Here is a 70,617-nt window from a genome sequence, read left to right on the forward strand (position 1 = left end):
AAATCTTGGGGGGGGGGGGGAAAGGCTTTTGTGTGTGCTCTTTGTTTTAAGGGGTTGTTCGCTCTTGGGACTGAGAGGGACCAGACATCAATCCAGGTTCTCCCCATCTTTCTAAACAAGTCTCTCATATTTCAAACTTGTAAGTAAAAAAGCCAGGCAAGGCGTCTTAGTTTTACTTTGTTTTCTCAACTTGTAAATGTACCTTTTACTAGAGTGTTTATCTTTGTTTGCTGTACTTTGAACCTAAGACAGAGGGGGGTCCTCTGAGCTCTTTAAGTGATTACCTTGTAAAGTTATTTTCCATACTGATTTTACAGAGATGATTTTTACCTTTTTCTTTAATTAAAAGCCTTCTTTTTAAGAACCTGATTGATTTCTCCTTGTTTTAAGATCCAAGGGGGTTTGGATCTGTATTCACCAGGAGTTGGTGAAAGGAAGGAGGGGGGAAGGGTCAATTTCTCCTTGTTTAAGATCCAAGGAGTTTGGATCTGTATTCACCAGGGAATTGGTGAGAGGTTTCTAAAAGCTTCCCAGGGTAGGGAATGGTGGCAGCGGACCAGAACTAAGCTGGTAGTTAAGCTTAGAAGTCCTCATGCAGGCCCCTACATTTGTACCCTAAAGTTCAAAGTGGGGATACAGCCTTGACATGGTGGCACAGCGGTGGAGATCGTTTTAAACCCAAAAGCCAGTAAGATTTTTTTTTCCTTCTAGCTGCTTGGAAAGCAGAGCTGAAGGTAGATGCATATCTTATCTCTCCTTGCCTGAAGGCAGAGGTGTTAAGTTTTTTTTAACAAGGGCCTTTGTTAAGAGAAGGGTTCAAAGCGAGCAAACTTTGACTGGTAAAGGCAATTTACAAGCTGAATTGTTTTTTTTTCTTTTTACATCCTCGTGAATAGCTAGTTAGAAAGTCTCTGTTAACTCAGCAGCAGCCAGAGCTGAGTACATCCCAGTTTCAGTCAACTGCAGAGGGGTGTGACCCAGCACAAGAAAACAGGAAAATGACTACCAAAGAAGAAAAAGCTAAAGAGGAGGCCCACAAGAGAGCTATGGAGCTGAAAGAAAAAGAGATAGAGCTGAGAGACAGAGAAGAGAAAGCCAAAGAGGGGGCCCACAAGAGAGAGATGGAGCTGGAAAAAGCCAAAGAGGAGGCCAAAGAGGAGGCCCACAAGAGAGAGATGGAGCTGGAAAAAGCCAAAGAGGAAGCGAGAGAAAAAGAAAGGAAGCATGAACTGGAAGCAGCAAGTGCTAAGCAGGATGCATCAGACCATCCTAACAATTCCTCTCCAGGTACCACTTCCCATCCCAGGAAATTCCCCACCTACAAGGCAGGTGATGATACTGAGGCCTTCTTAGAAAATTTTGAAAGGGCCTGCCTTGGATACAACATCACTCCAACCCAGTACATGGTAGAGCTGAGGCCGCAGCTCAGTGGACCCTTAGCAGAGGTGGCGGCTGCAATGCCTAAGGAACACATGAACAGTTATGAACTTTTTAAAAACAAGGCCAGAATCAGAATGGGGCTAACACCTGAGCATGCCCGTCGGCGGTTCAGAGCCCTAAGGTGGAAACCCGATGTGTCATTTACCCGACATGCCTACCACATTGGGAAAAATTGGGATGCCTGGATATCAGGAGCAAATGTTAAATCTACGGAAGAGTTGCCCTTCCTATTGCAAATGGAGCAGTTTTTAGAGGGTGTTCCTGAGGAAATAGAAAGGTACATCCTAGATGGGAAGCCAAAAACTGTAACCGAGGCGGGGGAGATTGGAGCCAAATGGGTGGAGGTGACAGAAAAGAAAAAAGCTAGTAGCAGTTGGAGCGAATATCAGAAGGGGCAAGCCGAAACAAAACCTTATCACCGGGGACAACCCAAGGCCCCACCCACATCCCAAGGGAAACCCCAGACGCCTTCTCACCCCACCACACCAGTCTCCATCAACCAACATCGCCCCGGTGATACCTTAGCAGGGCGATGTTTTAAATGTAATGAACTGGGGCATATAAAGGCTCACTGCCCCAAGAACCCCAACCGATTACAGTTCATTACACCCCAATCACACCAAAGAACCCCAGACCCAGATGCCTCTCTCATACCCTCGGAGCGAAGGGAAACCTTGAGAGTGGGTGGAAAGAAGGTTATCGCTTGGAGGGACACTGGGGCACAAGTGTCAACTATCCACCAATCCCTAGTGGACCCCAAACTCATCAACCTGGAGGCTCCAGTGACAATTCAACCCTTTGTGCCTGAGGTTGTTCTCCAGAGAGGGGGGAACAGAGCAAAGTCAGGGCTATAACTATGCTATAAGCAGCTTTAAGCCAGGTATGAGAAATCATCAGATTATACCTAAAATTACTTATTTGAAACTCCCCAAATATATATAGTAAATTAGGAACGTTTAGAAAGATGTGATTAGGTTTATTTCTGTTTATTTTTTAAGGCTTGTGGACTTCTCTGTGCTAACCCCAGATGCTTTGTTTGTTTGTGACCTTTAATCTGAACCCCCAAGAAAGCTATTTTGGGTGCTTAATTTTTGGAATTGCTCTTTTAAAATCTAGCAAAAGCCTAAGTTCCAAATGTATTTTCTTCCTTTTTGTTTTTAATAAAATTTACCTTTTTTAAGAACAGGATTGGATTTTTGGTGTCCTAAGAGGTTTGTGCATGTTGTTTGATTAGCTGGTAGCAACAGCTAATTTCCTTTGTTTTCTTTCTCAGCTCTTCCCCGGAGGGGGGAGGTGGGTGAAAGGGCTTGAGGGTACCCCACAGGGAGGAATTCCCAAGTGTTCCTTCCTGGGTCCAAGGGGTTTTTTTTGCATTTGGGTGGTGGCAGCATTTACCAAGCCAAGGTCAGAGAGAAGCTGTAACCTTGGGAGTTTAATATAAGCCTGGAGTGGCACATATTAATTTTTAGAATCCTTGCGGGCCCCCACCTTCTGCACTTGGAGTGCCAGAGTGGGGATTCAGCCTTGACAGCCCCACTCTGCTCGCACAAGTAATCTGGCCAGTAACACGCAATGGCCAGCGCTCCAGGGGAGAAACAGGCAGCCGAGAGGTCTCAGCCCCCATTCCTGGGTTTAGCGAGCAATGCCCGGAGAATCAGCATCTCTGCCCAGCCCACCCCTCGAGGGGTGTATCCCCACACTTCCCCTGGGAGGCGGGCACGGCTCCTAGTTTGATTAAGCTATCTTGTGTGTACGGCAGGGGTGCTGGAACAGTGTTTCTTAATGACTTCTGGGGTTAAAATCTCAGAGCTGAAAATAAAACATAAACTTGCTTAAAAATTGTATGATATGATGACCCAATGGATGGGGCAAGGGAAAGGAAGTATTGCCTAGTGGTTAGAACACGGAGCCTGAGCATCAGGATGCCTGCGTTCTATCCCTTGCTCTGGAAGAGGAGTGGGGTCTAGTGGGTAGAGCTGCAGGGGGACTTGAAAGTCCAGATTCCTAGGTTCTATTCCCAGTTTTGGGAGGAGACTCTAATTTAGTGGTCAGAACAGGAGAACCTGGGAGTCAGGACCCCTGGGTTATATACTGGGCTCTGGGAGGTGAGTGAGAGGGTGGTTACTACAGGGGGGAAGGAATCAGGACAATTGGGTTCTATTTTCAGCTAGGCCAGTGACTCAGACAAGTCACTTGGGCCCAGATCTCACAGATATTTAGGTGCTTATTCCCAGTGGGAATTATACGACTCAATACCTTTGAGCATCTGCGCCTTCACCTCTTTCTGAGCCTGTTTCTCCACCTGTAAAATGGTGACAATGATGCCTATCTTTGGGCTACACACGGAAAGGAAAATTTTGCTGTGAAATACACCAGTTTAAACATGGAGCAACTCCACTGAAGTTAACGGGGTTATGTCAGTGTAAGTGAGAGCACAGTCTGGTAGGAAGCATGGTACACAAGGGGTTTTATTATTTTCCTTTGCAGATTTTGCCAAGATTTCCTACATTTATGTTTCCCTCAAATGTTATCGAAGTCCTGCATTGCAGATGCCTCCCACAGCCTTTGTTGACTCTGAATCTGGATATATAGTAGGATTGTCAAAGGCATGTGAGGGAAGTAGGTGCCTATGAAAGTTAGGGTGCCTAGGTACTTTTTTTAATCACTTGCATCTGAAGAAGTGAGGTTCTTACCCACAAAAGCTTATGCTCCCAATACTTCTGTTTGTCTTAAAGGTGCCACAGGACCCTCTGTTGCTTTTTACAGATTCAGACTAACACGGCTACCCCTCTGACACTAGGTACTTTGGAAATCCCACTAGATGCTTTTCAGCATCTTTAGGCACCTAAACAACCTTTAGAAATTTGGCTCTCTACTGCCAGTATCTTTCTGTATTTTCCAGTCCTGGACTTCAGAATGAGGAAAATCCAAAGTGTTATATAAATGTGAAATAGATTTATTGATATTACACTATTTGTAAGGAGTTTGGGGATCAAAATGACCCCAAAATTCCAGGGCTAAATTTTTCAAAACCAGGAGCCTACATTTAGGTTCTGAAATCCTGATTTAGCCTCCTAAATAAGTGGGCTGACTTCTAGAAATGTTAAACACGGCTGCTAGGCACTTCTGAATATCAGCCCCATTTAGAGCCGACATCAGGATTTCTGGCTTGTTCCTCTGAAAATCCCAACCTAGCTTTGAAAACTTTGGCACACGATTGCATTCCCTAGTATAGACTGAAAAATCTTTTTAAGACAGTTCACAGAAAGCCACTGATGGCTCTCTAGGGTGACCAGATAGCAAGTGTGAAAAATTGGAACAAGGAGTAGGGGGTAATTCTGTCACACACATTTTCCTAAAGCCAGTTCTCTACAGGGCCGTCCAGGGGGGGGGGGGGGGGCAAGTGGGGCAATTTGCCCTGGGCACCACAGGGGCCACCATGGGAATATAAAGAATCAGGGGGTAGCCGTGTTAGTCTGTATCTACAAAAACAACAAGGAGTCTGGTGGCACCTTAAAGACTAACAGATTTATTTGGGCATAAGCTTTCGTGAGTAAAAACCTCACTTCTTCGGATGCATAGAGTGAAAGTTAAGGTTCCGAAGAAGTGAGGTTTTTACTCACGAAAGCTTATGCCCAAATAAATCTGTTAGTCTTTAAGGTGCCACCAGACTCCTTGTTGTTTTCATGAGAATATAGTATTCTATAGTATTGCAACTTTTTTTTATGGAAGGGGCCCCCGAAATTGCTTTGCCCCAGGCCCCCTGAGTCCTCTGGGCGGCCCTGGTTCTGTAAAGATCTTTAGCCACATGGTATGAGGCCTCAACACAGCAGACCAATGCTTCTGCAACTGCAATCTAAATCTGGTCTTCTTGATTCAGGGAAATGAGAGACTTACTGGTTTATACTCTCAGCCAATTGCAAAAGCTGCTTTCTTTCCTGTCCCACCTACCACTGCCTCTCATTTTGTCTCTGTCTCTTTCGTCATCACTCACTCACTCTGCATCCTGTTCCTGTACTGGCAGACCAGCGTGCTTGGTAAGTTGCAAGATCTCTAGCTCGGTTTGAATCCTTTGCTAATCTGAATTTAATTTTTGCCATCCACCCACGTGTTAGGATTGGAATAAATGTAGTTAAACTGTATATGGTGCAGAGAGGCTTTTCATTTGGCCGTGGCGCTGTTGAATTCATAATCCATAGGACACCCTTTTAGGTGGGGCCAAAGGCAGGGGATTAGTGGCCTGTTAAAACTGTGAGATTGTGCTGTGTGATCTTCAGTGACACCGCTGAAATTCCCATTGAACTCACAGTATCTGGGCGAAACAGATGGCACGATTTGTCCCTGTGTTTTAATAAATTACTGTGTGTCTGTCTGCAGTGTTCCTCTTCAGGCCTGCATGAAGTCACGCATGCTGTGGAAAGAGTTTGTTATATCTCTCATACTCCTCTCCTCCCCCATATGATTTGGTGACTTGTTTCAGGGCAGGCAGGGAGTGTGCTGCAGAGCTCGGAGACGAACACCAGAGTAGTTCTGACGCTTAATTTTGCCCTTAATCCAGTAGATTCTACTCCCAGCTGTGGAAGGGAGAGCAAAGTCCAAAGACCCACTCGTCCTGCTATAACCGAACCATAATAAACAGTAGGAGTTTTATGTACACGTGTGTGTCCCTTTAAGAGGAAAAAGCACATGGTGGGGGAGCCGGTGAAGGCTGAACAAAGGACGTCCCTGCTGCGGAGGGAGCAGGGTTAGGAAGGTGCCTTCCTACTTCCGCTGTCTGTTCTAGGACTAGCAGCCTCTTCCGGGGTGTGGAATGAGCTGGGAGCGGGTTTGACTTGGGGTTCAGAAATGCTGCTGCTGGGAATGGTGTAATTGCCCACGCTGTGTGTGGCAGATGGGGGGGAGTTGAACATCGCTCCAGGCCTCAATTTTGCTCTGGCTTTTCACCCCACTTCATAATTTGCGGATGAAACTCCACTGAAGGAAGTAAATGGAAGCTTAGTTACAAGAGAAGAAAGTTGAGTGAGCTCTGCTGGCTTTGAAACACACAGTGGACTTCAGAGGCTATCCTGAGCCCAATTTGGCTCCTGTAGTAAAACTCCCGTCTGCTTATAGTGCCTTTGCTGAACCCCACGTGCCATCCAGACCCCCTTTTAAAAAAGCAGTTTCATGAGTCTTGGCTTCCAGCCCACCCATCCTGGGTTCTACCCCAGCACTGGGAGGGTAGTGAGGTCTAATGGTAGGTGGGCTGGGAGTCAGGACTCCTATTACTGGCTTTGAAGATGACCCAGGGGTGAACTTGAGCAAGCCACTTTGCCTGTGCCTCTCTATACCTCAGTTTCCCCACCTGCACAATGTGAATAATACTTAATAGGAAGCATGTGAGTCTTGATTCATTAATGATTATAAAACACTCTAAAATCTGGGATGGGAGTTTCTAGAAAGAGAGCAAATTATTAAATATTATTGGTTTTGCATCTGTTTTGACCCCTTATTAGCTACAAATGGTTGGGTACTTCATAGCCTTTGAGCCATCCCCCTCTGCAACCTTTACCTGATCTGTAGCATCTTAAGACTCCTTGCATCTACCAAGATAAAGAAAGCCAATCACTTTTATACAGGTCAGAAAGATACTTGAGCCCAGGATCTATGAAGCCTCAAAGGATGTCAGATGCAGAATGCAAATCTATGGCTTTCAGAGAAAGATTCTCTGCCCTGCTGTGGGGGTTGGATTTGCAAATGAGGCAGTGGGATAAAGTCTGGAGGCTGATTCAGGGCAGTAATCCATTCAATTAAGGTTTATCTAATACAGAAGATTAGAGCTACATTGGATGGGTGGCCTAACAGGCCTGTTGTCTTGGGATCAGTGCAGGATTGTTCCCTATAGTCTGCTTTCTATCCCTTTGTTCAGTCTGGTTTTAAAAGCCCCAAAGTCAATCAGGAAGAGCTGAGACTAGAAGTGTAAAGCCTTTTGGCTGAGAGGAAGGAGGAATCAGCAATTAGGGTGCGAGCCTGGGACTAGAGAGACATGGGCTTAATTTCTGGCTCCACCACAAATTTCTTGTGTGACCTTGTGCAAGTCTTAGTCTCTCTGGGTCAGATTTTTACAGGTACTTGGGCACTAAAGATACAGATAGATGTGTAGTGGAATGTTCGGAAACACATAGGTGCCTAACACCTACTGATTTAATTCTGTGTCTTTAGGTGCCCACAGACATTTTAAAAACTGCCCCGCTGCCTCAATTCCCTAGCTGTAAAATTTGGAGAACAGCAGTGCCCTACATCACCAGGAAGAGATTGTGGGGTGGTACCATGTAAGATTGACCTTCATTTGGTTCTATTCATGGCTCTGCCACTTGCTGGTGACCTTGGTCAAGTCATTTGCCGCTCTGTGCCTCAGTTTCCCCATCTACACAATGGGGATGATATTGACTTCGCAGGGCGGATGAGAATTAATATTTGTAAAGCACTTGGACTGGGATTGTCAGAGGAGCCTAAGGGGGGCATGGGGTAAGATACCTAACTCCCTTAGGCTCCTTTGAAAGCCCCAATGTTGAAGATTTTTGGAAGGGGCTAGAGAAGGACAAACCCTCATTTCTGTATTCATTTTAGTGAGTGTAGCTTCTGCATTATTGGGGACTTGCTGCTACTTACCCCAAAGGTGGGAACATCCTGTTGTAGAGGCTTTTACACTCCTGTCCACTGTTCCCTCTAAGCTGTGCGTGTGTGCACGCGCACACAGATCCTAAACCTCGCGCACACGGCCTGTCAAAAATTAGAGCAGGGGTCTCAAACACGCGGGCCGCATGCGGACCACGGAGCTATTCCCTGCAGCCCGCCAAGATCCCTGCGCCGCCCTCCCTCCCCCCAGTTACTCTTCCTGTCAAACTCCCCTCACCCCCCCCCCCCCCGAGTTATTTTATGTGGCAGCTAAGCTCTCTGCTCCCCAATGTTTGGGGCCGGGTCTCTCCCCCGGCCCCGCCTGCCGCCCCCACGCGCCTCCCCCGAGTGTCCCCGGGGGCTCACTTGCTGCCTCCTCACGCCCCTGAGCCTGCAGCTCATGCTCCTCTCTGCTGGCTTCCAGCATCACCTGCTGCTGCAGGGTCCTAGTGCCCCCCTCCACTAGGTCAGGGCAGGCTGCCCTTCCCCTGCCCTTCTGCCCTAGTCCTGAGCCTCTCCAATGCCCCAAACCCCTCATCCACAGCCCTCACCCCTGCACCCCCTCCTATCCCCAAAGTCCATCCCAGAGCCTGCACCCCCACCCCCTGCCCCAGCCCGGAGCCTGCACCCAGCACCCAAACTCCCTCCCAGAGCCTTCACCCCAGACCCCCTCCTCGACCCAAACTCCCTCCCAGAGCCTTAGGCAGGTGGGGGCAGGCAGGTTCTGGGCACCACCAAAATTTCTACAAACCTGCCACCCCTGGAAGAGGCAGAACAGGGGTGGAGTGGTGGTGCAGCCCAGTGCAGTGGGGGGGCTTTAACAGAAGTAAATCTAACTAAGTGCATGTTTTGTCCTTTGAGTAAGGTGCATTACTGAGTGTATATATTTTATTAAAACCGCTTGGAAATGACTTGTTGTAGGAGCAGCACTGATCTGTATGCTCTGTATAACACTTAGCACTTTCCAGGAGGGACAGGGGAGGAGCACGCTCAGGGGAGGAGGTGGAGAAGAAACGGGGCATGGGTGGGGCCTCATGGAAGGGGTGGAGTGGGGGCGGGGCCGGGGCCAGCGAGGAGGGGATGTCGGTGATGCGGCCCTTGGGCCAATGCACTAGTCCTCATGTGGCCCTCGTGGTCATTTGAGTTTGAGAGCCCTGAATTAGAGGGAACATTGCTCCAGTCTCTAATGTAACCTTTAAAAGCCTCTTTTCTGTGGTGGGGTTGGATGTGGTCTGGTTGCCATGTTTTGATCTGTGTATCCTAAACCACTGTTTGTATCCCTTCATTTTAGGCTGAAAATGGAATTGATGAGCTGGGAGAAAACAATTGCTTTGGACCAATGCCATGTTCCAGATATGGGGAGCAATGAGCTGGTATGAGAGGAAGGGAAATCCCTTGCCCAGGGAACTAAACTCTACATAACAGCAAAACTGTCGAAATCTAGAGGCAACTATAGTGGGTTAGAAAAAGGGGGCTGGGAGTCAGGACCCCTGAGTTTTATTCCCAACTCTGGGGGAGTGTAAACTAGTGGTTAGAGCAAGGGAGTCGAGTCTAGTTGTAGATAAGGGGGATTGGGAGTCAGGACTCCTGGGTTTTATTTGTCTACCTCTCTTTAAGGACTTTACCAAGACTATAATTTCCAACCTGGAGAGAGGATTCCAGAGTATTCCTGTTGGGTAGATCAGGGCAGGATTAGGCCTATGTCACGGAGTCACCGGGGCGATGGCTCTGGAACTACTCTCTATGAAACCAGTGAGGACTTGGGGAAGCATGCCTCCTCTCTCTGAGCATACTGTCTCCAGGGCAAGAAGCTTACACAGCTTCGACCTTCTTGGATCTGACCTCGGAGCATTCAACATCCCCTTCCACACCATGCGCTTCCTGCAGGGAGTCCGTCCAGGCAGGGCTCCTGGGGAAGCCAGAGGGCCCTGCACCCCAACTCCACAGTTGGACGTGACTCTCAGCCAGCTGGTAAAACAGAAGGTTTATTAGTCGACAGGATCACAGCGTAGAACAGAACTTGTTAGTACAGAAATCAGTGACTTTCAGCCAAGTCCATCTTTGGGTGGGGGGTGGGGGGGAAAGGGAGTCCAGAGCCAGGGCTCTGGCCCTCCTCCTGTGCCCAAAGCCAGCAGAGAACTGCCTGGCCCCTGCCCTGCCCGTTGTTCCTCCGGCCTTTGTCTCCTTCCCAGACCAAGAGTCACCTGGTCGCATCCCCCTCCTGGGTCTCAGGTTATGAAGGGGCGGCCATAGCATCCATGCAGGCAGTTGGAGCAACCCCCACAAAAGTCACACACCTAGACATTGGTGCAATACAAAGGGAAACTGAGGCACACACAGCATTCATGCAGAACAGTAAGACTCACATACAACATAACAAGGGAAAATCTCCACTTCGTCACAGCTTGCCAGACCATCTCCCTTCCCCGAATTAGTGCAGGCTGAGGCGTGTCAAATCTTCAGCTCTGGCCTTTGGATTCTAGCAGGTGTTTTTCAGCTCTGACTTTATCAAAGTGTCTTACTAGTTGTGTTGACCGATCCAGCGTTCAGCTACGATCATGGAGTGTAGTAGGAATGACTTGTGGCTTTGGGGCCTTGCTAACCTACTAGCCTGTGCGAGTCTTGAGGCCTTCAGGCTGGTGTTACCTTAGTGATGTAAACATCAGATTTTAAATCCTCAGTGTCCAGGATTGGTTCATCTCTTTCCCCCTTCCACTGCAGATAAATTAATGCCATTGGTCTGAAGCTGTTCGGGTCTCTTGCTTGAGGCCTTAACAAAATTTGAGATCCTGTCTGCTCAGTGTGGACATTAAAAGGGCCATGGGATCTTTTGTAAGCATAGTAGGGAGCTTGGCCAGTTGTCCGCTAAAAAGGGTTCTCAACCTTTTTCTTTGAGGTCCGCACAACATGCTATAAAAATTCCAGGGCCCAGTGGGGGGGAGAGGGGGTTCTGGGCTTCAGGGGAGCGGGAGGGGCTTCTGTCCGGCAGGGCTGGCGGCTTTAGCTCTGCGAGGCTCGAGGCTCTGTTCTGGGTCCCAGCCAGCCTAATGCCGGCCCTGCTTCATGGACCAGCCGCAGACCTCCAGTTGAGAACCGTTGTGCTAAAATATTCCCCTCTCTTCTCCTGTTGCACTTTGCTCTGGCTGCCTCTCTCCACCCCAGAAGTGACTTTATTTTAGTCCTGCTGTCTTCCCCTCCATGTATAGTGTTAGCTCTTCCTGCCTAGATATGCCCAGGTAGAACTGGCCTGTGGTATGCTGGGGAATTGGGTTTAGATGGGTCCAGAAGCAACTCTGATTTCTGGTATAGCTGCAGCAGCAAGGCAGAGGAAGAGACTTTGTGGGTCATGGTCTTATAAATGTTTCTTTGCCTGTTTCAGATGGTGGAGAGGCTGGAGACTGACTCCCCAACCCCACAAAACAATTGGGGCTGAAGTGGACAGACGAAGTAACTGAATCTTGAAAATGGGCCGAAATGAAACATCCCGGACCTGAGCACCCAAGACAGTAGGGTAAGGGTCTCCAAGTGGGAAGGGCCTTAAAGAAAAGGGACTGAGTGGTTTTATAGCCTACATGAGCTGAGATAAGCTGTGCTTTCAGGGCTTGAGCTGTGAGGGGTAGTGGGGAGTAGCCAGAGATGTGTTGCTGGAGGCAGGATGCTTGACTTGATGGGCCCATCCACTGTTTTATTATTAGTTATGTTACACTGTTGCCTAGAGGCCCTAATGTGCTGCGGGTTGTAGAGACACTTAGCGACCATCCCTGTCCCAAAGATTTTTGTTGGCTTTGTTTGAGGTCACCCAGGGAGTCTGTGGCAGAGCTGAGAACTGAGCCCAGATGTCCCAGTCCAGAGCCTTAACCACACAACTATCTTGAGAGTCGGTGTTGAGGGGAGATCCAGCCCACAAGACATTTCTTCTCAGACCCATGAGACTCCTCTGTGCTTTGCCATTGGTGGTGTCACAGCTGTGTTTGAGGGCGTGGGTGGAGTCTGCCATGAGTATATTCAGTCTATCTTTCACCTGATGACATGTGCCGTGAGCAGACCCCACTACATCAAGGATGGAGAGAAGCATTAACTCCCTCTTCCATTTTGGGCCTGCAGTGAAATCTAGTAGATGGGGTCAAGGTTTAAAGCCAGGGGGGACCATTATGACCATCTAGACCAGGGGTCGGCAGCCTTTCAGAAGCGGTGTGCTGAGTCTTCATTTATTCACTCTAATTTAAGGTTTCGCGTGCCAGTAATACATTTTAAGAAGGTTTCTTTCTGTAAGTCTATAATATATAACTAAACTATTGTTGTATGTAAAGTAAATAATGTTTTTAAAAAGTTTAAGAAGCTTCATTTAAAATTAAATTAAAATGCAGAGCCCCCCGGACCAGTGGCTAGGACCTGGGCAGTGTGAGTGCCACTGAAAATCAGCTCGCATGCCGCCTTTGGCACGTGTGCCATAGGTTGCCTACCCCTGATCTAGACTGTCTTCCTGCGTCGTAGGGGGCATAGAAAGTCACATAGTAATCCCCACTGACTCCCTGACTCCTTCCCATTTCCAAAACTCAGCCATTATCCCCCCTCTCCCTGCATGCTACTTTTAAATAGTTCCCTGCACTAGCCCTTCTCACCTTGCTGCGTCTCCAGTTAACTTCACTGTGCCATTTCCCTGGCTGGAACTGCTGTGCCCTTAGAAGCTGCTTGTATGGCCTTATTGAAAAGCCAGATCTTCGTAGGTCAGATGGAACTGTTAGATTGCCTAGTCTGATCTCCAGTTTAATACCAGCTGGAGAATTTCACTTAGTGATCCCGCTGATTGTGTTTGAGTAAAGCATCACTCCTAGAAAGGCATCCATCTCCAATCTTTCAATGTCTTTATTAAAATTTGGACACCAGAACTGGATGCGGTATTCCAGTACCAGACTCACCAGTGCCATGTACCTGGGTAAAATCACCTCCCCGCTTCTACTGGCTACTCCCCTGTTTATGCATGCGGGGATTTTATCTGTCTTCTTCTTGCAGGTGAAGTTGGAAAGCCCGGGAGCCCATGCTGGAACACAAGGAAGTTGGGTGAGGAAGTAGCTAAAATTCTCAACCACTTGAGGTTTCAGAGTCCTGGGAGGTGGTTTGGGTGTGCGAGGAGCAACCATATTGCCACGTGTAGGACTAGGAGGGGTCTGCTGTGATGAACCGCATGTTCAGTCCGTGTTTCACCTGATCTACCCTGATTATACACATGCCCTGAGCAGACTCATGAAACAAACACGTGCAGCTGAAGTCTGATTTGGGGGAAAGCTGATGTTCTAATGGTCTCCAATGCAACCATGTGTTAAGTCCCAGACAATGAGGAGAATAAGTAGCAGATCCATGCAAATTCTTCAGAAACATGAATCTGGTTTCTGTGCAAATGAAGGAGGGGAATAGATGCAAAGAAATGTTTTCCATGCAGTTGGTAGCTCTTTTTTTTTTTTTTTTTTTTCCCCCTCCCCTTTCTCTCTCCATTGACCTGGAAATATTTCCTCCTTGTTTCTGTAGGGACAGGAACTCTGAAAACAAAATTGGCTGGTTTTGCTTCTCCCTCCTCACCCTGGATCCCTTATAGGAATCACCGATGTAAGTGCTGCTGGAAATTCGTATCCATCCAGTTGCTTAGCATGGCCCCATATTGGTACCCCTGGCCAGTGTCACCATGGGGACAGGTATGGGACAAGAAAGAGGTACTATGGCAGACATAGCAGTTAACAAATGTCTGGCATAGCGTATACCATGCATTCCTCATTCAGTGACAAACAGTCTCTGAACTGATCTTCCAAACATTGTCTTTAGTACCTGAAGCTGCAGATGCCTTCAGAAAGCCGTATCTTTCTGCACACATGAACGGGAACACCTTTCTGCAGGATTTTAGTAAGGAAACTGCTTAGTAAAGGTTTGCTCTTTAGGGAAATTCATGGTGTATCTCTCTAGGGAATCCTGTTGCTTTCAGAGCTGCTCATTTAAGGGAGAGTGGCCACGATGACCGTTCCTCTTGCTGCCACGAGCCATGGGCAGTGGGATTTTGTGTCCTCGCAGATTAAACTTGGCCTTTCTTCACTCAGAGTGCTCTTGGATGGGTTTGGCCGTCGGTTGGCACCTTCTGAATTTTGCAGGGTCAGACACTTAAAGAGGCAGAAGGGGACTGGACTTTTGGGGAAAGAAATGGGGTTGAAAAACCACCTGCTCCGTACATATTTCTCTGTAAACTTTAGGCAGTGGGCTATGGTAACCAGGTAGTAATTTTACAATGTGAGCTGAAAGATTGCCTGAGCTGAAGAAGTAGGAGCTGTGCTGGCCTCAGCTGGGAGGAGTTAGTGCAGTTAAGCTATCTAGTTTTCCAAGAGGCAACTGTGCTGCATTCTGCATCTTTAATACTGAGATTCCTTATCTTTACAGGGATGATTTGAGATGAGCCTTCAAGGAAAATGTATCTTTCTCTCCACCAGGATCAACTGTAAGAGAGAATTTGGGGCCTGAAGATTAAAAGATTTGCTCCGTCTCTGATCTGTATTACAAGGACTCTTTGAAGTTATGTCTAGGAAAGGCTGTACTAAAAACAGGATAATTAAACTAGAATGGATGTGTAAGAGTTGGGTATTTTTTGAACAAACGGACAGTGGTAGAACTGAGGGGGAAATGGAGCTTTCTCAATTCTAATCCACTGGTCTGAATTCAGCCCAGGTCAGTAGTGGCTGTGGTTGGGATTTTCACAGGAGACTTAAGGGAGTTAGATGGCATGCTGTTTTAGGCTCCTTTTGAAAATTCCATCCCTAACCCATTGCTATCTGAAGGCTTTTCAGTTGCCCTGTCTGTGAAATGAGTTACGGTTTGACCTCATGTCTGAGATACAATATCTGTCCAGATATTTTTAAAGCTCCTAATATCTGTGGACTTGTACAAAATTGAGAATCCAGATGGTTAATCAACATTGGTCTATTTACTGCTGGGTCCAGAATTACTTTCCACTCTTCTGTGAATTTACTTTCCCGTGTCCACTGTCTGTTTTCTATTACCAACACCATTTAGGTTAGGCTGAGATTTTCAAATGCACACAGGATTTGGACACTTGGTTCCCATTTAAAAAATTAATGGGAATTTAACAGGCAAATGCCATAGATTTGAAAATCCTTAACCTAAATGTATTTAAACTACCTCTCCCTCACCCTATAGGTGCACACTCGCTCGCCTGACACCAGCGCAGACCCTTATTTCATGCTCCCAATGTTGGCATCCTCTATCATCTTTTTTTCTCTCCACCCCAAATAAACAGATGTAGATCCTTTCCCACTGAGTGGGCAGCCACCACCGCAGACCTTCTACATAGTACAGCTCTTGTGCTGAAGAGCTGGCAGGCAGTGAGAGAGAAGGAGCTGAGCGCTAGGGCTGTGTGAACTGAATTCAGCGACGTGTGGTTTTGAGTTCAGACGGTCCTGGGTTATATGGAAGTCAGGACAAATTCTTAATGTCATGAGCAGAGATGCCAAGCTGGACCCTCAAAACCAGGGCCATCCCAGAAAACATAGGCCATTTGGTCATCAAGAGTTTGACCTAACTTGTGGGGATTCAGCTGAACACAAGAAACAAGCATTTCCCCAAAATCAACTTTAAACCAGGATGAATCTAAAAATTTTGTAATTCTCCAATTTTTTTTTTAACTCCTTATTATGGCAGAAGTTGCAGTTTTTTATTCTTTTAACATTATTGTCTTTTTACTATGTGTGACAGTCTCACTCAATTTGATAGCATTTCCGTGTATTTGTATGTACATGTGTAATGTGATCACTTTTGAACACTATGCACTCCTTTCCAATTTTTCAGGGAACGTTTGAGTTTCTGAGGTCCAAGAACCTGTTGATTTGGGAGTAAATTGGAAAACTGAAAGGGAAAATGGGGGCAGAGAGAGATGGATGGACACATGGAGCCCTTGCCAGCTGTGTAGCAAAACTGCAGATTCAAGCTACTCTGCAATTGACTATAGACTCAAGAACTGATTGATGGCAGCAATTAACCCCTTTCACCATAACAATGCCCTTATCTAATTTGTAAAAAGAACGAGGAGTACTTGTGGCACCTTAGAGACTAACACATGTATTTGGGCATAAGCTTTCGTGGGCTAAAACCCACTTGATCGGATGCATGCAATGGAAAATACAGTAGGAAGATACATATACACAGAGAACATGAAAAAATCGGTATTGCCATACCAACTGTAACGAGATTACAACCACCATTTTTTCATGTTCTCTGTGGGGAAAAATGGGGGCACGCACACAGCCCCAGCATGGCGAGGAGGGGAGAAGAACTGGGAGTGCACAGAATCTAGTGGGAGCAGCTGCTGGCATGGCGTGAGATGTAGGGAGCCCCTGAATTAGAGGGAGATGGGAGGGTGGCATACAGGGTGCTCATGGAGAAATGCAAAGAGTCCCTGATGTCCACAATAAGCTCAGCCTACACAAGCAATGAAATGTGCAAACCACCAAGTTAAATCCAAATTAACAAAATAATTCAATATAACAGTATTGAACTCTCCAAACCAGATGGTAAGATTTGCAGTTATCAGGTTGGGTGGCTGATTGAATCCACATGGAGTTATTTTATGACATTGTTATTTTTGTGTTGGGGAATGGGGGAGGTGAGACCAGTACAAATCGCCCATATCATGCAGAAAAGCAACATGTTGACATGGCTGTTAGTGGGATCCTATAGGTGCTGTTTTGATGTGGGTTGAGAGGTCAGTGTGTGGGTGGGTGCCATTTTGACAAGGTTTTCATGGGGGACCATGGATGCAATTTTGATGTGGGTTCAGGGGGGTGTACTCTGTGTGAGTGCTATTTTGATATGCATTTGGGCTCAGCGTGCCATTTTGATGTGGGTTAGGGAGCGGACATGTATGTGCTGTTTTCACTGGGATCCCATTTTCATGTGGGGCAGAAGCAGGCATGTGGTGCCCTGTTGACGTGGAGTTGGGAGCAGGTGTGTGGGTGCTGTTTACACTGGGAACCCATGGGTGCCATTTTTATGTGGATCACGAGTGAGTGGGTGCCCTGTTGATGTGTGGGGTGGGAGCAGGTGTGTAGGTACCCTGTTAACGTGGGGCGTAGGCACCAGCTCAGCAGCACTCTCTGCACAGGGGGCTGCCTGTCTGTGCTTGTCAGCAGGGAAGGCCATGCGCTGCTGGCGCTCACTTCGCCATATCATGCCCCCCCCCCCCCCCCTGTCACTGTCTTCGCACGGTGGCCGTGCAGAAGCCAGGGAGGAACTTTTGGACCAAACCATTTCCGTAGAAGGGGATTATTTTGTTTAAACAGCAAACTGAGACACTTTTTGGTGCATTTTGGGATACCAGCCTCTAGTTAAAATATTTTGTAGCAAATTCTGAAGAGCTAGATGGATTTTGCGCACCCGCTCCTCTTCCCCCCTTCTCTACAAGGGTACGTCCCACTCCTCCACCCGCTCCGGTACTCCCACAAACAGCGCTTTGGCACCAAAGAAGGGTGGGCGGCGCAAGACGTTTTGGGCGGCTGAAGGGAGGAGCTGCTGCGGCCGTTGGCAGGTGCGAGGGGGAGGGAGTGGGGGTGGGGCCGGGATGCTCCTGGGCGAGAGGTAAGCGCACTGAAGCAGCGGCGCATGCGCAGAGACTTTATCTGCGAGAGACAGTTGCTCGTTTTCCCGCCTCCAACCGCTTTTAACCGCTGCGTGGTTTAAAAAAGCCAGTTCAATGAGAGACTAACCCCATATCATTTGGGGCGATACTAATTCCTCCCCATGTCAGTCTTGTCCCCAAATATAAACGTGTGTCAAATTCACCTCATGCGGTGCCAAGGTACAGCTGCCATTTTGTGAGGGGCCATTTGTGACTCAGTGGGGTTATCAAACCCAATGGGGCAACTCCCCTGTGTACCTCATACACACACACTCCTAAAAACACCAGGGGTTTTGCCCACTAACCCCCATTGGGTCCAATCAAGGCTGTGCGAGGCACCCGGTTTGCTGTTTATGCTATGCCAAATTTGGCGATGTTGGCTCTTGCCAAGCTAGTGTGGGTGGATGCCCTAAAGAGGCCACTTTAAGGACCAAAAAAAGACACTAGTGTCAACCAGACTCACATTAACAGACACATATAAAAATCCACCATATAGACTCATGCCCGTAATCTATTGGCAAACACTCAACAGGAGGAAAACATTGCATCCCAGCCACCTTGAGCCTGCTGCCTTCACAGAAGAGGGGATAGAAACCAGGAGTCCTAACTCGTAACCACTAAACTCCATTTCTCTCCCACACCTGGAATAGAACCCAGGAGTCCTAATGCAGCCCCACCCTGCTCTAACACCTTGGTATTAGTACAGGCCAAACCTGCATTGGTACGCTACAGGAATAGCTCTCAACCTTTCCAGATTACTGTACCCCTTTCAGGAGTCTGATTTGTCCTGCGTATCCTCAATTTTCACCGCACTTATAAACTTGCGTACAAAATCAGACAAAAATACAAGTGTTACAGCACGCTATTACTGAAAAAAACGGGAATGGGATTGACACTTAGGTTAGTTCAAAGGCTATTTGGGGGGAAACTGTGTCCATTTTAGTGGCCAAATGGGGGATTTTGGTTGCCACCACTTTTGAAAATTGGATCATTTTTTCATCACAAAGGCAAGAGTCTTCTGAAGAAAAATATCTAACTGGTTATTTTGATGCATAAAAGTGTCAGTGTTTTCACTTCGGTCTTTAGAGTGGAATTTTCAAAGCAGCGTAAGGGAGTTAGTAATTCCATGGAAGTTGGACACCTAACTCCCTTAAGGCCCTTTGAGAATCCCAGCCTGCATGTTTATTTTGCTCTATAGGTTTGGTGGCAGATTCTCTTTCACCAAGTGGTGTATGTTTTGGAGGCAAGACTGTTGCTATTGGCACTGTTAAAATGTCCACGTGCAAGGACATGTTGCTGTGCAATTACCGCAAGTGCCGTGTCAAGCTCTCGGGCTATGCCTGGGTCACAGCTTGTTCACACATCTTCTGCGACCAGCACGGCAGTGAGGAATTCAGCCATTCACCAGCAGTCTGTCCCGCCTGCAACAGCGCCCTCTCTGGCAAGCTGGACATTGTTCGCACCGAGCTAAGTCCCTCTGAGGAATACAAGGCCATGGTGTTGGCTGGACTGCGGCCAGAGATCGTGCAGGACATCAGCTCCTAAAAACACCAGGGGTTTTGCCCACTAACCCCCATTGGGTCCAATCAAGGCTGTGCGAGGCACCCGGTTTGCTGTTTATGCTATGCCAAATTTGGCGCACTGGCCTTCTGGACATACCAGGTAAACCCATCTCAGATGATGTCCTAAGTTAGGTAGATACCTTCAAACGTGTCTTTTAAAATATAATTGGGAAGAGATTTTGTTTCCTAAAGAAATGAAAGATCCAAAAATTAGTCTTTATGGATATCTATATGTCATACGTGGAGGGCAGAATTGACATCTAGGTGATTCCAAAAGGCCACCATTTTATATTTTTTGGCCTGAAAATGTGGAAAGAAGACAAAGGGAATGGAATAGGATTAAGAAATCCCAATGTTGGATTTTGTTGTGTGGCCTACGAACCACTGAGAAGGTTGCCACTCACCCTCTGGTTCAGAATCACCAGTGTGGCATTTCATAGAATCATAGAATCATAGAATATCAGGGTTGGAAGGGACCTCAAGAGGTCATCTAGTCCAACCCCCTGCTCAAAGCAGGACCAATTCCCAACTAAATCATCCCAGCCAGGGCTTTGTCAAGCCGGGCCTTAAAAACCTCCAAGGAAGGAGACTCCACCACCTCCCTAGGTAACGCATTCCAGTGCTTCACCACCCTCCTAGTGAAATAGTGTTTCCTAATATCCAACCTGGACCTCCCCCACTGCAACTTGAGACCATTGCTCCTTGTTCTGTCATCTGCCACCACTGAGAACAGCCGAGCTCCATCCTCTTTGGAACCCCCCTTCAGGTAGTTGAAGGCTGCTCTTTTGCACCTCTCCCTCCCTCCTTCTCTATTCAACTGTCAATGTTAAACATTATTGCTGTATTAGCCATGCCTCTCTTTCTCGTCTGTCACTGTGGAAGGTTCCCTCCATCTCTGATGACTTTTGTTACACATTCCTCCTTTCTTTCCTCTCATCACAACAGTGTAAAAGCACCTCACAAGCATTCATGAATTATTCTCAACCCCTATGAGCAGTAGGCCAGTATTACTATCTCCATTTCACATGTAGGGGACTGAGGTACAGACATTAAAGCAACATAAGTGTCCACTCATTTTTAGGTGCCTCACATTTGAGTGCTCTACATGAGAGCCATATGACCTGAATTTCAGAGATGCTGTGCACCCCGCAGCTCTTAGCAACCTCAGCTGGTGTGTGGAGTGCTCAGCGCATCTGAAAATCAGTCTATAGGGGTCTTATGTTGGCCACCTTTAATTAGTGGTCCCTCTTGAGAATATTGACCTAAGTGACTTATCCAAAGTCACTGTAGTAGCAGTGGGAACTGAACCCAGATTTCCTAAGTTCCAGTCCAGTGTTTTAACTCCAGACCATCCTTCCTTTGGTGCACTGTAGTCATGCTACTATATCTCAAATGGAGTGACTTGACTTTCCTTTGACAATCAGTGGTCAAAGAAGCCTGTCACACCTGCCATAATCTCCACTTTGCAGGTTCACCAAGAGCACCTGTACCAGGAATACACCTACAGCAAGGCCGAAGGACACCTGAAGCAGATGGAGAAGGTGTACACTCAGCAGCTGCAGAGTAAAGACATGGAATTGACTTCTATGAAGAGCGAGGTCTCCTCTCTGAAGAAGGTGCTGGAAGAGTACAAGAAGAAGTTCAGCGAGCTCTCCGAGAAGCTCATGGAGCGCAACTGCCAATACCAGAAGCTCCAGGGCCTCTATGACAGCCTCCGCCTGCGCAACATAGCCATGGCTAATCAGGAGGCTGCCCACGAGCCTCCCATGATGCCTCAGCCTGCTGTCTTTGGCTTCCCACTGGGTAAGACCTGTGGGGGGTTCTCATTCCACTACTCACAGAAGTTGCAAAAGCTGGCATAAGTACTCACTACACTGACACTGTTATTGGAGGGGACAAGGCTTTAGTGGGCTATAAAGACTGAACTTTTCCTCCACGCCATAGGGCAGGAGGAGGCACATATGTGTGTGTATGTGTTTGGAGGAGGAGGACTTCACACAGAGCAGTCAGCCTCCAAAAGTTGCCATATCAGCAACTTCCAAATGAAATATTTGATTAGACACTCCTGTGTGAGACAAGTTGATAGGTTCTCAGCTGGGACAGTTGTCCACCTTACAAACCTCTCTCACGCTAACAGTCCCCCTCCTTGGCAGCCTCCGTAGAGAGGCCAAGGACTGAATGGGCCATGGAGATTAAGCTCCTTTCTCCCCCACAGAGAGATTTCTCCAGAAAATGGGTTAATTCATGTTCTGAATCCCAAAGCTTTGACCGTCCCTTGTAACTTCTCCAACCTTAGCTAGCCATATGGTGTCGCCAACCCACAAACTTTACTGTGAGTCTCTGGGTATTTGGTGTGTTTAAAAAAAAGGTTAAGTTTCTCATGGTTGCACATAAAAGAGGGAAACTGTGATCAATAAATGCTACAGAACCAGAAGGAAATTTTTTATAGAACCTCATGATTTTGTAAGCAAATCTCATGAATTTTGGGGGCTGGACTCTTGAGCATTGCCATTTGTCTCTCTAGTGGCTGGTATCTTACCATCAAAAGGTTTACGAATCCAGGCTAATGGATTAAGGCTTAAGTAACAGGAGTACTTGTGGCACCTTAGAGACTAACAAATTTATTAGAGCATAAGCTTTCGTGGGCTACAACCCACTTCTTCGGATGCATCCGAAGAAGTGGGTTGTAGCCCACGAAAGCTTATGCTCTAATAAATTTGTTAGTCTCTAAGGTGCCACAAGTACTCCTGTTATTTTTGCGGATACAGACTAACACGGCTGCTACTCTGAAACCTGTCATTAAGGCTTAAGTGAGTCAGGCCTTCAAATCCCACCATTTCCTGTGACGATCCCAAACTTAGCCCCTGCATTTAAATCAAGCCGTGGTCACTCATGGTCTTAGATTTGGAGATTCTACGTTCAATCCCCAGATTGTCTCAGAGAATCCAGCATCTAACTGACCCTGTAACTCCCCCTTCCTAGGTAATGCTGCCAGGTTCCCCGGGGACACCACACTGGTCCGGGGCAGGTGTGGGGAGGGAGACTTCCACTTCAAACCCTTCTTTGCCACATCCCCACCTGCGGGCGAATCTGGCAACAGCTTCTTCACCTTCGCCTCTCCCAGCAATGAGCTGGAGCCTCATCCTGGAGCCAGCAGGGCCTACAAGATGAAGAGGATGTAACTGGTAATGCGCCTTTCACACCTGCCTCTTGGAAATTTAGCCCATCCGTCGGTGGGGGAAAGAGCGAAAATGCTTATTGTCTGGGGCTGGGATTCTCCTCAGACTTGGGCTATTTCTTTTAGGTATTGTAATATAATCACCTGCAAATTGTCTTGCCCTCTCATCCTAGTCTGTAATGTCCTGTCACTTCTGATTGTCAATTTCATTGTCACAACCTGTCACCAACAGACTGTCACTCTCAGACTGTAAACCTCTCTCACCCTTGGAATGTCCCTCTCAGATTGTAAAACTGACACCCTCTGACAGTAGTATCCCATCTCTCTCTTGCTCAAGATGATCCTCAAAGACACCTAAATACCTTTGAAGATCTGGGCCTGGTTCCGTTATACTCTGCTCAATGGGTTACACGTTCATCGTTGTGTTTACCCTGTTGTGTATTTACCTCTGTGTATGTATGTGGGTCAAGTTATGCATGGGTGTGTTTGTATAAATCTAGATAGTTGTGTGTTGTCTGTGTGTGTAAGTCAATATATGTGTTTAAATCTGTGTGTATATTGGTGTGTCTTTCGCTCTTGTGTGTGCACACAGATATACATGTGGGTAGGTGCCTCTTGCTGTGTGTGTGTGTGTGTGTTTATCTCTGAATGTCAGAGGGTGCATAGCTCTATGTAGGTGTGTTTTTGTTTCTATATCTATGCTTGTGTTCCTATGTGTGTGTGTTTCTCAGTGCTATCCAGTGTGTTCCCCTGGGTACATTCCATTCCATCCTACCTTTGCAGTTATTTCCCCCCAACTTAAAGTTCAGACGTTATTTACACTCATTACACTGCTCTACAGCCAAAATGCTTCTGAAATAAATGTTATCAAACTTTACTAATTCTGGGTCACTGAGAACGAAAATGATGCTTAAAATTGTTGATTGGCTCTAGTTTTCAAGATATGCTATTGGGTCAGTATATACGACCCTTGACTTGGGAATGGCGGAGGATAAGTGAGTTATAAAGGGAAGGGATCTCAATTTAAACCAGAAATGACTAAAATACATCTTTGACTGGATCTATGAATAAATCTATGACTGGGTTTGGACAGTACTTGCTTTTTAGGCAAAACAATGAATGATGCAATCTGAAGCTGGTATTGCGTCATACATGATATGAATTGCATCATGTTATTCCTAGAAGTCATGGATGATGCAATCATAACGAAGCTTACATCACTCTGCTGAACAAATTGCCCTATATCAGCTCTAGAAATCATACAGTGTTGTGCTCTCTTATTTGTCAGTGTTTGATTTTGCAAAGGGACACATTTCTGTTTAGCCAAAGTGAGCAGAGATGCCTCGTACTTGTGTGAACAGTGCAGATAACTTCTGCTATGTTTGTGGTGAAGTGACTTTTGCATCACAAAAGCGCAGTATAACCACCATGGTTAAGAAAGCCTATCACCTTTATTTTGGCTGCAAAATTGGAGATCAGGACAAGAGGTGGGCCCCACACATATGCTGCAACACTTGTGCAACAAATCTTCGCCAGTGGTTGAACAGGAAAAGGAAATCTATGCCTTTTGCAGTGCCAATAATTTGGAGAGAGCCAACAGATCATACCAGCAATTGTTACTTCTGCATGGTGCCTCCAGTTGGGAAAGGTGTGTCAAAGAAGAAAAAGTGGACTGTGCATTATCCGAACATTCCATCAGCTATACGCCCAGTACCCCACGGAGAAGGACTGCCGGTTCCTGATGCACCACAATCATTCTCACTTGAGTCAGACGAGGAAGAGGAAGAGGATGAAACTTCTGGTCCTGAACCATCAATGTCACAGGACCCACATTTTCTCCCATCCTCCTCCTCTGAACCACACCTCATAACACAAGGTGAACTGAATGACCTTGTCAGGGATTTGGAACTACCCAAGAGTAAGGCAGAGCTGTTGGGCTCCAGACTACAGCAGTGGAATCTCCTGGCAGGTGATGTTAGGGTTTCCATGTTCCATGACCGTCAAAAGGATCTTGTCCCATTCTTCTTCATGGAAGGTGATCTTGTAGCCTGCAACAACATCGATGGTGTGATGGCAGCCCTCAACATCGTTCACGATCCAGATGAGTGGAGACTGTTCATTGATTCATCGAAGACGAGTCTTAAAGCTGTTTTACTGCATAATGGCAATGTTTTGCCATCAATTCCAGTTGGTCATGCAGTCCATATGAAGGAAACCTATGACAACATGAAACAACTTTTGAGGTGCTGTCATAACTATAAAGGGAAGGGTAACAGCTCTCCTGTGTACAGTACTATAAAATCCCTCCTGGACAGAGACTCCAAAATCCTTTTACCTCTAAAGGGTTAAGAAGCTCAGGTAACCTGGCTGACACCTGACCCAAAGGACCAATAAGGGGACAAGATACTTTCAAAACTTGGGGGGGGGGAAAGGCTTTTGTTTGTGCTCTTTGTTTTTGGGGGTTGTTCGCTCTTGGGACTGAGAGGGACCAGACATCAATCCAGGTTCTCCAAATCTTTCTGAATAAGTCTCTCATATTTCAAACTTATAAGTAAACAGCCAGGCAAGGCATGTTAGTTTATCTTTGTTTTCTCAACTTGTAAATGTACCTTTTACTAGAGTGTTTATCTCTGTTTGCTGTACTTTGAACCTAAGGCTAGAGGGGGGTCCGCTGAGCTCTTTAAGTTTGATTACCCTGTAAAGTTATTTTCCATCCTGATTTTACAGAGATGATTTTTACCTTTTTCTTTAATTAAAAGCCTTCTTTTTAAGAACCTGATTGATTTTTCCTTGTTTTTAGATCCAAGGGGGTTGGATCTTGATCCACCAGGAGTTGGTGGGAGGAAGGAGGGGGGATGGTTAATTTCTCCTTGTTTTAAGATCCAAGGGGTTTGGATCTGTATTCACCAGGGAATTGGTGAAGAGTTTCTCAAGGCTTCCCAGGGAAGGGAATTAGCTTTGGGAATGGTGGCAGCGGACCAGATCTAAGCTGGTAGTTAAGCTTAGAAGTTTTCATGCAGGCCCCCACATTTGTACCCTAAAGTTCAGAGTGGGGAAACAGCCTTGACAGGTGCATAAACTATGACCAACATCAGTGGCAGCTTTGTGGCGATTTGAAGGTTGTTGCTCTCTTGCTTGGTCTGCAGACTGGATACACAAAGTACTGCTGTTTTCTCTGCGAATGGGATAGTCGTGCAAGAGATTCCCACTACATCAAGAAAGATTGGCCACTCCAACAGTCATTGGAGCCTGGGAGGAAAAGTGTTCAGCATCCACCACTTGTTGAATCAAGGAAGATTTTGTTACACATCAAGCTGGGTCTGATGAAGGCCATTGACAAAACACAAGCAGCTTTCAAGTACCTCCGTGGAAAATTTCCAAGGTTAAGTGAAGCTAAGATAAAGGAAGGTGTCTTTGTTGGTCCTCAGATTCATGAACTTCTTCGAGATGATGCATTTGACCATGCACTGCATGGCAAGGAAAAGACGGCATGGAAAGCCTTCCAGTTAGTGGCAATAAATTTTCTCGGAAACAACAAGGCAGACAACTACAGGTTGTTGGTGGAAAACCTCCTCAAGGCATACAAAAGCCTTGGTTGCAACATGTCACTAAAGATACATTTTTTGCACTCTCATCTAGATTTTTTTCCACCGAACTGCGGAGCAGTGAGCGACGAGCACGGCGAGCGATTTCACCAGGACATTGCAACAATGGAGAAACGCTATCAGGGCAAATGGAGCCCATCAATGCTTGCAGACTATTGCTGGACAGTGACAAGAGATGCTCCATTTAATGAATACAAGAGACAAGCCAAGAAGTGCTGAGTAGACACTGAATAGGACTAAACTATGTACAGAATAGTTTTTTTCCTTTTGTTTCATAATAAAATTTATTTATATAACCCTTTTGCTGATTTTTAAAGTGTTACATAAACAGGACAGGTGAAATATTATCATGTAAAGCAACCATAAACACATGAAAAGACCTAGGTTTACAATTTATGATTAAAACTCTACTATCTACACAATATACATAGACATAAAATGTAAAAACTTAAATATCTTAGAAACAGTAGCCAATCAGTTGTTTTAATTGTCATATTTGAATTCAGCACATCAAAATACATAATAAATAGCACATTTTATCTCTGAAGCAGACGACTTCTCAAAAATTGTAGACCAGTGTAATCAGAGCAGATACTTCTCTGCATTTGTCTGGACCTGGAATTTATGTGGGACTATTTTAATCAAATCTAGAAATACACAGAAATATATCTTTATTGATTTAACATTTCTATTCTCTCTATTTGAATCTTACCAATCTAATCAATGAATTAATGTAATATACATTTACTACGTTAATATTTGATTTTAACCTGAAAATTATGTAACATAGTGTTCTTAATCCAATATTCAATTGATTCTGGAAATTTGTCTGATATAGAATTATTAGCTCAATATTTTAATTGGATCTGGAGATTAAAAAAAATATAACTACAAATGTCATATTTAAACCAAATCTAAAAATATATGTAATTGTTAACTGAATATTTTAATCAAATCTAGAAATGTATATACGTTAGCTTAATATTTTAACCACATCTGGGGAATACAATGTATCATTATTAAGTTAGTATTTTAATCAAATCAGGAAAATGTATTTATTAATTTAATATTTTAAGCAAATGTGTACAAAAGTAATATATAATTCCTAATTTACTGTGGTAATGAAAAATGAGACTGTATCATTATTATTTTGAACATAATAGGAATTCATATCCTACATACTTATTAATGTAACATGTTTAACAAATCTGGAAATCATCACAATGTTTACTTATTAATTCAAGGTTTTAATCAAATCTAAAAAATAAATGATATGTAAATATTAATTTAACATATGATGTGAATATAGAAATCAATACAGCATGCACTTAATATTAATAACTAACTCATCAATATTCATAAGTAAATATTTTCACTGAATGTAGGAATGAATAAAATATCTAATTTTTAATTTATTATTTTAATCAAAAGAGGACTAGATGACCTCCTGAGGTCTCTTCCAACCCTAATCTTCTATGATTCTATGATTCTAGTATATAATTATTCATTTATTATTTAAGTTGAAGGTAGACATGGATAGCATATATAGTTATTAATTTATTTTAATTAAATATAGGAATTGATATCTTTGGTAGTTTTTTGTTTATTTTAATCAAAATTATAATATTATTAGTTTTACATTTTAATCAAATCTAGGAATTAACATAGTACGCAATTATTAATTTTGCATTCCGAGTCTCAACATTAATATAAACTGTAACTCTTAATCTGCCATTTTAATCTAATCTGGAAAATATAATATGTAAATTGTTTGGGACTCTTTTTTGCTTCTGTGTTTGTGCAGCTCCTAGCACAATGAGGCCCTGGTCTGTGACTGGGGCTCTTACCGGTTACCTCAATAATAAATAAACAATTCAATAATCAATAAATAGTATGATTATCAATTGACTCTCTATATTAATTTCACATATAAGGATTGTTTGTAGAGTTTAATCATATTGCTATTTTAATACAACTGTTTCTATATTCAATCTAGATTTTCCTTCTGCAGAGCTTTTAGGGTTAATCCACAACTGATGTCGTCTTTGGATCTGTCCAAACTCAAAGTCCTCTCGATTCAATTCTGTACCACTCTTTAGTTAGATGGGGGGAAAGGTTTGACCGCCCTGAAGGTCCCTGGTCATTCACATCTAATGTTTCTAAAAACTTCGGGGTTTCAGCTGCTCACCTGCAGGGGTGAGGAAGAGACTCCCACCCACCCAAAAAAATCTATTTGGGAGCGGGGTTGTTTGTATTGTTGTCTTCTTGTTCCGAAGCATTGGGATGGCCACGGCTGGAATAGGGACACTGGATAGGGTGGAAACCACATTCTCTCTCAAGCGCTCGGTTGGCAGTTCTGTCTCACATGCTCAAGGTCTAACTTGTTGCCTGATCCTTTCAATAGTCAATAACACTTGTTCTAGTTGCCAGTTGATCTGATTAATAAACTGAGGGTCAGAGGGTTCTTGTTCCAGAATCAGGCTACACAGAACTAAAATCAGCTAATTCAATATCTTGTAGGGAACATCGAGGTGTAGGTCAAAGCAAAGACTTAGAGATTTTTATTAAAATCAGTAATAAAGCCAGAAAAGCTCTGAGCCACATAAACAGATAAGAGAAATATAGTATTGGGGGTATCTGTGGTATCATTCTTTGCATATGCTCTTAGATTTGCATACCTCCACCTTTCTTTGCGGACCTGGAGGTAAGAGACAAAGGACCATCCCTGTCCCTGGCATGCGGATGGTCCAGGTTCCTCAATGCCCAAGATTGATGGTAGATAACAATAGAGATGAAGGGTTAATTGATGGGAAAGCGCCCCCCCATCTGCACGGTAGGTTGCCCTATTATAGGGCCTGAGCACCATTATGAATATTCATGCTAATGTTCAGCCTTCTATGCCCAAATCGAACTTCCTTGCCCTCTTAATATCAGGGTGAACTGATCCTATAGATTAGAATATTAATGCCATTTAACTCCTGATCCTATGTGTCACCTCTTCCTCAGACAGATTGACAGTTATCACGTCCATGTTCCTGTGGTTGCTGTTTACCTGCCATTGAATAAGCTATCCCTAGTTCCCCAAAATCTAAGGGTAACTGTCAGGCCATTTATCCATGCCAAATGTCACAGGCCAATTATTCTGGACTATACTTCTGCTAATTTGTGGAAGCTAATGTCTTACAGGATACAAGCCTGTAGGTTCCTTGCGTTACAGCTGAATATAATGAAGGCAAGCCAGTCCCATGGGCTACAAATTGGTCACCGTATGTGGGGTGAGGCAGGTATTTTTCCCCAGCTCAGATTGGCGGTAACCTTGGGTTTTTCCACCTTCCTTTGTAGGGTGACCAGATAGCAAGTGTGAAAAATTGGGACGGGAGTGAGGGGTAATAGGTGCCTATATAAGAAAGAGCCTCACGAATCGAGACTGTCCCTATAAAATCAGGACATCTGGTCACCCTATTCATTTGCTGCATGTGGGTGCAGGTCAGTTGCCAGAACGAGCTGGGTGTATCTCCTTTAATCATTTCCCTGCCATTGTGGGGGCCTTAGAGACTGGTGCATGTCAGTCCCTGCCATTCTCCATCAGTGACACCTCACAGTTTAGCCTCCTGAGGTTTGTAATACCTTGGTCTAGGCAGTGTTGGTGGCCTGAGATCTACAGACGTTGAGATTAGGTGATTTGATGGTCCATTTTGGCTTTAAACTCTAACCCAGGTGTCCAGATGCCCAACCCCACCGGTCTAACCCACTAGATCCCAGTCCCCTACCAGAGCTATGGATACAACCCAGGAGCTCTGACTACCTACTTCCCACATTGCTCTAACCCACCAGACCAGGGGTTCTCAAATGGGTGTTGGGACCCCTCAGGGGGTCATAAGTTTATTACATGGGGAGCTGTGAGCTATCAGCCTCCACTCCACACCCCACTTTGCCTCCTGCATTTATAATAGTGTTAAACATATTTAAAAGTGTTTTTAATTTGTAAGGGGGGTCGCATTCAGAGGCTTGCTATGTGAAAGGGGTCACCAGTACAAAAGTTTGAGAACAACTGCACTAGACCCAAGTGCCCTCTGAGAGCTGGAAAAAGAACCCATGAGTCCTGGCTCCCAGTCCAGCTCTCTGACCACTAGAGCTCACACCCACTGCCAGGGCCGGCTCTACCGACCCAAGCAAAAAAAAGCCAGAACTGCTGAAACAAAAAAAAACCAAAAAAAAAACCTCGGACTGTGCCGCCCCAAGAATGGATGGAATGCTGCCCCTTAGCATGTGCCACCCCAGGCATGTGCTTCCTCCGCTGGTGCCTGGAGCCGGCCTTGCCCACTGCCTGTGCTGTGTCAACTCTTGGCATTAACAGAGGCTGCCCATCTCTGAGGATTCTCTGCCCAGTATCTTTCATGGGCGTTACAGCCACTTAATAAATCAGAGACCAGACTGCAAATCCCTTGGCGGAATTAGCTTGTTTTGATGTCGGAACGCTTCTCGCTCTGGGTATTGATGACCTGGGCCACTGGTGTAGCCAATTAAAGAGCTGAGCTGAAGTTACCGCTGGCTCCTGCTTGAAAAGTTGGAGCCAGGCAATTAAAAAGAAAAATTATCTCATCTCCTGAGAGAGCTGAGGACAGATGCCAGGGGTGGGGGCTGTGGGTCAGGACTGGGGGACCACAAGCAGAGAAGGGAGCTGAGTCTCCAGGATCCATTCAGCTCTTGGTCTCTGGCAATGAGCAGAGCTATTCAGTCTCAGGTTCATGTGGACCCCTGCTCAGCTGGGAACCAACCCATTCATTACACATGGGACCTACTGCACAGAGCAGGAGGTGTCACTACTGCCCCGGGGTGACAGAACAGGGAAAAGGTGCAGGTGAAGGGGACTTTGATGGGTTTGATAGAGGGCTCCTAATTCCAGTGGGATTTCTTCCCATATGGGTCAGCCCATTGGGGTGGTTTATCGGGGTGCCAGGGGGAAGAATCTGGGTCTAGCTGAGTGGAAGGGGAGGTGGGACCACCCTAAGCAGAAAGAGCATGGGACAAGGGAGATCGTCCCATTCTAAGGTCCCCTGTCTATGCCTCACATCCCAGCCACACTAGTCCCTCTCTTTAGGGGGAACAGCTCCGTTCTGAGCTCCCCGTATATGCCCTCCCACCCCAGGTGCCCAAATCCCTCTCCATGGGGGGAGGGAGGGGTCACCATGTTCTGAGCTCCCTGGTCTATACCCCCCAGCTCGGCTATACAAGCCACACCCTTCTCCCCCACTCCATCCATCACCCCCCCAGCCACAACCCTCACCCCCAATCTGCCCAACCTCTCCAATCAGACCCCTCTCTCCACCCAGTCCAGTCCCCCTCACCTCCACTCCCGCCAGCCCGTCACCCGAACTTCATCCAGCCCTCCAGCCTGGCCTGTTACCCCCATTCCATTCAGGCCCTGCCCCCGCCAGGCCCCTGCCCACCACTCCAGCCAGCCCCCAGGAGATTACTCTGTTTATTTTGACAGAAACTGGAAAAACCTGATTTTAAATGGTGAATTTTTCCAGTTTTCCAATTTTCACCCTCGTCCATTGGGTCCGGACCAGAGTGGGGGCTGGAGGCTGACCAGAGTGGGGATAGGGCCCAGCCAGGTGAACAGCTTGGCCTAGAGAAGCAGGGAAGTGTGCAACCTTCTAGTTAATTAATAATAATGATTAACGAGGTGCCGGCTTAGTATAGGACCCACACAATGGAGATCTGATAAAGAGTTTTGCTCTTCCCTTGGCTTGGCAAAGGAGAAACACATCATCCCCCCTCAGTGTGAGGTCTACACTTGGCCTGTGTTCATAAAGCACCTTCTCCCTTTCACCATGTACACAGCACAGGTGAGATGCAACCAGCTCTGGTGCAGGGTAGCTCAGTAACAGCCATGCAGTGACACTGCACGGAGATGTTTTGCCTGTTGCTGAGATGCAGCCAGCTCTGGGGAAGGCTGGCAGGGGAGCAGCCAGTAAAGCACATTGCAAGGGGATGGCTCGCTCAGCGCTGAGGGGTGGGGTGTGGCCCTGCTGCTGCCTGCTGGAGGAAATGAACCCCGCATTGTGTGTGGAGAGAGTGAGAGAACCCAGCACCTCCTAGCAGACAGAGCACTGCCTTAGTACTGCCAACCGCTGATCAGGATTCGCCATGTGCCCAAGGGGCTGGCATTGGGGGCTTTTAATGTGGCCTCATATTGACACCTACCAAGTCCTGTTTGTGGGGGTGGGGGGCTGTGTATGTGGTGAGGAGGTCTATAAGTGTGCGTATTGTGGGAGGGCTTGGGGGGGCGCTCTGTGGAAGGCTGTGAGTGAGGAAGGGCAGTGTGGGGGTGGTGGGTATGTGTGAGGGGATATCTTTGTGGCGTTTTTGTGTTGGGGCTGTGTGGAAGATGGGGTGGGGGCAACTCTCCCCGGTATTCCCCTGGGTGCTCACAGTTCATCCAGGGATCAAATCCAGGTCTGGCTGCTCTTACACACCCCAGAGACCAAGTGCCAGGAGGGACCCAGGAGCTCAAAGAGCAGATATCAACCCCCTCTTGCCCAGCTCCCTTCACAGCAAAGGTGGAGAGAGGATGCTGAGATCTCACAGCCAGGTGGGTTTTCACACACAGCTTCCTTCTTGCTTCGATTCTTCCCTGGCTGCTGCTGTTCTGCTGCCCACCCCTCCCTGCTCCAACCACTAACCTGGCCATGCACAAGTGCAGGCTGGAAATTAGCAGGAGGTTTCTAACATTCAAAGGGAGAAGGTTTTGCAACAGCCTCCCAGTCGGAGTTGTGGGGCAGGGGGGCACACAACTTCATTAGCTTTAAGAGAGGTAGAGAAATGTATGAGTGCGAGTGTATGATGGGTCTGCTTGTGATGGTGCAAGGCAGAGCTCCGCAGTCCCGGAGTTCACGTCCAGTTAATGTTCTATAGAATCATAGAACTGGAAGGGATCTTGAGGGGTCATCTAGTCCAGTCCCCTGCACTCATGGCAGGACTAAGTATTATCTAGACCATCCCTGACACGTGTTTGTCCAACCTGCTCTTAGAAATCTCCAATGATGGAGATTCCACAACCTCCCTGGGCAATTTATTCTAGTGCTTAACCACCCCGACAGTTAAGAAGTTTTTCCTAATGTACAACCTAAACCTCCCTTGCTGCAATTTAAGCCCATTGCTTCTTGTCCAATCCTCTGAGGTTAAGGAGAACAATTCATCTCCCTCCTCTTTGTAACAACATTTTATGTACACCTCTACCCCAATATAACGCTGTCCTCAGGAGTAAAAAAATCTTACTGCGTTATAGGTGAAACCACGCTATATCGAACTTGCTTTGATCCACCGGATTACGCAGCCCTCCTCCCCCCCCCCCCGGAGTGCTGCTTTACTGCGTTATATCCGAATTCATGTTATATCAGGTCGCGTTATATCGGGGTAGAGGTGTACTTGAAAACTGTTATCATGTCCCCTCTCATCTTCTCTTCTCCAGACTAAACAAACTCGTTTTTTTCAATCTTCCCTCATAGCTCATGTTTTCTAGACCTTTAATTGTTTTTCTTGATCTTCTATGGACTTTCTCCAATTTGTCCACATCTTTCCTGAAATGTGGCGCCCAGAACTGGACTCAATACTCCAGTTGAGGCCATATCAGCACGGAGTAGAATTGCTTCTTGTGTCTTGCTTACAACACTCCAGCTAATACATCTCAGAATTATGTTCGCTTTTTTTGCAACACTGTTACCTCATATTTAGCTTGTGGTCCACTATAACCCCCAGATCCCTTTCCGCAGTACTCCTTCCTAGGCAGTCATTTCCTATTTTGTATGTGTACCACTGATTGTTCCTCCCTAAGTGAAGCACTTTGCGTTTGTCCTTATTGAATGTCATCCTATTTAGTTCAGACCATTTCTCCAGTTTGTCCAGATCATTTTGAATTTTAATCCTGTCCTCCAAAGCACTTGCAACCCCTTCCAGCTTCATATCGTCCACAAACTTTATAAGTGTACTCTCTATGCTATTATCTAAATCATTGATGAAAATATTGAACAGAACCGGACCCAGAACTGACTCCTGCAGGACTCTCCTTGATATTCCCATCCAACGTTCCTAACACTCATGCTTCAGGATTTAGCTGGCCATTGGCAGGGGCCAGGAAGGGATTTTAACCTCCGCACCCCATGTATTCTGAGAGGAGGTTTTGGTGGCTTTTTTTTTTTAATCTGCTTTATATGAAGCACCAGGCAATGCCCATGGCTGGAGATAGGACATTGGAAGGTGGGCCAGGTCTCTGAGGTGGAGTTTTGGATGAGATATGTATGAGAGAGACTGACTGACTGTGTATGCGTGCTAGTCCCTACTACTGTAACCACTAGACCCCTCTCCCCGATGAATCCAGCCAACAACACCATCCCAGTGATCAAGTTCATCCTGCTGGGTTTCCCCTCCCTGAGCCAGCTGAGCCGAAATCTCCTGTGTGCCCTTCTCTCCTGCACCTATGTTGGGACGCTGGCAGGCAACCTGTGCATTGTGTGGGCTGTGCTGTGGGACCCGCGCCTCCAACGCCTGCCCATGTACATCCTGCTGGGGAACTTCTCCTGGATGGAGATCTGCTATGTCACCAACACGGTGCCACGGATGCTCTCTGACCCGGTGTCCCCATCTCCTTCCAGGCCTGCTTTTTTCAGTTATACATCTTCTTTTCCATGGGGACCACCTAGTGCCTGTTCCTCTCGGTCATGGCCTTGGATAGGTACCTGGCTATCTGCCACCCCCTGAGCTACCCCGTCCTCATGTCCACACACAGGTGCTGGGTGATGGCCTCCTCCTGCTGGCTCATTGGCTTCCTGTGGTTCATATGCCTGTCACCCTCCTCTCCCAGCTCTCCTTCTGCGGCTCCACCCTGGATCATTTTGTCTGTGACCCGGCCCCATTGCTGGCTGTCTCCTACACCCCAGCTCCCTGGACTGAACAGGCCTGCTTCGCCCTGACCGCCTTTGTCATCCTTGGCACTGCCGTCTTCACCCTGACCTCCTACGGGCTTATCATCAGGGCTGTGCTGCGGCTGCCCACAGGGGCCGGGCGGCACAAGGCTTTCTCCACCTGCTCCTTGCACCTGACCGTTGTGGGCCTGTTCTGGGGCTCCGACCTTGTCAACTACATCGGCCTGGCGGCCTCAGGGGGCAGTGGGAAAATGGCCGCCCTCTTCTATGCGGTGGGGACCCCCCTGCTCAACCTGCTGATCTACAGCCTGAGGAACAAGGAGATGAAGGAGGCTCTGAGGAGGACCCTGCTGGGGAAGCGGTAGAGGGTTCTGCTCTGTCCCCAGCCTGCAGGGACTGGCCGGTCATGGGGATGGGCAATGGGATATGTGGCCCTTCTCCTCCAGGGGTGCTGGCTCCAACCCTCCAAACACAGCATTTTGCATGACCTTTAGGGGTCACTCGTAGCATAAAAAAATGCCTGTCTGATGATACAGCCAGAACACAAGGTGAGCAGGGTGTGTGCGTGTGTGTCCTTGCTGGAGGAAATGAGCCCTGCTCAGTGTGTGTTTGCAGGGGGTAGGAGAGCAAACCGTGTGTATGTGCGGGGAGGCTAGCTCGCATCTCTGCCTGTTTTGTGCAGCTTTATGTCAAGGCGGTTACCTGGATCAAGGTGTTCTCACACTTAGAGCCAGATGGAAAAGTTCTGCCCACCTTTTTACTGCTGTTCATCCAGAGAAGCCCCAGTGATGTCCAGAGACTGACAGCTGGAACCCAACTCATGGCAATGCTATCTTGTATGTTATGGATTGCACTCCCCTCCCACAGCCAGCAGTCCAAGCCTCCCTAATCTAACCGACTCAACCCCACTAGCCTCTCACAACCAAGGATAGAACCCAGGAGTCCAAGCCCCCCAATCTAACCCACTCAACCCCACTTGCCTCCCACAGCCAGGGGTAGAACCCAGGCATCCTAGCACCCCGATCTAACCTAGTAGTTTTCAACTAGGGGTATGTGTACCCCTGGTCTTCTGGGGGTACATCAACTCATCTAAATATTTGCCTAGTTTTACAACATAAGAACATAAGAAAGGCCGTACCGGGTCAGACCAAAGGTCCATCTAGCCCAGTATCCTGTCTACCGACAGTGGCCAATGCCAGGTGCCCCAGAGGGAGTGAACCTAACAGGCAATGATCAAGTGATCTCTCTCCTGCCATCCATCTCCACCCTCTGACAGACAGAGGCTAGGGACACCATTCCTTACCCGTCCTGGCTAAGAGCCATTAATGGACTTAACCACCATGAATTTATCCAGTTCTCTTTTAAACTCTGTTATAGTCCTAGCCTTCACAACCTCCTCAGGTAAGGAGTTCCACAAGTTGACTGTGCGCTGCATGAAGAACTTCCTTTTATTTGTTTTAAACCTGCTGCCTATTAATTTCATTTGATGACCCCTAGTTCTTGTATTATGGGAATAAGTAAATAACTTTTCCCTTATTCACTTTCTCCACATCACTCATGATTTTATATACCTCTATCATATCCCCCCTTAGTCTCCTCTTTTCCAAGCTGAAGAGTCCTAGCCTCTTTAATCTCTCCTCATATGGGACCCGTTCCAAACCCTTAATCATTTTAGTTGCCCTTTTCTGAACCTTTTCTAGTGCCAGTATATCTTTTTTGAGATGAGGAGACCACATCTGTACGCAGTATTCGAGATGAGGGCGTACCATCGATTTATATAAGGGCAATAATATATTCTCAGTCTTATTCTCTATCCCCTTTTTAATGATTCCTAACATCCTGTTTGCTTTTTTGACCGCCTCTGCACACTGCGTGGACATTTTCAGAGAACTATCCACGATGACTCCAAGATCTTTTTCCTGACTTGTTGTAGCTAAATTAGCCCCCATCATATTGTATGTATAGTTGGGGTTATTTTTTCCAATGTGCATTACTTTACATTTATCCACATTAAATTTCATTTGCCATTTTGTTGCCCAATCACTTAGTTTTGTGAGATCTTTTTGAAGTTCTTCACAGTCTGCTTTGGACTTAACTATCTTTAGCAGTTTAGTATCATCTGCAAACTTTGCCACCTCACTGTTTACCCCTTTCTCCAGATCATTTATGAATAAGTTGAATAGGATCGGTCCGAGGACTGACCCTTGGGGAACACCACTAGTTACCCCTCTCCATTCTGAGAATTTACCATTAATTCCTACCCTTTGTTCCCTGTCTTTTAACCAGTTCTCAATCCATGAAAGGACCTTCCCTTTTATCCCATGGCAGCTTAATTTACATAAGAGCCTTTGGTGAGGACCTTGTCAAAGGCTTTCTGGAAATCTAAGTACACTATGTCCACTGGATCCCCCTTGTCCACATGTTTGTTGACCCCTTCAAAGAATTCTAATAGATTAGTAAGACACGATTTCCCTTTACAGAAACCATGTTGACTATTGCTCAACAGTTTATGTTTTTCTATGTGTCGGACAATTTTATTCTTAACTATTGTTTCGACTAATTTGCCCGGTACAGACGTTAGACTTACCGGTCTGTAATTGCCGGGATCACCTCTAGAGCCCTTTTTAAATATTGGCATTACATTAGCTAACTTCCATTGGGTACAGAAGCTGATTTAAAGGACAGGTTACAAACCTTAGTTAACAGTTCCGCAACTTCACATTTGAGTTCTTTCAGAACTCTTGGGTGAATGCCATCTGGTCCCGGTGACTTGTTAATGTTAAGTTTATCAATTAATTCCAAAACCTCCTCTCGTGACACTTCAATCCGTGACAGTTCCTCAGATTTGTCACCTACAAAAGCCAGCTCAGGTTTGGGAATCTCCCTAACATCCTCAGCCGTGAAGACTGAAGCAAAGAATCCATTTAGTTTCTCCGCAATGACTTTATCGTCTTTAAGCGCTCCTTTTGTATCTCGATCATCAAGGGGCCCCACTGGTTGTTTAGCAGGCTTCCTGCTTCTGATGTACTTAACAAGCATTTTGTTATTACCTTTGGAGTTTTTGGCTAGCCGTTCTTCAAACTCCTCTTTGGCTTTTCTTATTACATTCTTGCACTTAATTTGGCAGCGTTTATGCTCCTTTCTATTTGCCTCACTAGGATTTGACTTCCACTTTTTAAAGGAAGTCTTTTTATCTCTCACTGCTTCTTTTACATGGTTGTTAAGCCACAGTGGCTCTTTTTTAGTTCTTTTACTGTGTTTCTTAATTTGGGGTATACATTGAAGTTGGGCCTCTATTATGGTGTCTTTAAAAAGCACCCATGCAGCTTGCAGGGATTTCACTTTAGTCACTGTACCTTTTAACTTCTGTTTAACTAACCCCCTCATTTTTGCATAGTTCCCCCTTTTGAAATTAAATGCCACAGTGTTGGGCTGTTGAGATGTTCTTCCCACCACAGGGATATTGAATGCTATTGTATTATGGTCACTATTTCCAAGCGGTCCTGCTATAGTTACCTCTTGGACCAGCTCCTGCGCTCCACTCAGGACTAAATCTAGAGTTGCCTCTCCCCTTGTGGGTTCCCGTACCAGCTGCTCCATGAAGCAGTCATTTAAAGTATCGAGAAATTTTATCTCTGCATTTCGTCCTGAAGTGAAATGTTCCCAGTCAATATGGGGATAATTGAAATCCCCCACTATTATTGAGTTCTTAATTTTGATAGCCTCTCTAATTTCCCTTAGCATTTCATCATCACTATTACCGTCCTGGTCAGGTGGTCGATAATAGATCCCTAATGTTATATTCTTGTTAGAGCATGAAATTTCTATCCATAGAGATTCTATGGAACATTCGGATTTGCTTAAGATTTTTACTTCATTTGATTGTACATTTTCTTTCACATATAGTGCCACTCCCCCCCCTGCACGACCTGTTCTGTCCTTCCGATATATTTTGTACCCCGGAATGATTGTGTCCCATTGATTGCTCTCAGTCCACCAGGTTTCTGTGATGCCTATTATATCAATATCCTCCTTTATCACAAGGCACTCTAGTTCACCCATCTTATTATTTAGACTTCTAGCATTTGTGTACAAGCACTTTAAAAACTTGTCACTATTTATTTGTCTGCCCTTTTCTGACGTATCAGATTCTTTTTTATGTGAATGTTTATCATCTGATCTGGCCCCTACTTTATCCTCTTCCATCCTCTGCTCCTGACTATAACCCGGAGATTCTCTATCATTAGACTCTCCCCTAAGAGAAGTCTCTGTCCGATCCACATGCTCCTCTGCAGCAGTCGGCTTTCCCCCATCTCCTAGTTTAAAAACTGCTCTACAACCTTTTTAATGTTTAGTGCCAGCAGTCTGGTTCCACTTTGGTTTAGGTGGAGCCCATCCTTCCTGTATAGGCTCCCCCCATTCCAGAAGTTTCCCCAGTTCCTAATGAATGTAAACCCCTCCTCTCTACACCATCGTCTCATCCACGCATTGAGACTCTGAAGCTCTGCCTGCCTACCTGGCCCTGCGCGTGGAACTGGGAGCATTTCTGAGAATGCCACCACAGAGGTCCTGGATTTCAGTCTCTTCCCTAGCAGCCTAAATTTGGCCTCCAGGACATCTCTCCTACCCTTCCCTATGTCATTGGTACCTACATGTACCACGACCACCGGCTCCTCCCCAGCACTACACATAAGTCTGTCTAGATGCCTCGAGAGATCCGCAACCTTCGCACCAGGCAGGCAAGTCACCATACGGTTCCCCCGGTCATCACAAACCCAGCTATCTACGTTTCTCATGATCGAATCTCCCAATACTAATACCTGCCTTTTCCTAGCAACTGGAGTTCCCTCCCCCGGAGAGGTAACCTCAGTGCGAGAGGCAACCCCAGCACCATCTGGAAGGAGGGTCCCAACTATGGGAAGGTTTCCCTCTGCTCCTGTTGACTGCTCTGCTTCCCTGGGCCTTTCATCCTCCTCAACAGCGCAGGGGCTGTCTGACCGGAGGTGGGACAATTCTACAGTGTCCCGGAAAGCCTCATCAACATACCTCTCTGCCTCCCTTAGTTCCTCCAGTTCCGCCACCCTTGCCTCCAGAGTCCGTACGTGGTTTCATCCAAGTGCTAGGAGACAGGTGGGGGCTGTGGGTCAGGACAGGGTGGGTCAGGACTGGGAGTCCCAGGCGGAGACGGGAGCTGTGTCTCCAGGGTGCATTCAGCTCTTGGTCTCTGGCAATGAGCAGAGCTATTCAGTCTCAGGTTCACATGGACCCCTGCTCTGCTGGGAACGAGCCCACTCATTACACCTGGGCCCCACTGCATAGAGCAGGTGGGCGTCACTACTGAAAGGGGGCCTAGTTCATCAGGGTCCAACACAAGGCGGATGGGGTGAGAGACCCCTGTCCTGGGACCACGCTCCTCACTCAGGCACGGTAGAACAGACCTAGCGCAGAAATGAACGGTTAGCTACTGTCCTGAGGGGCAGGAAGCCTCCCAGTCCCCCTCTGAGATGGGAGCTCCAGCAGGGATGAACCCAGCACCTGACAGCCCATGAAGAGGAGCGGGGGGAGGAAATCACTTGAAAAGTTCCCTTGTCCCCATTGTCATTCCTGCACGCCCCACCCCTCTTGTTATCAGGCTCCCTCCCACGTCTGGAGACATAAGGGGCTAGATCCACACAGGGAACTTACACCCAGTGGTGCAGCACCTAACATTTAGGTTCCTGCTGCCCATTGCAATCCAGAGCCCCTAGGTAGGTGGCCAGGCTTCATAGACCACGCATGGGGATAGACAGGTACCTACAGCCCGGAGCCACCAAAACTAACCAAAGGGAAATGCCGAGAGGGATGGGGCCGAAGTCTGACCCTTCAAAGGGTCGCAGGCGCCTATCACAACTGGGACCCCTCTGCGGGAGGCAGGAACCTAGGACGAACCTGTGAATTTGCCTAAATCCTTTTACGAACCATCTGTAAGGCTCTGTGCTGATCCCCTTGGCGGCGCTTGCCCCCTGGGGGAAGGAATCAGATCTCTCCCTGGGCCGTGACAGACCAGGCCAGGTATTCACAGAGCCACTAGGACCTTCTGGACTGGAACGAACACATTGGGATGGAAGACCCTAGAGAGACGCGGGGAACCTCAGGGCCTCAAGACGAACCCCTATCTGCAGAGCCAGCTGAACGTGTTGGTGGCTGTGTCCGGAGGACAAAGACATGGAGGGGGCAGGTGACTGGGTCAATGAGAGCTGGGCTCACCCAGGTAACTCGTGTGCTGGGGACTGAGGGCCAAAGAGAGCAGAATGGGGTGTGGGGGAGCAGGGCATGGACAGGCCCGGCTCTCACCAACAGGAACTGTAACCCAAGCCTGCCTCCCTCCTATTAACCCAAAGCCTGGCAGCCTGCAGCCAGAGGACTGATAAAGGGTCCCCTTGGGTTGAAAAGGCTGCCTGGTATTGCTGCAGATCCGGCCTGAGGACACTGCGCCCTCCAGGGATGGAACAAGCCTCCCCCAGGAGTTTGGCCCAGCCAAGGAACCCCAGAAAGAGACAGGGATCACTGGCGCCCCCAGGCCGAGACGCGGAAGCCTGGCCCTCTGGAGCTGGGTGGATCCTTGGGGCCGGCCCACTAAGGGGGAACTTCCAGGATATTTGTCTGCAGGTCTCCCACCGTGCAGGGGCGCTGGGCTGTGCAGCAGAGCTGGCTCTTGGTCTCTGCTGTTCCACTTTGTATGATGCAGTCCTTGGCTCAGGGACTTGAGCCTGACTTTCCCCCTCCCGGCTGGCCTATAGAGTCAGTCCCACCAGCTCGCGGCTGCTTGGTTATTTGACACCCATAGGAGGCTTCGAAAAGACCCGGATCAGAATGCGCCCCCCACCCCCCAATCGCCCAGCAGGCAGGACCCTAGAGTGAGGATCTCAACTGGGGTCTCCCCCACCCTAGGTAAGTGCTCCAACCACAGAGCTCCAGAGAAATGGTTCTCACCCGGTGCTGGGGGGGCCTACGGACTATATCTCCAGGGTCCACGAAAGACAGACTGAAAACAGACTGACCAGAATCCAGCTATATGTACAGACGATAGATTTCCAACGGGCTCCATGCTGCCACTCGAAATTTCCAAAGGGGTCTGCATCGCCATTCGAAACTTTTTAGGAGCCCACCAATGAAAAAAGGTTGAGAACCGTTGCTCTAGAGTAAGCAGGAGCGTTCCCTCCTCCTCCAGGGCTTAGACTGAGCAAGGGGTCAGGACTGAGGGGACTGGTGCAGGCCCACTGACAGCAATTTAGGGACCCACCAGGTTAGGCAGCAGCTGAGGGGGATTTGGAGGATATAAGGGTATGCCTACACAGCAACTAGATAGCTAGGACCCTCCAACTTCGCAGGGTCCTAGAGCCCTGACATCTACACAGCAGTGAAACAGCCCCGCAACCTGAGTCCCAGGAGCCTGAGTCGACTGACTTGGGCCAGCCACTGGTGTCTACTCACTGTATAAACTCTCTGTGGATCTTCCCGAGTCACCTCTTCTATCTGAGTAGTTTTCCCTCTGCACTATGGGGCTGCCTTAGTCCCAGGGGCCTGACCAGCTGCTCAGAGTCAGAGCTGACCAGGGCTGCATCTCCATTTGCCTTCCTGAGAGAAATAATCGATACATCGTGAACATCGAACAGTAGTTAAAGAGACAGACAGAGAGGTGGTTGTGTAAGGGGATGGATGGACTGACACGACTCACCGACCATGAACCTCATTGATAACAGATTTTATTCATTACAAAAGAAAAAAACAAACCTTTAAACATATAAAATTATAAAACAAAATGAACCTTCCAAAATAAATATACCACCACTCTGTACACACAGAGAGCAGGGCCCCGGGCCAGACCCGCTCTGTACACACAGAGAGAGCAGAGCCCCGGGCCAGATCCGCTCTGTACACACGGAAAGAGCAGGGCCCCAGACCATACCCGCTCTGTACACACAGAGAGCAGGGCCCCAGGCCAGACCCGCTCTGTACACATGGAGAGCAGGGCCTCGGGCTAGACCTGCTCTGTACACACAGAGATCAGGGCCTCGGGGCAGACCTGCTCTGTACACACAGAGAGCAGGGCCCCGAGCCAGACCCACTGTGAAAGAGCCCTAAAAAAGTCCAACCCCCAAACCCACAGGGACTAGGCACCTACAACACCCCTTAATCACCTTTGAATGTCCCCACGTCATAAGCCACACAAACTGAGGGGGGTTGGGACCAGTGATTCCAGTCCATGGGAAGGAGACAGGAAGGGGGAGTGTGGAAAAGGAGAGGAGAAAGGGCAGGGCACAGATGCAGAGGGAGGAGGCATTGGTGGGCTTGGTAGGGGTCTCCTAGTCTCAGTGCAATTTCTTCACACCTGGGATCAGCCCATTGGAGTGGTTTATTGGGGTATCGGGGCAGAGCCTGGGTAGAGCTCATTGCCATGGGAAAGAGGACCATGTTGAGTGGAGAGAGAATGGGAAAAGAGGGACCTCTGTCCCTCTTTGTAGGGGGCAGGGATAACCCCATTCTCAGTCCCCATCCTTTGCCTCAATACCCAGTTGTAAATCCCCTGCTGGCCCCACAAGCCTCTCCAAGCCATTATACTCATGGGATCCACCAGGGGGCAGCAGACAGCAGGACAAGTCCAACCCCTCCAGCAGCAGCATCCGAGGGCAAGGAGCTATCTTTGCACATTTCCTCCCCACGGCATCATTCGCTCTGCGCTCGGTATGCCACAGTAGCTGCCGCCTGGGTGCCAGGTCCCTGCATCTTGCCGTTCACCACCAGCAGGAGTGGGGTCTCCACACGGATCCCAGGGAAGGAGAAGCTCTGGGAGTACCGTGGAGACAGAGAAGTCAGTCAGAAGGCGGATAGCTCTGAATCCTACTAATGACTGTTTGCACATCATGGGTTGAAATTTCCCCACCCATCTATGAGGCAGGGCAAATTCCACTGTTAACGCCTACTGATGGTGATTTTCATTTCATGTGCTGAGGTTTTTAAACCTGCCTAAGGGATCTGGGTGCCCAAATTTAACAGATGTCAGGAGCCCAAAAACCTAGGCAGCTGTAAAAACCTGAAGAGCCAGTGTGTCATCCTCCCGCCTTCCTGCAGAAGACTGAGATGTGCTCTAGTGAGGGAGGAGGTGCCCAGTCTCCCAGCAACAGTGTCAAAATTAACTCTTTCCCTGCTGGGCAGCTAGTGGGCTTCTGCTTCCCTGGACGTCGGGGTGAATATTGGGGTAGAGAATTGCAACCCCCCTCCCCCAATTTAAAGGCACTTCCACCTCTACCCCATAACAAGGGGGCTGGGAAAGACACATTGCCCCCAGCTGCTGTGAGAAAGGCCCCATCACTCTGGCATCTGTGGCCCTGTAACTGAGGTCTAACAGCTCACATAGGAAGTGATGCAAGTAGCAGACAGGAAGTGTCAAGTTCATTCATGCCTCCCGCCACCACAGTGAGGGTGGGAAGAAACAACAGGTGGAGGGGGGGCATGAGGAAAGGGTGGGGGTTAACCCTTAAACTGACGAAGGGCTACAGTCCTGTATCAACCTGTCTCTGGCGACGTCCCATATCCCTCCTCCTGCAGGGCCAGGCCTACGAATCACTCCAGCACTAAGCCTGGGGCAAGGAGGACCGGGCCACACTCACCTTGCCTTGGTGCTGGACGTGGTGATGCCGGAGGTGCGGCTCAGGGATGGCCACTGAGTCGCCGATGAGCACACCCCAGCTCTGGACCATGTTATAGACAGTGACAGCAAAACAGGGGCCCTTGGAGTCAGCCAGGCCGAACGTGCTGCCAGAAAACCAGGCGAGAGTGTGAGTAAGGTGATGGGACAGGAGGTGAGGGGGCGGATGGATGGTACTGAGGATGCATAGATGGATGGATGGAAGGCCACATGGATGGCTATGAGAATGGTTGGATGGGTGTACAGAACTGAGGAAACATGGATGGATGGATGGAGCTCAGGACTGACAGATGGACAGAAGGATGGACAGAGCTCAGGACTGACAGATAGACAGCAGGCTGGACGGATGGACAGAACTCAGGACAGACAGATGGACAGCAGGATGGATGGAGGACAGAGCTCAGGACAGACAGATGGACGGCAGGATGGATGGAGGACAGAGCTCAGGACAGACAGATGGACAGCAGGATGGATAGGGCTCAGGACTAACAGATGGAAGCAGGATGGACGGATAGACATAGCTCAGGACTGACAGATGGACAGCAGGAGGATAGACAACATCAACAGAAAGCACTAAAGACGGATGGATTGACAGGTGGTACTCACAAGGGCACCTTCTCGTCCGTGGTGAGGCTGAAGACCACCCTGCCGAGCACTACGGCCCCAGTGTTCACACCCGGCTGCAGGGCGCTCAGGAGCCGATGCTCCAGTGCCACCTTCTGGCCTGAGGACCCCTGGTACTGCCCGTCCCCACAGGGGCCCAGCTGGGATGGGCGCAGGCTTCCCAGCATGCTCTGCAGCTTCTTAACCTTCACTTTGCCCTGCAGGGGGAGGAAGGAGGGCAGGGTCACTGACTGAGACATATCTCCCTGTAAGCCAGGCAGGGAGCAGGGGAGATGCTCTACCTTGTTCTCCAGGAGGCTGGTGAGTCGCTCCAGGAAATCCAGAAGCTGCTGCTGGCGCAGCCGGGGTTCGGGCCAGGCTGGGTCAAGGGCTGCTGCACGGGAAAACCCCTCCAGGGCCTCCGTGTAATTCTCCTCATATTTATGCAGCTGACCCAAGAGAAACACAGCATAGAGCTATGGTTACAGCAGTGAGGCTTGGCACCAGGACTCCTGGGTTCTACTGCAGGCCTGAGGGGGTCTAGTGGGTTAGAGTGAGGGGGCTGGGAGCCAGGACTCCTGGTTTCCATTCCTGGCTCAAGGTGTGAGGGAGGTAGGGGGAAGCCCACTGGGTTAGAGCAGTGTGTGCAGGGAATTGGTATTCCTGGGTTCAATTCCTGGCTCTGGGAGGGGAGAGGGGTCTAGTGGTTAGACCAGAAATTACAGGGCTCATTCCATCCAGCAGGGGGCAGCAGACACAGGGACACAGAGCCCCCTAAAACCAGACTGAGGCACTGATGCTGGCACTGCCTGCCAGGGGAGAGTGCCCCTCCGGAGCCCCCAACACCTTTCAGTCACACCTTCCACTCCCCTCCCTCCCACCTTCTCACCGTAGCTCTGTTGAGGTGCAGGTCCGGGTTACAGGATGCTGTAGGATCCACCTTTTCCTAGTGTGGAAAGGAAATCAACATCTGAGCGCCCCCATTGAGCCTTCTGCCCTGCTCCCTGCAGCACAAGGCTCCCGTGCAACCAGTAGAAGACAGGGCAGTACCTACCGCCTGGCCATAGGCACTTAGGGCCTGCTGGGAGATACTGGGGTTCTGGCCTGTGTTGAAGAACAGCGAGAGGTAGGCATTTCCCAGGATATCTGCGGCAGAGAGACACGGAGGTTAGCAAGGAGAACACATGGACAGAGGACATCAAAGAAGATGAACAGCTGGCTGGTTGGAGACATATAGCTGAGAATAGAGGATTGATGGATGACTACAGCTGAGGATGGGTGGCGGGATGGCTATAGCTGAGGATGGATGGGTGGAGGGATATAGCTGAGGGGAATGGATGGCTACAGCTGAGGATGGAGGGATGGCGGGACATTGAGGATGGAGGGTTGAATGGATGGAGGGATGGATATAGCTGTGGATGAATATAGCTGAGGATGGAGGGATGGTGGGACATAACTGAGAATGAAGGGTTGAATGTAGGGATATCGCTGGGGTATATTATCCTCCCCCCAAGTCAGGTGAAGGGCAGGAAGTTGCAGAGCATACTGAGAAGCCTGAGCCCCTCCCAGCTGGTGCCACGTTGGGTCCCAGTGTCCCTTGAAGCAGGGAGTGGGCAGGAGCGGTGCCTGGGGGAGGGAAAGGGGCTGTCACTCACACCACGAGCGGCCATCCCGCACGTCCATCTGGACAGCCAGCTTGGCCTGCCGGACACTGTCCATGACATTCTGGGCATGCTGCTCTGTGCTCTCGGCTCGCAGCTGCCGCAGCACCATGGACAGATTCTGCAGCGAGACCTTGTTCTTCCGCTATGGGGGGAGACAAGGAGCCATGGTCAGCACTCAGCCCGGCTTCCCGCCTTCCCACCCACGACTCCTCTGCCCTCAGATCAGCCAGCTCTGTCTCCCCTTCCCTCCCCTCCCCTGAATCGGCCCCTCGGCCCAGCCAGCCCTGTCTCCACTTCCCGGGATCAGCCCCTCAGCCCAGCTCCCCCACCCCCCCTCCCCGATCGACCCCTTGGCCCCAGCTACCCAGCCCCTCAACGGGCAGCCAGGTCTCTCCCCTCTCTACCCCCGGGATCGGCCACACCAGCCCACCGGGATGTCTGGGGGTGGGACTCACATGCCCCAGGGCCCCAGAGAAGCAGGTGTGGGCTGCTGTGATGTCGCCCTTTTTCCAGTAGGCCTCGCCCAGCTGGTTCCAGGCCTCCACCAGCTCCGGGTCCAGCTTCACAGCCTTGGCCAACAGCTCCTCAGCCTTGGGGTTGTAGTCGGGTATAACATTCAGAGCCTTCCCCTTCAGCATCAGCGCCCGAGCCCGGCCCTGGGAACAGCCTGGAGAGACAGAGCCGCAAAGGGAGGGCATAGCCTGTGGCACAAATCTCCTCCAGTTCCAGGGCAGCGGACTGGCTGGCTGGCTCAGGAGGTGAGAAATGGGACACTGGTCCCTTTCCCCTCTAGGGCTGCCAGCTCCAATCCAGCCCCAGGGTTTGGGACTGGCTGGCTCGGGGGGGGGTGAGGAATGGGGCATGGGACCTTATCCCTCTAGGGTGTGCCAGCTCCAATCCAGCCCCAGGGTTTGGGACTGGCTGGCTCGGGGGGGTGAGGAATGGGGCATGGGGCCTTATCCCTCTAGGGTGTGCCAGCTCCAATCCAGCCCCAGGGTTTGGGACTGGCTGGCTCGGGGGGGGGGTGAGGAATGGGGCATGGGGCCTTTCCCTTCTAGGGAATGGCAGCTCCAATCCAGCCCCAGGGGACCCTAGGTCTGGCTAGCTCATGGGGGTGGGGAATGGGATGCCAGGTTTTCCCCTCTAGGGCAGGGGGTGCATTTCCCTCTTATACCCGGTTACCATCTATCTCGCCCATCTGCTGTAGCGTTTTCTCCATTTCCTCCAGAATGTCCTGCTGCTTTCGCCCAGCATCCTCCACACCATGGCTTTCAAAGTAATGATCCCGGAAATAGTACAGGCCATCGACCAATTCCTGTGAGGATGAGGGACAGGTGAGTGAAAGGGGCAGGGGTGGGAACGATCACATCGGTAAACTACACCCTAGCAGCAGCAGCAGCTACCTAAGGGGGCATGTAGCCTGGCGGTTAAGGCACTGGACCAACACTCAAGAAACCTGGGTTCAAAGCCCAGCTTTACCAGAGACTATACCAGTAACCTTGGATGAGTCATTAGGCTAGGAATTTTAAAGGAATGAGGCCCCCAAATGACAGTGAAAGCCAATTGTGCTCCTAACTCCTTTGGTCTCATTTGCAAATCCATGTAACTGAATCTCTCTGTGCCTTGGTTGGGATTTTCAAAGCTGGCTAAGGAATTTGGAAATCAGTTCCCATTATTATATGTATTACCATAGTGCCCAGGAGCCCCAGTCATGGCCCAGGGCCCCTCTGCGCTAGATGTTGTACAAACACAGAACAAAACAACATCCCAGCTCCAGAGAGCTAATTATTGGGAACTGGGCTTCCCAATCCAATACGCAGTTCGGATCTCATCAATTTTAGATGACAAGTTCTTCAGGGAGGCACTGTCTCACTGTGGGTCTGTGCAGCATCCGGCACAAGGGGCCCTCACTTCAGTCAGGGTCTGGGCAGCACTTGGCACAACAGGACCTTATTAGGATCTTATTAGGGGTCTGTGTGGTACCCAGCGAGCCATGATCACACTTAGGTGTCATTCTAGGTGCCCAGAGGATCAATCTGTAGATATGAGCCCTACAACCTGACGTACAGGTCTCGCACACTGCAGCTTCTCATGGCTTTCACCACTGTTAATAATATGTCTTATGCTAGCGCTTGTCCAACGTCAGAGCGCACATCGTGCCTGGCGCTGCACAGACCTCGACTGAGATCAGGGCCCCATTGTGCCGGGTGCGGCACAGACCCCGACCGAGATCAGGGCCCCCATTGTGCCCGACGCTGCAGAGATCCCGACCAAAATCAGGGCCCCATTGTGCCAGGCACTGCACAGACCGCAAAAGAGACCCCCTATTGTGCTGGGCACTGCACAGACACAGTGGGAGACAGATCCTGCTCTGAAAAGCTCCCCTGTCTAAACAGGCAAAGGAATGACCATTATCCCCATTTTATAGACAGGGAAAGTGAGGCACAGAGGGAGAAGTGACTTCCCCAAGCAAAATGGTGAAAGTGGAAATGGGACCCAAGTCTAGTGCCCCAGACAGCCTCTTATTGCCCAAAATCTCAGTGACCCCAACACAGTCAGACCCCTCCCTCCTCCCTCTGCTAATGATTTTAATGACAAACCCAGTACACAGTTAATAAAGGCAGTGTACAAATGTTACATCCCAGGGCATTTTACAGGCTGTTTCCCATTACAGGCCTGTTATTTGCACCCATCTTGGGCTGGGGGCTTTAAATAGCAAAATGAAAATGGCTAAACCCACCCAGATGCTCAGAGAGAGGGTGCAGGGAAAAACATATGGCAAAAGGGAGAGGTTAATTCAGACACAGGGATTGCAAAGGCAGACGGCAGTGTAAGGGAGATATAGGGCAAGGCTGTGTGTGTGTGTATGTGTGTGCATGTAACACAAGGGTTTGTGTGTGTGTGAATCTCGCTGTGCGTTTGTGCACAGATCAGTGTGTGTATTGGTGTGGATGCAGAGTGATCAGTGCGGGTGTGTGTCATTGTGTGGGTGCATCGTGTGCGTGCAGGGATCAGTGTGCACTGGTGTGTGTGCAGGAATGAGAGAGGGGGTGTGTGTGTGTGCATCGCTGTGTGCAGGCATTGATGTGTGTCTGTGCTTTTCTCGTGTGTGTGTGTGTGTGTGTGTGTATGGATTGGTGTGCGTATGTGCGCACTGCTTTGTGTGCGTCGGTATGTGTGTGCATTTCTGTGTGTGCGTGTATCGGGGGATGGGGATCGGTGTGTGTATGTGTATCGATGTGTCTGTGCATTGCTCTGTGTGTGTGTATTGGGGGGTGGGGATCGGTGTGTGTATGTGTATCGGTGTGTCTGTGCATTGCTCTGTGTGTGTGTATCGGGGGGATCGGTGTGTGTCTCACAGCCCGCAGGAGCCGGCACACGCAGAGTTCGCCCCCCTGGCCGCGGCCACTCAGCCACGCAGCAGCCCCTCCGGTACCTGCAGGGTTTGCAAGGCCTGGTAGTTTCCTTCTCCTCCCTCCTCAGCCATGATCGCCGAGCTCCGCCCCTTCCTCCGCCTCGGCCTGAGCGCGCGCTCCTGGCTGGGCTGCGGACAGAGCAGGGACATCTACGGGGCTGGCGGGGGAATGCTGCACAGCAGCGCTCGCTCTGCCCCCCCCCCACGCAGCCCCTCCCTTGCAAGACCCCCCCCCCTCCACACACACACACGCTCACAGCCCCTACACTGCCCTCCCTTGCAACACCCCCCCCCCACACACACACAGAGGCTCACAGCCCCTACATTGCCCTCCCTTGCAACACCCCCCCCCTCCACACACACACACACACACACACACACGCTCACAGCCCCTACATTGCCCTCCCTTGCAACACCCCCCCCCTCCACACACACACACACACACACACACACACATGCTCACAGCCCCTACATCAGTGGGTCTCAACCTTTTTTACTGGCAACCCCTTTCACATAGCAAGCCTAGTGCGACCCCCCCCCCCCCCCCCGCAATAAATGCTGGAGGCAAGCGGGGTTTGGGGTGGAGGTTGACAGCTTGCGACCCCCCCAGGTAATAACCTTGTGACAACCTGAGGGGTCCCAACCCCCAGTCAGGGACGGCTTTAGGCCGATTCCCTGGAATCGGGCCCCGCGGGTAAGAGGGCCCCACGACTTAGGCTCACCTGGCGGCGGTCCGCTCGGGTGGCATTTCGGCGGCGGGGGGGGGGGTTTCGCTCCAGGGTCTTCGGCGGCATTTCGGCGGTGGGGGGTCCTTCCGTGCCGCGGAAGACATGGAGCGGACGTCCCGCCGCCAAAGTGCCACCGAAGACCCGGACCGCCGCCGGGTATTCCAAGCGGGACCCGTAGGTCCTAAAGCTGGCCCTGCCCCCAGTTTGAGAACCCCTGCCCTACCTTGATCTGCACACACACAGCTCCTGCACTGCACACACACCCCCACAACCCCTACATTGCTCTGCATACACAGCTCCTGCACTGCACTCCCCCCACAACCCCTACATTGCTTTGCATACACACAGCCCCTGCATTGCTCTGCACACACACAGCCTTAATTGCTCCCTCTCCCCACACCTCCTGTATTGCAACATCCTACACAGCCCCTGCATTCCTTCCCCCCATACACACACAATCCCTGCATTCCTTCCCCCCCCCACACACACTCTCTCTCTCTCTCTCTGCTGGCATTGGTCCCCACACCTCCCCCCATTTACCAGCCCTCTACAGCCTAGCCTGGGGTCCCCACACTGCCCGCCTCGCCCACTCCTGGGATCCCTTTTTAATTCCATGCCCTGCTAGGGTTGCCAATATCTGTGTTTCTCCAGGATCGTCCCTTCGTAGCTGTCCTGGAAAGTCGGTCTGTGAGCCTGGTACACGCTACCAGCTGTCCAGTGTGATGGGCTCAGGACCATCGCAGCTGTCCCATGTTTTTGCATCTCAAAGGTGACAGCCCTACAGACCTCCCAATAGTCTTGGGTTTTGTGGGACTGTCCTGCTTTGATGCTTTGACACCAACCGCCATGTCCCGGTTGAAGCAGCTCCTGTCCCATGGGGCTGGCTGGGCTCTGTTCCCTGCTCCAGGCGTTGTGCCCTGACTCCTGATGCATGGGGTTGAAGCTGTGACGGGTTCCCCCTGGGGTGCCACCTGGAACTGGGGTTCCACTCACACTGTGCTGCTGTGACAAGCTGTAGACCACTCCCAGACTTACACTCTCACCAGCATATGCACAAGCAGGGACACACCCAGCTGCAGTTACATGCAGGCTGACCAAACACTGCATGAACCAACAGCAATAGAGAGGCTACAGCCAAGATACCCCCAGCTTCCCAGCCTAGGCCCCCAGAGCTGTACTGCCCTGCCCTGGTTGAAACTCCAATCAGTATAAATTTATTACCTGGAGAGGATGTGGAGAGGAATATGCAACAAACATGTGTTAACCAAGTTGAGATTTTCCCCCAGACACTTCACTTAAAGGCACACTGGTTTAGATTAAAACATAAAACAAGTTTATTAACTACAAAAAGATAGATTTTAAGTGATTATAAGGGATAGCAAACAGATCAAAGCAGATTACCTAGTAAATAAACAAAAATGCAAACTGAGCCTTATAAGATACTAGAAAGCCTGTATATGAATTAGCTATTTCTCACCCTGACTCATAATACAAGCAGATTTGCAGGTTGTCAAGGCACAAGCTGCACTTGCTTTGCAGCTTGGGCTCCCCACCCCCATTCCAAGTCCTTTTCTTCCAGAGTTTCTCTCACGTGCTGAGTTGTGGGGGAGTGAGGAACAATAGATGATATCACTCCCTGCCTTATATAGCTTTTCCATACAGCGGGAACCATTTGTTTCAAACTTGGGTCTCAGACCAGTTTGTGGAAAACAGGTACCCAAAATGGAGGTCAGAGTCATGTGCCCTGGTCACATACCCTTGCACAGTCATAGCAGCCATTACTTACAGGCTGTCTGGAGCGTTCTCAGGAAGGCTCACCAGGTGGGAAATAAGCTTCTCCTAAGGCCTGTTGTTTTTCCTAATGGCCCATTACCCTGAATAGGCCCTTCCCAACCAGCTATCTAGACTGGAAGCATCTTCCCGAGTGGGTGTTACCCAGGTGTAACTACATTTGAAATACAGATACATAGTCAATATTCATAACTTTACACACAAAAATGATACATGCATACAAAGAGGATAATCATATTCAGCAAATCATAACATTTCCAATGACACCTCACATGATTCATCTTGTACAAATTGCATCATAATTATGTCATAATCATCATAATCGTCCCCCTATGATGAATATGGGGTGTAGTGTCACAGAAGCAATGCTCGTATTTAGCCTGGCCCCGTTGAGGGGGGAGTGGGGACACAGCCAGGCCAAACACTAACGTCGCTGTGACTCCGTACACCAGGAGCCATAGCACAACACTTGGAGCGGGGAGCCTAGCCCAGCCAGCCCCGCAGGACAGGAGTTGCCACTGTATGGTGAGTATGGAACAGGCTTGTTCTGCAACTCCCCCGCGCATCCCCCCCGCTCTGGGGGCAGTACCTCACCCCCCCAGGGGCCTCCCACCCCCAGGCAGCACCTAGCTCCCCACATCCCCAGGCCTCCTTTCCCCTGGAGGCAGCACCCATCCAACTTTAGCCATTTGAAATATTGGCAGGTATGACTCTACCCCAGCCTGCGCTGCCCACCTAGGGTTGCCAACTTTCCAATTTCTGAAAACAGGACACCCCTGCTCCGCTCCCTCCCCCTGAGGCTTTGCCCCCTTCCCAAGGCTCCCCCGCCCCACTCACTCCTCTCCCCTCCAATCTAAACCCCAAAGCAGGAATTATTGCAGAAAATGGCATGTTTCCTACCTCCTCTTTCAATCTTAACCATTATCACATGTTCTGAGGAAAAGGGGGGGGCGTGAAGATTTGCTGCAATACGTATATTCATATTTGTCAGGGTACTCTGGGAAGTGTCAAGGAGTTGCTCACTACTACTGCAATAGGTACCATTACCTATATCCCTAACACTGCACCGAACCAGAGATGCTATAGAAAAGAAGAGGGAAAAGACTGCTGCCATAATAATCCTTCAACAGAGAACAGTTGGGATACTACACAAGATACTGTGCATCATGAAATATAAAAACAGTGTTGACGTCATTAGGCATATATATATGAACCAAAGTTCTTCCATGTTTAAACTCTGTCCTTCCATGTTTAACTCTAATCGACCTCAAAAACCAAGGACAGGAATTGGAATGTGTAAATAGCCAGTTACCAATTACGACCTTGCTCATAACCAGGTCCTAAGCAATAATGATGTTTGCATGTTTCTAGCTGGTGGAGGGGTAGTAAACTAAGGGTAAACAGAACCAAATGATTGTTTAGAGGAATGTTACTAACAAGCTAGATTTATAGCCCTAGAATGATGTAACGGCTTAAATGTATGAACATGTCTTCGGTAGAGAGGGGAGGGGGAGTAGGGGGGGGTGGTAGAGCGGGAGAGGGGGGGGCTTAGTTGTAAAGTATAAGAGGAGAGAAACTGTTTTTTACTGATGTGCTTGATTTGAGACTTGCCTGTCTCCTTGCACCACTTTGAGATCTCAAATAAACTTTGATTGTTTCTCCACCCCGGTATGTTTATTGGCGCGAAGCACGCCGGGCAACGAACCCCGCTGTTGCTGTCCTCGGGCCTCTGTGCCTGCAACAACAGAAAATGCATTTCAGCAACAGAAACCTGCTATGATTCTCCCTCTCTCCTCTGTACAATGAAAGGAAAACATGGACTTTTGCTGGCTGCATTTTCATTTTGGCTGAAAAGTTCATTCTTGCTCTCTCCTCTGTCCAGAGAGACCCTAGCCTTACCCTCACCAAAATCACATTTAGATCAGGTGAAACATTCCTCTTTATAGAGATCTCTGTGCTGTACAGAGAAAAAGTTCCACGGCTCAGCTAGGCAAGTCCTGTAATAACCCCAACAAGGCAGCGGGTATTTAGGACCCTCTTTAAGACACATCATTGAGGGAAAAATGTAGGGAGAAGGAGATACTGACTCTACAGAGCTAAACTTCCAGCGCCCCCCCCCCACACAAAAAAGGTTCCTAAAAAAGTTAAAGACCTTTCAATAAGCTCTAATACTGACTCAATGACACCCACCCCCAACACACACACACACACACATAGACACACCAGAGGCGAGGATGCAGCACATAGTAATTCCAGGTGTTGGGATCTCGGGACGGGGGCAGATTGTGATCTTTGTGTTTCTCCTGGGAGGGGAGCCAGCTCTAGGTCCTGCGGAGAGGGGGCAGGTGCACACCCGAGAAGGGGAGTGAGGCTCAGAGCCAGCAGCTGAATGGGCTGGCTGGGGACATGTCGGCTCCAGGCTGTGTGTGTGGTGGGGGGAGGGTGAAGTGAAATGCTACTTGCAGCCCTCTCCCCCCACCAGGGGGCCAGCGGAGTCCCTTCGCCTTGGGGAGCAGGGATCCTCCCGCTGGGGCTGAGCGGGAACCCCCTTCCCCGCAGGTCTGCCCCAGGCTCCAGGCAGGGGCTTGCTGGTGCGCGGAGTGGGGGTGCGGTGGGGCAGGAGCAGCAGCGGGAGTGGGGGGAGTGGTGGAGCCCAGACTGCTCTGGGCGCGCTCTCGCTGTCCATCACTGCCGCTGTTGCTGCCGCCACCGCTAATGCTGCTGCCACTGGAGGAGGCAGCCTGGCCACGAGGGAGACTTTGTCACGGGCACGCGCTGGGGGAAGCAATGGGGGGGGGGCATGGCTGCTTGCTGCTCCCCACTGCCGGCTCTGTGATCCCCTTGCAGCGCCTCACTCCCCGCCAGCCCGCTTGCTTGGCCCCAACTGTTCCGGTGCCCCTGCAGGTGGTAACCAGACTTTTGGGGTCTGATCTGTGTTTCTGACTGGACACTGTCAAACTGGATTTTCTGGTCGAACACTGGACACCTGGCAACCCTACCCCCTCCCCAGGTTGTGCACACCCTGTCATTCACCTCCCCTGATTTACATCCACTCCCCTGCAACCTGGCCTGTGCTCCCCAAGCCACCCACCTCCCTCCCTCCTGTGATCCTTCCCTGATCTCACACACCCACACCCAACCCGCCCTCCCTGTGCTGCCCGCCTCACCTGCTGCGGAGATCCTTGATCCAACATGAACTAGAAACCAAGATGCAAAAGATCGATTTTTTTTCTCCTTTCTTTTTTTGCTAATCTTATTTCTAAGAGGGTGAACAACCTATTTACAAAGGTCACTTGTTACAGTGCACAAATCCATCGGCTGCGAGATGTCAAAACCGACCCTACTTCTCCCATTGTGGGGCCAAAAGCTTATAAATCCTGGTGAAAGTGAGGGCTAAATAATGAGTGTGAAATTAACATGGCTGAACTTTAAGTGTGGGGGAAATAACTGCAAAGGTAGGATGGAATGGAATGTACCCAGGGGAACACACTGGATAACACTGAGAAACACACACACATAGGAACACAAGCATAGATATAGAAACAAAAACACACCTACACAGAGCTATGCACCCTCTGACATTCAGAGATAAACACACACACACAGCAAGAGGCACCTACCCACATGTATATCTGTGTGCACACACAAGAGCGAAAGACACACCAGTATACAAACAGATTTAAACACATATATTGACTTACACACACAGACAACACACAACTATCTAGATTTATACAAACACACCCATGCATAACTTGACCCACATACATACACAGAGGTAAATACACAACAGGGTAAACACAACGATGAACGTGTAACCCATTGAGCAGAGTACCCTTCCCTTTATAGTTATGACACGCCCCCCAAATCACAGATAGTGTTGGACGTTCGGTTCCACACTGGCTGTGATTTCTTCCTGGAGTTCTAGGAGAAAACAGAGTTAACAAGACACATGTACCTTTAGACATACTACTGATTATATAAAAACTAACAATATGTTTCATTACAAGAACGAGTTAACTCTGGGAAACTTTCCCGGGAGAGTGCATCAGCCACTTTGTTAGAAGCTCCTGAAATGTGTTGTATTTCAAAATCAAAATCTTGGAGAGCTAAACTCCACCAAAGAAGTTTTTTGTTATTCCCCTTGGCAGTATGAAGCCACGTTAGCGCAGCATGGTCGGTTTGTAGTTGGAAACGCCGTCTCCAAACGTATGGGCGTAGCTTTTCCAGCGCTTACACAATGGCGTAGCATTCCTTTTCGCTGATTGACCAGTGGCTTTCCCTCTCAGACATTTTCTTGCTGAGAAACACAGCAGGATGGAATTCTTGATCCGGTCCTTCCTGCATTAAAACTGCTCCCACACCCCGCTCGGACGCATCTGTGGTTACTAGGAACGGTTTGTCAAAGTCTGGGGCCCTTAGCACAGGGTCAGACATGAATGTCGCCTTAAGCTGGTTAAAGGCCTTCTGACACTCGTCAGTCCACTGAACTGCATTTGGCTGTTTCTTTTTGGTTAGGTCTGTTAGTGGGGCGGCGATTTGGCTGTAGTGTGGTACAAATCGCCTATAATATCCGGCCAAGCCTAAGAAGGATTGGACCTGTTTCTTTGACTTTGGGACCAGCCACTTTTGGATAGCATCCACTTTGGCCTGTAGGGGATTTATAGTTCCTTGACCCACCTGGTGCCCCAGGTACGTCACTCTGTTTTGGCCTATTTCACACTTTTTAGCCTTAACAGTTAGTCCTGCCTGCCTGATGCACTCGAAGACTTTTTTCCAGGTGCTCCAGGTGTTCTGCCCATGAATCAGAAAAAATGGCCACATCATTGAGGTAGGCAACTGCAGATTCTCCCAATCCCGCTAGGAGACCATCTACAAGTCTTTGGAATGTGGTGGGTGCATTTCGCAGCCCGAAAGGGAGCACATTAAATTCATACACCCCTGCCTGGGTGACGAAGGCTGACCTTTCCTTGGCAGGTTCATCTAGTGGTACTTGCCAGTACCCCTTGGTTAAGTCTAAGGTAGAGATGAATTGGGCATGTCCCAATTTCTCCAATAGCTCATCTGTGCATGGCATTGGATAGTTGTCGGGACGAGTTACAGCATTTAGCTTACAGTAGTCCACGCAAAAGCGTATTTCTCCATCTGGTTTAGGAACTAGAACCACTGGAGATGCCCATGCACTCTTAGCGGGGCGGATTATACCCATCTGTAGCATGTCCTGGATCTCCCGTTTTATAGCAGTTTGGGCATGAGGTGACTCCCGGTAGGGTGGGGTTCTAATTGGGTGAGCATTACCTGTGTCAATGGAGTGGTATGCCCGTTCGGTCCGTCCTGGAGTGGCTGAGAAAATTGGTGCAAAGCTTGTGCACAGCTCCTTGATCTGCTGTCGCTGCAGATGTCCCAGGGTCGCGGAGAGGTTCACCTCTTCCATGCCACCGTCACTTTTTCCTTCGTAGTAGACACTTTCAGGCCACTCCGCGTCATCTGTTCCCTGGGCTGTAAACTGGGAAACCTTTAATTCTCTGGAATAAAAGGGCTTAAGAGAATTAACATGGTATACCTTAGGCTTTATGTTGGAGGTGGGGGAGGCTATGAGATAGTTAACAGCTCCTAGGTGCTCCTGGACCGTGAATGGTCCTTCCCATGATGCTTCCATTTTATGGGCCTGGAGCGCCTTTAAGACCATGACTTGGTCTCCTACTTTGAAGGACCGTTCTCTGGAATGTTTATCATACCAGGCCTTTTGCTCTTCCTGAGCATCCTTTAGGTTTTCTTTAGCAAGGGCTAAAGAGTGTCGGAGGGTGCTTTGTAGGTTGCTTACCAAGTCTAGAATGTTAGTTCCTGGATAAGGTATAAACCCCTCCCATTGCTGCTTCACCAACTGTAATGGCCCCTTAACCTCGCGGCCATACACAAATTCAAATGGTGAAAACCCTAAACTGGGATGTGGTACAGCCCTGTAGGCAAAAAGCAACTGCTGCAACACTAGGTCCCAATCATTGGAGTGTTCATTTACAAATTTACGTATCATGGCCCCCAAAGTTCCATTAAACCTCTCCACCAGACCATTGGTTTGATGGTGATGAGGGGTGGCAACCAAGTGATTCACCCCATGAGCTTCCCACAGGCTTTTCATGGTCCCTGCCAGGAAATTAGTTCCCGAATCTGTAAGGATATCAGAGGGCCAACCTACCCTGGGAAAAATGTCTGCTAATGCCTGGCACACACTTTTAGCTCTGGTGTTGCTTAGAGCTACTGCTTCCGGCCATCGGGTAGCAAAATCCATGAAAGTCAGTATGTACTGCTTTCCTCTGGGTGTCTTCTTTGGGAAAGGACCCAGAATATCCACAGCTACTCGCTGAAATGGGACCTCAATTATGGGGAGTGGTTGGAGAGGGGCTTTGACCTGGTCTTGGGGCTTTCCCACTCGTTGGCACACCTCACAAGACCAGACATAATTAGCAACGTCCTTGCCCATTCCCTCCCAGTGGAAGGACTTCCCCAACCGGTCTTTGGTCCTGTTCACCCCAGAATGGCCACTGGGATGATCATGGGCTAAGCTCAAGAGCTTTACCCGATACTTAGTGGGAACTACCAACTGTCTTTGAGGATGCCAGTCTTCCTGGTGCCCACCAGAAAGAGTCTCCTTGTATAAAAGTCCTTGTTCTACCACAAACTGGGATCGGTTAGAAGAGCTGAGAGGCGGTGGGGTGCTCCGTGCCGCCGCCCAAGCTTTCTGAAGGCTGTCATCTGCTTCCTGCTCGGCCTGGAACTGTTCCCTTGATGCTGGAGACATCAGTTCCTCCTTGGACTGTGGACTGGGGCTTGGTCCCTCTGGAAGCGATGCAGGTGCTGGGGCTGTTTCCATTGACTGTGAACCGCTGTCCGCTGGTGCACTATGTTGTATTTCAGGCTCTGGCTGAGCCTCTTGGGTAGGGTTATCTGCTGCTTCTGCCAGTTCAGGCTCGCTGGTGCCCTCTGGAGTTGGAGTGGTAGACAAGTTTGCAAGCGCTGGACTCAGTGCTGGCAATGGTTCTGGTGCTGGTTGCGTTGCCAGTTCTGGTTCTGGGACTGGCTTTGGCTGGGTCTCTGGGATTGGATCCACTACAGCTGTTGCAGTCGTTGGCAGGGGATCCGGTTCCACCACCTTTATTTGGGTCTCTGGTAACACAGACCCAAACCTGTGACCCACCAGGTAACATCCTGGTGGATGGCTCAGGAACAGGGATGGGGGTGAAAGCTTGCTTAGCCTGGCTGCGGGTGACTATTCCCACCCTCTTGGCTAGCTTCACATGGTTGGCCAAGTCTTCCCCCACAGCATGGGGATGGGATAATTGTCATAGATTGCAAAAGTCCACATTCCTGACCAGCCCTTGTACTGAACATGCAACTTGGCTGTAGGCAAGGTTACAGACTGTGACATGAAGGGTTGAATTGTCACTGGAACCTCCGGGTTGATGAGTTTGGGGTCCACTAGGGATTGGTGGATAGTTGACACTTGTGCCCCAGTGTCCCTCCAAGTGATAACCTTCTTTCCACCCACTCTCAAGGTTTCCCTTCGCTCCGAGGGTATGAGAGAGGCATCTGGGTCTGGGGATTTTTGGTGTGATTGTGGTGTAATGAACTGTAATCGGTTGGGGTTCTTGGGGTACTGAGCCTTTATATGTCCCAGTTCAGTACATTTAAAACATCGCCCTGCTAAGGTATCACCGGGGCGATGTTGGTTGGTGGAGACTGGTGCGGTGGGGTGAGAAGGCGTCTGGGGTTTCCCTTGGGATGTGGGTGGGGCCTTGGGTTGTCCCCGGTGGTAAGGTTTTGTTTCGGCTTGCCCCTTCTGATATTCGCTCCAACTGCTACTAGTTTTTTTCTTTTCTGCCACCTCCACCCATTTGGCTCCAATCTCCCCCGCCTCGGTTACAGTTTTGGGCTTCCCATCTAGGATGTACCTTTCTATTTCCTCAGGAACACCCTCTAAAAACTGCTCCATTTTTACTAGGGAAACCAGATCTTCCAGAGATTTAACATTTGCTCCTGATACCCAGGCATCAGAATTTTTGTCAATGTGGTAGGCATGTCTGGTAAATGACACGTCTGGTTTCCACCTTAGTGCTCTAAACCGCCGACGGGCATGCTCGGGTGTTAGCCCCATTCTGATTCTGGCCTTGTTTTTAAAAAGTTCATAACTGTTCATGTGTTCCTTAGGCATTTCAGCCGCCACCTCTGCTAAGGGTCCACTGAGCTGTGGCCTCAGCTCTACCATGTACTGGTCTGTAGTGATGCTGTATCCAAGGCAGGCCCTTTCAAAATTTCTAAGAAGGCCTCAGTATCATCACCTGCCTTGTAGGTGGGGAATTTTCTGGGATGGGAAGGGGTTCATGGAGAGGGGTTGCTAGGATTGGCTGGTATATCCAGCCTAGCCCTTGCTAATTCCAGTTCATGCTTCCTCTCTTTTTCTCTCTGCTCCATCTCTTTTTCTTTCAGCTCCATAGCTCTCTTGTGGGCCTCCTCTTTGGCTTTCTCTTCAGCGTCTTTCTCTAGTTTTTTTAATTGAAGCAGTCTCTGATTTTTTTTTCATTTTCTTCTGCTTCTAGTCTGGCCAGTTCTAGTTTGTTAGCTACTTCTTTGGTAGTCATTTTCCTGTTTTCCTGTGCTGGGCCACACCCCTCTGCAGTTGACTGAAACTGGGATGCACTCAGCTCAGGCTGCTGCTGAGGTAACAGAGACTTTCTAACTAGCTATCCCCAAGAGGTAGAAAGAAAAAAAAACAATTCAGCTTGTAAATTCCTTTTACCAGCTGTTTGCTCACTGATTGAACCCTTCTCTTAACAAAGACCCTTGTTAAAAAAAACTTAACACCTCTGCCTTCAGGCAAGGAGAGATAAGATATGCATCTACCGTCAGCTCTGCTTTCCAAGCAGCTAGAAAGGAGAAAAAAAAAATCTTACTGGCTTTTGGTTTAAAATGATCCCACCGCTCTGCCACCATGTCAAGGCTGCTTCCCCACTCTGAACTTTAGGGTACAGATGTGGGGGTCTGCATGAAAACTTCTAAGCTTAACTACCAGCTTAGATCTGGTCCGCTGCCATCACTCTCGATGCTAATTCCCTTCCCTGGGTAGCCTTGAGAGACTCTTCACCAATTCCCTGGTGAATACAGATCCAAACCCCTTGGATCTTAAAACAAGGAAAATCAATCAGGTTCTTAAAAAAGACGGCTTTTAATTAAAGAAAAAGGTAAAAATCATCTCTGTAAAATCAGGATGGAAAATAACTTTACAGGGTAATCAAACTTAAAGAGCCCAGAGGACCCCCCCTCTAGCCTTAGGTTCAAAGTTACAGCAAACAGAGTTAAACACCCTAGTAAAAGGTACATTTACAAGTTGAGAAAACAAAGGAAAACTAACACGCCTTGCCTGGCTGTTTACTTACAAGTTTGAAATAGGAGAGACTTGTTCAGAAAGATGTGGAGAGCCTGGATTGATGTCTGGTCCCTCTTAGTCCCAAGAGCGAACAACCCCCAAAACAAAGAGCACAAACAAAAGCCTTCCCCCCACCAAGATTTGAAAGTATCTTGTCCCCTTATTGGTCCTTTGGGTCAGGTGTCAGCCAGGTTACCTGAGCTTCTTAACCCTTTACAGGTAAAAGGATTTTTGGAGTCTCTGGCCAGGAGGGGTTTTATAGTACTGTACACAGGAGAGCTGTTACCCTTCCCTTTATAGTTATGACAGTAATACTGGCCTAAGAACATAAGAATGGCCCTACTGGGTCAGACCAAGGGTCCATCTAGCCCAGTATCCTCTCTTCCGACAGTGGCCAGTGTCAGGTGCCCCAGAGGGAATGAATAGAACAGGTAATCATCAATTGATCCATCCTCTGTCGCTCATTCCCAGCTTCTGGCAAACCGAGGCTAGGAACATATTCCTGCCCATCCTGGCTAATAGCCATTAATGGACCTATCCTCCATGAATTTATCTAGTTCAGTGGTTCCCAAACTGGGGTTCGCAAAATGTTACAGGGGGTTCTCAGGAAAAAATTCCCTAACGGCAGACAGAGCTGTCCCTAGGGACCCCAGGCAGCACGGGGCCAGCAGCACGGAGCCCCTGGACTTCCAAGAGCTAAGCAGATCAAAGCAAGCATATCTATCACACTGAGGAGATTTAAACTTCAAGACTCCTTATAAGAAATGGAAAGGGAGGTGGATTTTTTTGCTGTTTTTAAAATTAAATAGGCAGCTAGTATTGTTTTTAAAATTATTATGAAGAACAAGTTTAAGCTTTGTTGTAACATGCGTTGTTTGCCTGGACTGCTCAATACCTGAGTGCTTGTGTAGGAGGAACTCTTTGAGTTGGCTTCTTCAATATCTTCATGCTGCTTCACATCTGATGCTCCTTGATGAAACATAGGAGCCTTGTCTTATAACAGGCTTATTCAAAGTGATACAAGCTACGAAAGTGAGATCTTGGAAGAGTGTTGCCGTTTTCATAATGTAATAAAATACTATAAAGATAAATAATAATAATAAATAGTGTGTAATAAGCATGTCATAAAAACAAATTTTATATTTCCAAGATCACTGCTTTTATAATTTATACTCAGGTAAAGGAGAAAATCCCTGGAAATAATCATTTTTAGGAGGGGGTTTGTGAGACTTGACATTTTAGTGAAAGGGGTTCACAGGTTGTTAAAGTTTGGGAACCACTGATCTAGTTCTTTTTTGAACCCTGTTATGGTCTTGGCCTTCACAACATCCTCTGGCAAGGAGTTCCACAGGTTGACTGAGTGTCATGTGAAGAAATACTTCCTTTTATTTGTTTTAAACCTGCTGCCTATTAATTTCATTTGGTGACCCCTAGTTCTTGTGTTATGAGAAGGAGTAAATAACACTTCCTTATTTACTTTCTCTATACCAGTCATGATTTTATAGACCTCAATCATATCTCCCCTTAGCCGTTTCTTTTCCAAGCTGAAAAGTCCCAGTCTTATTAATCTCTCCTCATACGGAAGGCATTCCATACCCCTAATCGTTTTTGTTGCCCTTTTCTGAACCTTTTCCAATTCCAATATATCTTTTTTGAGATGGGGCAACCATATCTGCACACAGTATTCAAGATGTGGGCGTACCATGGATTTATATAGAGGCAATATTATATTTTCTGTCCTATTATCTATCCCTTTCTTAATTATTCCCAGCATTCTGTTCGCTTTTTTGACTGCCGCTGCTCATTGAGTGGATGTTTTCAGAGAACTATCCACAATGCCTCCAAGATCTCTTTCTTGAGTGGTAACAGCTAATTTAGACCCCATCATTTTATATGTATAGTTGGGATTATGCTTTCCAATGTGCATTACTTTGCATTTATCAACATTAAATTTCATCTGCCATTTTGTTGCCCAATCACCCAGTTTTGAGAGATCCTTTTGTAGCTCTTCGCAGTCTGCCTGGGTCTTAACTATCTTTAGTAATTTTGTATCATCTGCAAATTTTGCCACTTCACTGTTTACCCCCTTTTCCTTTATGAATATGTTGAATAGGACTGGTCCCAGAACAGACCCCTGGGGGACACCACTATTTATCTCTCTCCACTCTGAAAACTGACCATTTATACCTACCCTTTGTTTCCTATCTTTTAACCAGTTACCAATCCATGAGAGCACCTTCCCTCTTATCCTGTGGCAGCTTACTTTGCGTAAGAGCTTTTGGTGAGGGACCTTGTCAAAGGCTTTTTGAAAATCTAAGTACACTATATCCACTGGATCCCTTTGGTCCACATGCTTGTTGACCCTCTCAAAGATCTCTAATAGATTGGTGAGCCATGATTTCCTTTTACAAAGACCATGTTGACTCTTCCTCAACAAATTATGTTCATCTGCATGTCTGACAATATTGTTCTTTATTATAGTTTCAACCAGTTTGCCCGGTACCGAAGTCAGGCTTATAGGCCTGTAATTGCCGGGATCACCTCTGGAGCCCTTTTTAGAAATTGGCATCACATTAGCTATCCTCCAGTTATTTGGTACAGAAGTTCATTTAAATGATAGGTTACAGACTACAGTTAGTAGTTCTGCAGTTTCACATTTGAGTTCCTTCAGAACTCTTGGGTGAATACCATCTGGTCCTGGTGACTTATTGCTGTTTAATTTATCAATTTGTTCCAAAACCTCCTCTAATGATACCTCAATCTGGGACAGTTCCTCAGCTCTGTCACCTAAAAATAATGGCTCAGGTTTGGGAATCTCCCTCACATCCCCAGCTGTGAAGACTGGTGCAAAGAATTCATTTCGTTTCTCCGCAATGGCCTTATCGTCCTTGAGTGCTCCTTTAGCACCTCGATCGTCCAGTGGCCCCACTGGTTGTTTAGCAGGCTTCCTACTTCCGATGTGCATAAAAAAAAATTTGCTATTACTTTGAGTCTTTGGCTAACTGTTCCTCAAATTCTTTTTTGGCCTTCCTAATTGTATTTTTACACTTCATTTGCCAGTGCTTATGCTCCTTTCTATTTTCCTCACTTCCACTTTTTAAAGGAAGTTCTGCTCAGAGGGGTTGAGGATAATTCATGAATGCTTGTGAGGTACTTTTACAATGTTGTGATGAGAGGAAAGAAAGGAGGAACGTGTAACAAAAATCATCAGCAAAGATGGAGGGAACCTTCCACAGTGACAGATGAGAAAGAGAGGTGTGGCTACTAGAGCAATAATGTTTTACACTGACAGTTGAATAGAGAAGGAGGGAGGGAGAAGTGCAAATGCCACACTGGTGATTCTGACCCAGAGGGTGAGTGGCAACCTTCTCAGTGGTCCGTAGGCCACACAACAAAATCAAACAATGGGATTTCTTAATCCTATTCCATTCCCTTTGGCGTCTTTCCACATTTTCAGGCCAAAAAAAATATAACATGGTGGCCCTTTGGAATCACCTAGGTGTCAATTCTGCCCTCCACGTATGACATATAGATATGCATAAAGACTGATTTTTGGATCTTTCATTCCTTTAGCAAACAATCTCTTCCCAATTATATTTTCAAAGATATGTTTGAAGGTGTCAAGGCTGCTTCCCCACTCTGAACTTTAGGGTACAGATGTGGGGGCCTGCATGAAAACTTCTAAGCTTAACTACCAGCTTAGATCTGGTCTGCTGCCATCACTCTCGATGCTAATTCCCTTCCCTGGGTAGCCTTGAGAGACTCTTCACCAATTCCCTGGTGAATACAGATCCAAACCCCTTGGATCTTAAAACAAGGAAAATCAATCAGGTTCTTCAAAAGAAGGCTTTTAATTAAAGAAAAAGGTAAAAATCATCTCTGTAAAATCAGGATGGAAAATAACTTTACAGGGTAATCAAACTTAAAGAGCCCAGAGGACCCCCCTCTAGCCTTAGGTTCAAAGTTACAGCAAACAGAGGTAAACATCCTAGTAAAAGGTACATTTACAAGTTGAGAAAACAAAGGTAAACTAACACGCCTTGCCTGGCTGTTTACTTACAAGTTTGAAATATGAGAGACTTGTTCAGAAAGATGTGGAGAGCCTGGATTGATGTCTGGTCCCTCTTAGTCCCAAGAGCGAAAAAACCCCAAAACAAAGAGCACAAACAAAAGCCTCCCCCCCCCCCCAAATTTGAAAGTATCTTGTCCCCTTATTGGTCCTTTAGGTCAGGTGTCAGCCAGGTTACCTGAGCTTCTTAACCCTTTACAGGTAAAAGGATTTTGGAGTCTCTGGCCAGGAGGGATTTTATAGTACTGTACACAGGAGAGCTGTTACCCTTCCCTTTATAGTTATGACAGAAGGTATCTACCTAACTTAGGACATCATCTGAGATGGATTTACCTCCTATGTCCAGAAGGCCAGTGCGCGGGAGCTGATGTCCAGCACGATCTCTGGCCGCAGTCCAGCCAACACCATGGCCTTGTATTCCTCAGAGGGACTTAGCTCGGTGCGAACAATGTCCAGCTTGCCAGAGAGGGCGCTGTTGCAGGCGGGACAGACTGCTGGTGAATGGGTGAATTCCCCACTGCCGTGCTGGTCACAGAAGATGTGTGAGCAAGCTGCGACCCATAGCCCGAGAGCTTGACACGGCACTTGCAGTAATTGCACAGGAACATGTCCTCGCACACAGACATTTTAACGGAGCCAACAGCAACAGTCTTGCCTCCGAAACATACACCACCTGATGGAAGAGAATCTGCCACTCACCGCACCAAACCTATAGAGCAAAATAAATATACAGCCTGGGATTCTCAAAGGGCCTTAAGGGAGTTAGGTGTCCAACTCCCATGGAATTATGGGATTCAGGCATCTAACTCCCTTACACAGCTTTGAAAATTCCACTCTAAAGACCAAAGTGGAAACACTGACACTTTTATGCAACATCAAAATAACCAGTTAGATATTTTTCTTCAGAAGCCTCTCGCCTCTGTGATGAAAAAAATGAGCCAATTTTCAAAAGCGGTGGCAACCAAAATCCTCCATTTGGCCGCTAAAATGGACACAGTGTTTCCCCAAATAGTCTTTGAACTAACGTAAGTGTCAATCCTCATTCCCATTTTTTCAGTAATAGCGTGCTGTGACACTTGTATTTTTGTCTGATTTTGTACGCAAGGAGTTTATAAGTGCGGTGAAACTTGAGGATACGCAAGACAAATCAGACTCCTGAAAGGAGTACAGGAATCTGGAAAGGTTGAGAGCCATTTCTGTAGTGTACCAATGCAGGTTTGGCCTGTATTAATACTAAGGTGTTAAAGCTGGGTGGGGCTGAGTTAGGACTCCTGGGTTCTGTTCCAGTTGTGGGAGAGAAACTGAGTTCAGTGGTTAGGAGTTAGGGCTGTTGGTTTCTATCCCCTCTTCTGTGAAGGCAGCAGGGTCAAGGTGGCTGGGAGGTAGGACTTCTGAGTTCTATTCCCAAGTCTGGAAGAAGACTGTTATCTAGTGGTTAGAGCAGGTGGGACTGAAATTAAAGCTCCTGCAGTTGATTCCCAACTCTACCTTAGATTTACTTGCAGTGTTGTTGTAGCCATGTTGGCCCCAGGATATTAGAGAGACAAGGTAGGTGAGGTGATGTCTTTTATTGGACCAACTTCTACTGCTGAAAGAGTCAAGTTTTTGAGCTTGGTCCAGGAGAGCTTGGTATATCTCAAAAGCTTGTCTCTTTCACTAAAAGAGGTTGGTCCAGTAAAAGATATCACTTCACCCACCCTGTCTCCCTAGGGATTCATTTTGTGATCTTGGGCTAGTCAATTGTGTGTGCACGTTTTGACAGGGAAGTATATGGCTATTAAGGCAACTACTTCCGAAGTGTATTTGTAGTTTTCTGCAAGGCCTTCAGTGCAGGTTTGGGGTGCACCAATGGCAGTTTCACAGGTGCCAGTAGATGGATTATTTGTATATGCCATTATAGGCTATGACATGGGCCAACACAGATTTCTGTTGTCCCACCAATATGGGTATAGCAAATACCAATGGCATCTGTTCACACATCAACACAGGATTCCTTCCTTTTTGACGATGGAACTATGCGATGTTTTCCTGCTGTTGAGCGTTTGGTGTTTGCCAATAGAGTATGGGCATGAGTCATATGATGGATTTTTATATGTCCAACAGGGTTTTATCCCATGTTAATATTGAGACTTTGTGTCTGTTAATGTGAGTCTGGCTGACACCGGTGTCTTTTTGGTCCATAAAGTGGCCTCTTTAGGACATCCATCCACACTGGCTTGGCATGAGCCAACATCGCCAAATTTGGCATAGCATAAGCACGCCATGCACTAAAATGGGTGCCTCGCGCAGCCTTGATAAGACCTAAAGGGGGTTAGTGGGTAAAACCCCTGGTGTTTTTAGGAGTGTGTGTATGTATGGGGTAGACAGGGGAGTTGCCCCATTGGATTTGACAGCGCCACTGACTCACAAATGGCCCCTCACAAAATGGCGTCTGTACCTTGGCGCTGTGTGAGGTGAATTTGACACACGTTTATATTTGGGAGGCAAGACTGACATGGGGAGGAATTAGTATCGCCCCAAATAATATAGGGGGTTGTCTCTCATTAAACAGACTTTTTTAATCCATGCACCGGTTAAAAACGGTTGGAGATGGGAAAACGAACAACTGCCTCTCGCGGGTAAGGTCCCTGCGCGTGCGCCACTGCTTCAGTGCGCTTCCCTCTCGCCCAGGAGCATTCCAGTCCCGCAGCTCCTCCCTTCAGCCGCCCAAAACATCTCACGCCACCCGCCATTCTTTGGCACCAAAGCGCCGTTTGTGGGAGGGGGCAGAGGAGGAGTGGGACGTACCATTGTAGAGAAGGGGGGGGAAAGAGGAGAGAGTGCGCAAAATCCATCTAGCTCTTCAGAATTTGCTGCAAAATATTTTAACTAGAGGCTGCTATCCCAAAACGTGCCAAAAAGTGTCTCAGTTTGCTGTTTAAACAAAATAATCGCCTTCTACAGAAATGGTTTTGTCCGAAAGGTCCTCCCTTGTTGCCGCACATCCACTGTGCGGAGAGAGTGACAGATGTGAGGGAGGGGGCATGGTATGGTGAACTGAGCGCCAGCAGGGCACAGCCTTCCCTGCTGACAAGCACAGGCAGGCAGCCCCCTGTGCAAAGAGTGCTGCTGAGCTGGCGCCCAAGCTCCACGTCAAAAGGGCACCCACACGCCTGCTCCCCCACCACATGGCATCCACCCACTCACTCGTGACCCACATGAAAATGGCACCCACCCACCCACTCCACATCAACAGGGCACCACATGCTGGCTCCTGACCCACATCAAAATGGGATCCCAGAGAAAACAGCACACACATGTCCACTCCCTAACCCACATTAAAATGGCACACTGAGCCCAAAAGCATATCAAAATAGCACCCACACAGTACTCCCCCCTGAATCCACATAAAAATTGCACCCATGTTCCCCCATAAAAACCTTATCAAAATGGCACCCACACACTGCCCTCTCAACCCACATCAAAACAGCACGTATAGCAGGGATCGGCAACCTTTCAGAAGTGGTGTGCCGAGTCTTCGTTTATTCACTCTAATTTAAGGTTTTGCCTGCCAGTAATAACTTTTAATGTTTTTAGAAGGTCTTTCTACAAGTCTATAATACAGAACTAAACTATTGTTGTATGTAAAGTAAATAAGGTTTTTAAAATGTTTAAGAAGCTTCATTTAAAATTAAATTAAAATGCAGAGCCCCCTGGACCGGTGGCCAGGACCCGGGCAATGCGAGTGCCACTGAAAATCAGCTCGGGTGCCGCCTTCGGCACGCGTGCCATAGGTTGCCTACCCCTGACCTATAGGATCCCACTTACAGCCATGTCAAAATGGTGCTCTTCTGTGTGATACATGAGCAACCATTTCTTTATTGACTCTCTACCCTGCCTCCAACACTGATGGAGGTGCTGCTGCTGGAAGGGGCCAGGTTTGAACTTGTATCAGCTGGTGACTTTAGACTCCATTTCCCAGGACGCTAAAAGACATCCCCATTTGTACTGGTCTCAACTCCCCCTTATCCACCCCAAAAACAAACATGTCATAAAATAACTCCACTTGGATTCAATCAGCCACCCAAGCCAACCAACCTGAGAAATGCAAATCTTACCATCTGGTTTGGAGGGTTCAATACTGTTATATTGTATTATTTTGTTAATTTGGATTTAACTTGGTGGTTTGCACATTTCATTGCTGGTGTAGGCTGAGCTTATTG

General features: G+C 48.2%; 2 protein-coding genes, 1 long non-coding RNA gene, 2 other non-coding genes and 1 pseudogene across 5 annotated transcripts; 5 read left to right on the forward strand and 1 right to left on the reverse strand.

Moving 5' to 3' along the window:
* The first annotated feature begins 9,389 nt into the window (after nt 1-9,389).
* LOC135887246 (uncharacterized) lies at nt 9,390-13,145 on the forward strand. Its single transcript, XR_010561807.1, has 3 exons — nt 9,390-9,470; nt 11,477-11,608; nt 13,111-13,145. It is a non-coding gene; the product is annotated as an uncharacterized LOC135887246 (long non-coding RNA).
* A 117-nt stretch (nt 13,146-13,262) lies between these two features.
* Nucleotides 13,263-13,340, forward strand: LOC135887267 (small nucleolar RNA SNORD126). The gene has a single exon (XR_010561812.1). It is a non-coding gene; the product is annotated as a small nucleolar RNA SNORD126 (small nucleolar RNA).
* A 758-nt stretch (nt 13,341-14,098) lies between these two features.
* LOC135887266 (small nucleolar RNA SNORA79) lies at nt 14,099-14,246 on the forward strand. Its single transcript, XR_010561811.1, has one exon. It is a non-coding gene; the product is annotated as a small nucleolar RNA SNORA79 (small nucleolar RNA).
* A 4,790-nt stretch (nt 14,247-19,036) lies between these two features.
* On the forward strand, nt 19,037-22,508 carry LOC135887247 (E3 ubiquitin-protein ligase CCNB1IP1-like). Its single transcript, XM_065415017.1, has 4 exons — nt 19,037-19,305; nt 19,399-19,426; nt 20,796-21,129; nt 22,309-22,508. Exons 1-4 carry the CDS (start codon nt 19,037-19,039, stop codon nt 22,506-22,508), a joined length of 831 nt encoding a protein of 276 aa, XP_065271089.1.
* An 11,974-nt stretch (nt 22,509-34,482) lies between these two features.
* On the forward strand, nt 34,483-35,401 carry LOC135886233 (olfactory receptor 11G2-like; annotated as a pseudogene).
* A 7,365-nt stretch (nt 35,402-42,766) lies between these two features.
* Nucleotides 42,767-50,556, reverse strand: TTC5 (tetratricopeptide repeat domain 5). The gene is made up of 10 exons (XM_065414534.1): nt 50,428-50,556; nt 48,174-48,306; nt 47,447-47,658; nt 46,983-47,133; nt 46,382-46,473; nt 46,217-46,273; nt 45,630-45,776; nt 45,331-45,545; nt 44,687-44,831; nt 42,767-43,862 (listed from the first exon to the last, which is right to left on the reverse strand). The coding sequence occupies exons 1-10, from the start codon at nt 50,554-50,556 to the stop codon at nt 43,743-43,745; spliced, it is 1,401 nt and encodes a 466-aa protein (XP_065270606.1). The 3' UTR covers nt 42,767-43,742.
* Nucleotides 50,557-70,617: the final 20,061 nt, after the last annotated feature.

This window comes from Emys orbicularis, chromosome 12, assembly GCF_028017835.1.
Source record: "Emys orbicularis isolate rEmyOrb1 chromosome 12, rEmyOrb1.hap1, whole genome shotgun sequence".
Lineage (NCBI taxonomy): Eukaryota > Metazoa > Chordata > Testudines > Emydidae > Emys > Emys orbicularis.

Excerpts from the sequence above, each read along its gene's own strand:
- LOC135887247 (XM_065415017.1), top strand. The coding sequence starts at position 19,037 with ATGTCCACGTGCAAGGACATGTTGCTGTGCAATTACCGCAAGTGCCGT. Across the intron at positions 19,306-19,398 it reads ATCGTGCAGGACATCAGCTC|TGGCGCACTGGCCTTCTGGA; the intron begins CTAAAAACACCA and ends CTATGCCAAATT. Across the intron at positions 21,130-22,308 it reads TGTCTTTGGCTTCCCACTGG|GTAATGCTGCCAGGTTCCCC; the intron begins GTAAGACCTGTG and ends CCCCCTTCCTAG.
- TTC5 (XM_065414534.1), bottom strand. The coding sequence starts at position 50,556 with ATGTCCCTGCTCTGTCCGCAGCCCAGCCAGGAGCGCGCGCTCAGGCCG. Across the intron at positions 47,659-48,173 it reads GCAGATGGGCGAGATAGATG|GCTGTTCCCAGGGCCGGGCT; the intron begins GTAACCGGGTAT and ends CTGTCTCTCCAG. Across the intron at positions 46,474-46,982 it reads GCGGGATGGCCGCTCGTGGT|ATATCCTGGGAAATGCCTAC; the intron begins GTGAGTGACAGC and ends TCTCTGCCGCAG.